At 43.0% G+C, this 65,274-nt stretch overlaps 3 protein-coding genes across 8 annotated transcripts; 2 read left to right on the top strand and 1 right to left on the bottom strand.

Moving 5' to 3' along the window:
- The first annotated feature begins 9,254 nt into the window (after window positions 1–9,254).
- LOC133930673 (fatty-acid-binding protein 2-like) lies at window positions 9,255–14,363 on the top strand. Of its 3 annotated transcripts, XM_062377370.1 has the most exons (11): window positions 9,255–9,728; window positions 10,517–11,126; window positions 11,316–11,526; window positions 11,989–12,064; window positions 12,175–12,277; window positions 12,835–12,903; window positions 13,002–13,038; window positions 13,137–13,211; window positions 13,429–13,480; window positions 13,565–13,609; window positions 13,926–14,363. In XM_062377370.1, exons 2-11 carry the CDS (start codon window positions 10,606–10,608, stop codon window positions 14,021–14,023), a joined length of 1,287 nt encoding a protein of 428 aa, XP_062233354.1. In that variant the 5' UTR covers window positions 9,255–9,728; window positions 10,517–10,605; the 3' UTR covers window positions 14,024–14,363. The 3 variants fall into 3 exon arrangements, with proteins under 3 accessions (XP_062233354.1, XP_062233355.1, XP_062233356.1); XM_062377371.1 differs by lacking the exon at window positions 9,255–9,728 and having other exon boundaries at window positions 10,986–11,126; window positions 11,283–11,526; XM_062377372.1 differs by lacking the exon at window positions 9,255–9,728 and having other exon boundaries at window positions 10,987–11,126; window positions 11,326–11,526.
- Window positions 14,364–25,502: 11,139 nt separating this feature from the next.
- On the top strand, window positions 25,503–28,651 carry LOC133930676 (uncharacterized; the record flags this gene model as incomplete). The annotated part of the gene is made up of 2 exons (XM_062377377.1): window positions 25,503–25,936; window positions 28,021–28,651. Coding segments are annotated over 2 exons (858 nt in total), but the record flags the coding sequence as incomplete, so codon positions are not given.
- A 7,694-nt stretch (window positions 28,652–36,345) lies between these two features.
- LOC133930671 (LRR receptor-like serine/threonine-protein kinase ER1) lies at window positions 36,346–44,519 on the bottom strand. 4 transcript variants are annotated; one of them, XM_062377367.1, is made up of 27 exons: window positions 44,101–44,519; window positions 43,224–43,353; window positions 43,062–43,133; window positions 42,892–42,963; window positions 42,715–42,786; window positions 42,555–42,626; window positions 42,389–42,460; window positions 42,073–42,144; window positions 41,919–41,990; window positions 41,767–41,835; window positions 41,601–41,672; window positions 41,403–41,474; window positions 41,196–41,267; window positions 41,036–41,107; window positions 40,855–40,926; window positions 40,697–40,768; window positions 40,468–40,539; window positions 40,316–40,387; window positions 40,170–40,241; window positions 40,014–40,085; window positions 39,845–39,913; window positions 39,692–39,763; window positions 39,533–39,606; window positions 39,301–39,429; window positions 38,769–39,134; window positions 38,213–38,583; window positions 36,346–37,038 (listed from the first exon to the last, which is right to left on the bottom strand). In XM_062377367.1, exons 1-27 carry the CDS (start codon window positions 44,195–44,197, stop codon window positions 36,670–36,672), a joined length of 2,970 nt encoding a protein of 989 aa, XP_062233351.1. In that variant the 5' UTR covers window positions 44,198–44,519; the 3' UTR covers window positions 36,346–36,669. The 4 variants fall into 4 exon arrangements, with proteins under 4 accessions (XP_062233351.1, XP_062233350.1, XP_062233353.1 ...); XM_062377366.1 differs by having other exon boundaries at window positions 38,213–38,586; window positions 44,101–44,516; XM_062377369.1 differs by having other exon boundaries at window positions 38,769–39,116; window positions 44,101–44,515.
- Between the last annotated feature and the right edge of the window lie 20,755 nt (window positions 44,520–65,274).

The raw sequence follows: 65,274 nt of genomic DNA, 5'->3' as shown, positions 1-65,274 counted from the left end.
TTTTGACTCAACTGAATTGAGTTATGCACAAATGTATTTAGAAATAAAATGGTACAAATGTAGTTTATCGCTCGTTATCAAATCTGTTACAATGCAAAACCAGTTCTCACATACTAGTAACGTGAAAGAATAAATTTACTGCAACGTGAAAGAATGAATCAGTATGAAGGAGATGTCTAAAAGAAATATGTACGTAACTTACTTTGTAAGCCTCCGATCCTTCTGCGAATTATTGTGTGGAGAAGTGAAGATGGAGGAGACGGAGATAGATAATTGATGAAGCTAAAAAGTGTCGAGGTCTGCATCCAGAAAGTAAGAAATTAGATGGTTAATGATTCTACCACTGGTATTGAGAAGGAGCCAAATTTCTAATGTCGTGATTTCACACACAAATTAAAAAGGAAAGAGAAACAAGATTCCCTAATAATATAATCATCCATTCAGCACAAGAGAAGTACTAACAACCACTACAAGAAATTCTGTTATCTATGATAAAGTGCACATGATGAAACCTAAAAATGTCACAAAATATGTATTATTTGATGACGATTTAAGGAATTTCGTCATTAGAAAGGGTTGAGACGGTATCGTCATATAATTCTGTGACAAAGAAAATTATTTATCACAAAAGAGTAAAGAGTTAATGACGATATGCTACATTCGTCATAGAACATGACATGATTTGTGACGTTATAGAACACTATCATCATAAAATTTTGTGTGACAGCCCTACTACAAATCCATGACAAATGTGGTTTGCTCACAAAATGGTTATTTGATATTTTTCAAAGTTCATTTGATTTTCTTTGAATTTACCAAAACAAAAATTATTTTAATTCCTGAAAACAAGACAAACCAAGGCCTGTTATTGTAGGCTGAAAGACCATCATCCAGCAGCTAATTGGAGATCAAGACACTTAAATTCAACTCGAATATAAAACTTCATAAAACAAACTTTGCATAACCTTGTTCATGTGCTTAATTGGTTGCTTATGTAGTTTTATTGGATTTTTGTTTAGGAATTTCAACTTGAACTTGAGTTCATAGTTTAATCTAAAAATAGTTTTACAAAAGGTAGTTACCCTACATTTTCTTTTTGCCTAGCTGTTGTGTAGGGAAAGTTTGTTCTATTTTTTTACATAATGGTCATTCCAATATATTTAGACCCATATATATATCAATTAAGTGGGCAAAGCATCTAGATATCACAAACATGCTAGAAACATAAATCTTTTGCAATCAAATTAGATCAAACTCAAAATACTTGTTCAAATGTAGGACCACACCAATGTCTATATCATCACTAAGTCATGGTAGCTCTTTACATCAACTTACTACACATGTGAAATTTATATATTTAAATGGTTACAACATGTTGTGTGTTCCCCAAACATACCATTAACATTATGTTGCAACTCAAAACATGCTAACCATTATTTTCCTTAGATATGCAGACCTTAAGAAGATGCTTAGAAGTGGTTTCATCAATTATGGGTGCCTAATCAATTTATTATGAATTAATTAATCTTATATAATATATTTAATTCTATGCATGAAATTAACTCTAATATGATGTTTCATATTTTTAAGATTGAAAATTTTAACATAGCAAGGCAATAGAAAAAGTTTCATAATTTTTGGATCTACCAACCTTTTTCTATGAATTTTACAAGCTTTGGAATGCATTCGTTCAAACGTGAATCTCATTAGCTAGCTTTCACCGTGTTCATTTCTGCACTTGAGTAGACATACGAATGTGGACCTGGTTCACTTGGACTCAAGTCAAAAGACTGAGAGGGCCACTTTACAAAGGGAGATAAGAGTCCGGGGAGCACTCCAGTAGCCCAACACTGTCTTGCTGGTGGCAAAAATGAAAATTTTGGCGGCTAAACTCCCGCTTGTGAAAACCTAACTCCCTTCAGACCCTTACCCTTTTAGACCTTTATTCTTCTGCTTTCCTTCCACACTCTTCCGCCTCCACGGAACCACTGTATCGCTGGTCGCCGCATCCACGGTGTGGCGCTAGGCGAGATAAGGCGGCGCGTGGAGCTCCTGTTATCCTCAAACTGTAGTGCCATCACACCTCCTCTACCACACCCAGCACCTCACCGCCGCCGTCATTCCCTCCCTCACGCGTGGTTGTTAGCGACCTCACACCCACGCTTGCGCACCATCACGTTAGTGGATCATTCCTCTGCTTCGTGCTTCTCCACAATCATACATGGCGGCAACACAAGCTCCTAGGCCCACGTCTTTGCTGCGAGGCCCAACGACCGTCCAGATCTGGTGGCTCCACTGTGATGCGTGTCTCCCCGTCCCATGTCCCTGCTATCTTGCACCTTTCCAGCAAGCACTAGCCTGCTTGAGGTATTGTCTCCTTTCTTATTCTAACTGCCATGTAGATTCTGATAGATGGATGGATTTTGGTTCATCATGCATGTTGCCACAAATTTTGTGTGATATCTCATGAGTTTTTCCTTTTTCTGAATGGTGAGACTTGATCTACAAATCTGATGGATTGGTGTGGCAAGGCAACAAATCAACACATAGATCATGGCTCTCACCATCAACATCGCCCCCCGTGCTGCTCCAAGTCTGAGGAGCAGCAGTTCGATTCGGGCCAGAGTAACAATTTCCCATCCAGTCTCAAGCTCTCAGCCGGTTTCACCTTGTTTCTGTCGATTCTAAATTTTTCATGATGCAGGTTGGTTCTTGGTCTGTCTGTATGAAAGCACATCTTTTTAGGGAAGTTTGATTGAAAGAACTTCTGCAAACATTGTGACAAAGCTTCTCGGTCTATTTGTAGGATTCAAATGTGAAAAGTTGTTACCAACCTTTAGAGTTTTGAACAAACACACTTTGTCGCTGTCAAGTAGGATGTAGTCCAATTCATCAATTATTATTCTATTCTATTTTAGAGCACAAAATTTTTTAGAGATGAAGTTTTTGATGAACATGAGTATTCATTCAAGTGGTTCAAGCCAAGCTGTCACTAGTTCATCTACCACACAAATAAGAGAGCTTGAAGAAATAGTCCAAGAACAAATGCTGCATGCACAAATTTCTAGTAGAAATAAGGAAGAGCTGTGTGCAACTGTTGATTCTCAGTAAGAAGAAATTCAAGTTGAGAAAGCAAATGAGTCAAACAAAAAATATGAAGACCAAATGGTACTTTTCATAAGCAAGCAACATCAAACTGATGAGATTCTTCTGCGCCTCATGAGCCAGTCTTCAAACATAGGTTCGGGTTAATCTTCTTTCTAGTACTACATGGTACAAGGTAGCTACTTTTGAAGTACTTGATGAATATGCATGGTTCATGTTTTTACTCATGTTTTTAATAGAATATTTAATGACCTTTTGAAGTTTGTAATGACTGCATGCATGGTAATGTAGACATGCTTATATTTTGTAGCTGTGGTGAAGCAAGTTGACATGTGTTATACATATTTTTGTGAGATTCTTTGACTTGATGTAATGAGGTGACTGTAAGCATGGCAATGTAGATATGTTTATATTTTGCAGTTGTGCTGAGAAAACTTGACATGTGATATCTTTTTGTGAATGATTTTGGGACTTGTTCTAAGAAAATATTCATATTGTTCAGTATTGTATATCGCTGACATTCTCAAGGGATCTGTGACGATATAGACACAACTACATGATGAAATATTTTATCATAGAGACCATATATTGCATTATGACTAATTTTTTCATCACAATCAATGAATGCATGTTGTAGCTTAGTGGCGATACACATAACTTTATGACGAAATGTTTTGTCACAATTGTCGGAGGGTTAACTCCTGTCGCAGGGATCCTGAGGGACCCCTTTTTAGAGATTCGGCCGGGGGGATGATTCTGAATATGTTTGCCGGATAAATAAATGGATATGAATGCGATGGCGGCGGTGTGGAATGATCTAGTGCGGAATGAAGTAAATGCACTGGGGGTTTAGACAGGTTCGGGCCGCGCGGAGGCGTAACACCCTACTCCTGTGTGGATACTATAAATGCCCTGAGAATGTCCCTCAAGGATGTTGCTGGTTACAAGAATGTTTGTCTATCCTAGAGCCTGGGGATCCTTGTTCTTCGGTCTGTGGGTATCTGTGGGCTTTGGGTGCTCTTGGACTTCTCGATCTTCTCTACTTCCTTAACTTCTTCAACCGTGCAGAGCTTGCCGAGAGACCGTCTAACTTGTCCAGAGCCTTTTTTTTGTCCGTGCTGCCGGTTGCTTTAAATACCCGCCGGCAGTAGCGTACCCCGAATGGGAGGGCACGAGTTTCAAGGCACCATAAATGGAAAGGATGTCATCATAGCCTCTGTGCAAAGTGACCGGAGGTTGAAAATACGCCCCGCGCCCGGTCATCTATCGCCATAAATGCACTGGCAACGGGCGCCGTGGAGAGGGCCCACCGGGCAGCCGCAGAGCAGCCCGGCGTGCCCGCCCTGTCTTGTTCTCCTGCCACAGCAGCGCGGCAGACGGAACGCCTCGACCCTTGCGACGTTATCCCGAGACGTGCCGGATGGCGCAGGATGGGACCCGCGTATTTAATGTCCCCACGCCCTTCTGCCAGAATGTGGCAGGAACTGACACCGAGCGTGGCGGGAGCAGTTGGAGGTGACAGGCAACTCGCGCTCTTAAATGCGGCCTCGGGCCTCTGACTGGCTGACACCTCATCGCTGGACCCCTATGGGGGCCACTGTCAGGGGGCTTCCTAGGTCGTCGGGGAACCGAGTGCTCGGGGGTCACTGTTCACCTCCCCGAGCACTCTCTCCCGAGAGTGCCCTTCCTTGGTCCTCGGGGAACCGAGTGCTCGGGGGCTACTGTTCACCTCCCGAGCACTCTCTCCCGGGCATGCTTGTACGGATCTTCGGGGGACCGAGTGCTCGGGGGCCGCTGCACGCAGCCCCGAGCACTCTCTCCCGGAACTTCCTTCAGCGGGCCCTCGGGGTACTCGGGTGCCCGGGAGGCTACTGCTCGTAGCCCCGGGCACACCCCTCCCGGTACTTTATCTTCACAGATCATCGGGGAACCTGGGTACTCGGGGACCACTGACTGTGGCCCCGAACGTCCTCTCCCGGAACTTAGCCTTTTTTACCTTGCGGAGGAGACTCTATAGGATGGCGCCACGTGGCGGATTGCTGGCCTGGCCTCGGGATTCGGGGACCCCTGGTTCCTGATTCACTGACAACAATGATCATGGTTTGCGTGACGGTTTCATTTCTCGTCACATACAGACAGTGGCTGCACAAATTTTAGTGACAAAACACACGCCAATAATGACATTTAATAGGACATTACATGACAAATAAAATAGTCATAGAATACCCTATCTCCCATGATGACAGTTCAATCGTCATAAAATGCCGCACGTTTCATGATGATTTTGTGGGCTTCATCACTAATTACATTCTATGACACAGATTCCGTGATGAAGCGCGTGACGCAAAAATACATCACTATTATTATTCGGTGACAAAAAAAATCGTTATACCGTGATGATACCCTGTCATAATCGATAGTCAGATTTCTTGTAGTAAACAAAACACTAGTTAATTACGACTGAACATCACATGTTGCAACCTACAAGTAAATTTCTTTAGTCGTGTTCGCTTTCATAGAAAAATTCATTATATTTTAGCATCTGACAGGTCAAGAGCAACTCAAACCTATCAACAGATATGATTGCCTATCTGATTAGTTAGATATGCTACAAATCCTATGGTGGTTTAATCAATTAGATCTGCTAATTAGACGGTGTAATTAGATATGCTACAAATTCTAAAGAACTTCTCCATATCTAATTACACCAGTAGAGAGAGCATCACGACATTGTCACTCTTCACCTCATCATCGCACCGTAGAGAGAGCAGGAGGAAAATCAAGACCTAATCTAGAGCTACCACACCATAAAATCCAAGAGCTACCAACAAGGCAGGGGTTGTGATTTCTCCATATCCTGAACCAAATCTTGAACCTCTCCAAATCCTGAACCAAATTACAACCAAATCCTGATGACCTTCTTCATATCCTGAAGCTTCCTATAAACAACAAATCACAACCAAATCCAGAGCTACCAAACCTAATCGACAGGTAAAATAAAGACCGCAGTACCACCTTTGGCATCAACTTGCATGAGACGAAGAGGTTTGGGGAGGGGTCGGCCTGCGGGCGTGGGGCGGGAGGTTTCGGAGGTGCAAATGCTGAGACGGAGAACATGCACCAGAACCTGGACCTCGCCGTAGCAGCCGCCATCACCGCTGCCGGAATTTTGGTGCATTATGGATTACGCTATGGGTTGAGGGAAGAGGGAGGAGAAGGAGGAGAGGAAGGTACCTTTTGTGGCATGTGAACGCTCGGTGACGGTGGGGAGTGGTCGGTGGTGGTGGGGAGAGATCGGTGGCGGCAAGGAGCAATCGACGGTGGTGGGGAGCGCACAGAGATGGAGAAGAAGTGTCGAGAGTTGGGGACAAGAGGGATCAATCTGGAGGCTAGTGGAATTGTGTTTTCCATATTTTTTTTTACCATAGGAATCAGGTGTAGGCCACTGTTTGGGTTTTAGAATAGGCTGAATGTTGATTTCTAAATGGAAAAAGTCTGTATTGCCTCCCTCAACTATTGCTCGAGTCTGTTTGTCCCCCTCCTCCGAACTGTAAAATTAGATATCCCACATCCTCTAATTGTTTAAACTAGTACAATTTAACTCCTTAAATGGTTTTGATGGGGGGTTTTGTCCTATGTGACGACAACTCATCCTGCCCTGTTGATCGTATTTCGTTGATGTGGTATAAAAAATAAAAAATCATAAAAATCACAAAAAATTCTAAAAATACTATAGACAATTCTAAGAGCTTTTGTGAAGAAAAAACAAAAATAATGTCCTTTGCATCATATTTCATGGAGAGGAAGCTTAGAAAAGAAAAGGAAAATGCATGCTTAAAAAAGCGTGCAGCTCATTTATTAACTCACATCAAGAAAAATATTGATATGCAAATACATATTTTTTAGTGTAGGTGTATCTTAAAAAGATCTATAAAATTAGTTTCACTTCATTTAGGGTTATATTAATTTCACCATGATTTTTACAAAGTTCACAAGCATAAAGTGAACAGGTTGGTTTCCTTGTAAAATTGATAACTAATTCATTTGAGCTTCAAATCAAGTGAAACAAATTATGATGGTTTCCCTGTAACATGATCTACATGATGAAAGTATTTATATTCATGAAAAAATTGTATATTTTATGTGAGAAAATTTATTTTCTAAACCTAGTTAAATTCATAGTTAATTATTTACTAATCCAAAAATCATGAAACCAATTTTTTTTAGTCTTTTTACATGATCCTCTATATTTTAAAAATACATTAAATCATGAAATAGCTATTTTAACATGTAGGGTTGAGTAAATATGTTACAACTAGATTATTCATAACTAATCCATCACACCTTCAAAATTAGTGACACTACTTTTATTAATTTACTTAAACAATGCTTTGTGTAATAAAAATAATGGTAGACATGACAAAGTTAATTGCAGTGCTTTTTTCTTAACATGTTTACTTTATACCTGTGAACTTTGTAAAAATCATGGAAAAATTAATAAAACTCTAAATGAAGTGAAAGTAATTTTATAGATCCTCTTAAGGTATAACCTACACACAAAAAAATATATGGTTACATGTTAATATTTTCCTTGACGTGAGTTAATAAATGAGCTACACATTTTCTAAAGCACGCTTTTTCTCTTTTTCCCAAGTTTTCTCTCCATGAAATATGATGCAACGAACATTATTTTTGATTTTTTTTATCGAAGGTCTTAGAATATCTCTAGTATTTCAAAAAAAATTGTGATTTTATGACTTTTTTTGAACTTTTTATGCCATATCAGCGAAACGCTGCTAATAGGGTATGCTGAGTTGTCATCGCGTAGGATAAAACTATTATTAAAACCAGTTAATAAGGTAAATTACATCAATTTAAATAGTTAAAAAAGATGTGATATCTAATTTTGCAGTTTGAGAGGTCAAACATATTCGAACAATAGTTGAGAGACAATAGGCTTTTCTGTTTCCAAATCCACGCTGGAGCTAAACAGACCTTCCAAAAATCAAAATCCAATTCAGCCAAATCAGGAGATCCAAATAGGCCCTAAGAAGGAAGAACGATTCAACTGTCAATCACTCGGCTCCCCCATTTGTTTGAGAAGTGTCATTCGCATGTCCGTTCTGTCGTTCTGGCAGCTTGATCGCTGAGAGCAGCTGGATGTGAAGTGGTCGGTACCGAGGAGCCTGTACCGACCTTCTAATGTCAGGCAGGCATGGCATGTGCGAATGATACGATTGAGCCAACGAGGGCATGGTCCACTCGAAGTCTGGGACCTTCCTTCTTCTCCTGCCAGTGGAGATGGAAGCACTGACAAATATAGTCCTGTTGGCTATATTGGTATTGGCTGTTGCTGCTTTGTTGGATGGAGCACCGTATACCAGCCCCGGGGTGTCGATGCCTGGAAGGCTCTAACGTAGACGTGCGCCAGTGCCACGGGAAATTGGAGAGCGGAGAAGAAAGGACCCGGCACGACCTTGAGGAACCTATTTTCAAGTTTCAATGGTGATCTCAAGCTGCAATACATTCTACGCAAAACACATTACAACACTATGGAGTATAATTTGTTTAGAATTGAAATTTCAAATGGAGTATTTCCCCCCCTTTAATACGAAACAGTTTTTTTAAAGAATTCTAATATAATATATAATACACACGCACTTATATCATCACACACGTACTCACACAACATTTATTAAAAACCGAAGATATGAGACTTAAAATTGATAAAATTATCGCAATTACCTTGTCAATAATTATATCCTCTACCATAAAAAAAAAAAATCTGCCTACAAGATGCAAACCGGGTGATCATCGCTATTCCCAGTCAAAAGTCAAAAAGTCAAAGCAGAATGCGAAATCAAATAGCGGTGGAAGCTTTCACCTGCCGACGTGGGAGAAACGGAAGGCCGGTCCATTTTAAACGTGTTCCGGCCGCCGTCCGTGTTTCTCTCCGCGGCCGACGCGGAAGACTTCCCCGGGCCCGTCACATCAACGGCCAGCTCCGGCCACCAGCCACGCGCCGGATACCTGCAGGCCGCCCGATCATTCCGCAGAATATCCACGCGCCTCCCCGACCCGGACTCGCACCTTCTCCGAAAGAGTTGGGGACTACACGATCGCCCCCGTATAATTTTAATTTATTAGTAAAACATCCAACTAGGTGGAAGGTTATAACAGTGAGGTACGATCAATGAGGCTTCGATGCAAAAAGGGGATTTTTCTGTCACTGCCCGGCAAAATAAAAAGGAGGGAAGCTACCGAACCCTTCCTATTTCACCTTCAATTAGGCGAGAGAGAGGAGGAAGAACCAAACAGCGGAGAGCACAAGCACGGAGCACGCGTTCTTCGTCTCTCACCTCACGGGAGGCGAGGGCGAGGAAAGCAATCGGATTGGGGAGGCTAGTCCTAATCGAGCAAGAAATCCGAAGACTACTCGCCTTTTCGCCTCCCCATTTCCTCCCGATTTGGGTTTGGGTCGCGGTAGCTAATCCGGCGCCCAAATCCACCGGAATCGCCGAAGGATCTAGCAAGAAAGGCGCGGTCCATCTTCCCTGCCCCCTCTCCTCCATCGCCCGTTTGGCCGCGGCTTTTCTCCTCTCTGGGCGATTTGGAGCCGCCAGGTTCGGTGATTGTTTGAGCTTTCCTTTTTGTTGTCTGTTTTTTCATGGGGAAGTTATGAATGTGGCTGCTTTTAGCGAGGATTTGTGAATCTGTGTGGAAAAATCGGATCTTTTCAGACTGGATTGCTGGTAACCAGTGCTCGTTCGCAGACCGTTGGAACCGTGAGATGGCGGGGTGGTTGATGTTAAGTTCGAGGGACGTTTGGTGCTAGCTTTGTTTCTCTGGCCTGATACCGGGCTCCGTGTGAAACTTTCATTGGACGTGCAATGTTTTCGTCAAAACTTGTTTATATACTTGATATCATGGGGGCCTTGTGTTAATGTGATAGTTTTGTGTAGCTAGTTGCTCAACAAAGTGGGACTTTTTTATGGTCTGAACTTCTGATTTTAGGTATAATTTTTCTTAGTTAGGACCTGTTTGGATAGGGGAATTTAGATCAAATCCCAAGGATTTAGTTCAGCTCTGAACTAATAATCCCCCTCTTCAAAGGGCCTAAGGCTACTGTGAAGGTGATCCAAAGTAAAATTCTCTCATTGACGTGAGAATTAAAATAAGGGTGATTCGATCTGTTATCTTAGTTTTACTATTCAGTAATAATCATAAACTCCCCTAAATAGTACCAAGTGCGAGGTTGATGAGTAACTCATGTTTTATGTCTATTTTCCAGCAGCTGATGTGAAAATTTTAGTTTGACATCCTATGGTCATTTCCATGTTAGATGCTTGTGCTTTCAGACTGTAAATCAACCTGTTTATCTGATTCATCTTACCCTCTCTCCGATTTACAGATCACTCAATTTTCCTCGTCACGCGTGCCCAACCTTGATCAGAAGACTTCCTACATACAGGAGCCTGTGTTTTGAAAGGAAATTTTAGTATGAAGCCTGATCAGTTAATTTTCTCCAATCTTGATCATGACAGAGGGTACATATACAAGTTCCCACCAGAGTTTCCAATGTCTCATGATCTCGGGTTGAATATTTTTTCACATGTTGGTGCATTAGTGGGGACTTCTTTAAGACATCACAGGCAGATTTGTTCTTCAGGAAATCTAATGGTTCATGGAGCTTTCAATCGCCTCAACAAGTTGTCCAGAGCTTTCTATTTCTGGCTTTCTAGGCCATCTGATCCCAAGATTTTCCGCTGGCTGTTAGCTATTGCAGGGCCTGGTTCTAGTTCTTGTCAGTCGAATATGAAACAAGTTAGCTCCCACATGCAAAATTTTACTAGATTGCAGTTTGGTTCTCTAGTAAGAGAAGAGCATGCAATACAACTGCTTTTAGCTAGGGTTGCAAATGCAATGATTGGGCGACTGTGGAATGATTTTGAGCAACAACATGCCTTCAATCTTCTTACTCTATCCGGTGCTGCTGCTATTGTACCACCACTCGAAAATATGTAAGGATCATACTCCAATACAATTTTTTTAAGAGATACTCCAATACAGTTTGTTTGTACGTGTCATGCAATCTCTTTTTTATTCTGTTCTTTTCTGTCTTACTTTTTGTTTGTGTTCACTGTTTTGCTCTTTTTCCTGTGTATACTTATCTCTAGTTGACTGATCATTTCCTCGTATGAATGGATAAGATCACCAAAGATGCTTGCCGAGTCAATCGCATTGGGAAATATTGATGGTTATACCAGCAGACCAGCGGATCAGCCTTATGTAGAAGGAAAATGCCTAAGTTGTACTAGTGTTGCTGTGCCAAGCACAATCTTTAAAGAAGATGCAATTGAACCAAAAACTGGAATCAAATTCCCAGCATTTCTCGAAGATGACTCCAGTTCATCTGCAACGGTACTTCCCTCTTTCTTTAGAATCATATATTTCCCTTGTTTTTTGAGTTTTTTTTGTTCCTTATGTATAGAGAATTTTGTAATAAAGCCCTTATATGGATGTGCTGTCTCTTCTATAGTTATACTAGCTAGTGGACTAGTGGTGTAACAATCAGTATATTGATATTACCACTAAAATACGTTAGGCTTGTTCTTTTATAAAAAAGGTTATTTTTAGACTTTTTTCTTCAACGATGCCAAATTACAAGTGTACATAATTGTATATCATGTATATTGATTCATTATGCATACTTGCATACAGTGTACTTTATACTTGTTTTGTGGACTGTGATCAACTGACTTGACATTGTTCAGTTTTGACTTCTATTGTTTGCTTTTAGTCTCCAGTTCTTATATCATTTCGTTTGAATTCTCGGTTTTGATGCCTCCATTTGACAATGTTCATTGATAATCAAATTTACAGGTCCTTGTTGGAATAGGTTTCAAAGGCATGAGAATAATGAGAGTAAAAAATTTGAACCTGTACGCATTCGGTTTATGTGAGTAAATCAATTCTTTAAAAAAAATTCTGTTGATTATGTGTCCGCTTGCCAATGGCTATTGTTTTCTTGACAAGCCTCGATTTGTTACTGATGAAATTTCCCCACAGATATGCAACCAAATTCTATCTGTGAGAAGCTGGGTCCTAAGTATGCTTCAGTTCCAACCACCAAACTGATGGATAACCCAGATTTCTATAATGATCTTCTGAGGTATGCACTTATGCTTTCCATTGATATATTACCAGCACTATATTGTTGTCAGAGTTTCTTTTGTGATGATTCCTCAGAATGCGTTACACACCCTAAGTTAGTCGCATTCATACATTTTAGGAAGTGCATAATGCTTAGCAAGTTAGCATGCACTAATGTGGCTGCTCAAAATTCAGTTACCTTATCGAGTAAGATCCTAGGTTTATAAGCCTATAAGGAACATCATTGAGCTGGATATGTTACTGTGCTAGGTGGTCTCTGGCAGCACTGTATGCTTGCTCTCAGTTGATATCCTATGATCAGAATGGCTGCTTGTATGTGCATTCATATTTGCATGGTCCATGTAATCATGTGTGTGACACATGTGCTCATGCAAAGCCCAGACACATCCATAACATCTATAAGATCATGAAATTCTCAGAGTAGACATTTTATGCTTCTGAAACTTTACACAGGATCTGCTGTTATGGAAATATGATACTATGAAACTTAATAATCCTGCTTGTACACTTCTATTATCCTCTGCTACTAATAAAATTTATATTGTAACTTTCCAGGGAAAACCTTCATATGAGGGTTAGGTTGGTAGTGAACTACAATGGCCTTAGCATTGGTGCAGTGCGAGAGTAAGGAACAAAAAAAACTTTGCATGTTTATTTTTCTCACAGAAAAATTACATTATCTATTCAAGACGGAGTTCACATTTCTTTTATTCTTTTTCCAGTGTATTCGAGAAGTCCCTTGGTCTGCGTTTGCAGAAGGTACTTTGTGATTCAGCTGCTACTGTGCTTCTTTTACTAGTAATGCAATGTGAGAAATGTAGACTTACGAACCTTCTGCACTTTTTTTATCTAACCAGATGAATCCCAACACCGACTATCATTGCTTGAAGACCTTTGGTTCTTATTTCACAAAAGATATCCCTATACCTGCGGTAAGGCTCAATCCATTGGTGCTCTGTAACTATAGACTTGTTGAGTGATTAACTATACCCTCTGTTCCTTTTGGTAGTATTGAACTCGCACTTGGTCACCAAAATTTTATTCAATTATTATAATTTAGTATGTGAAATTATCATTAACAATGATCAAAGAATTTCCATCCTTTGTGCTCAGCTTTATTATAGTGATATGATGTCAATATTACTGCAGGGTACTGAGATTGATTTCTGTCAAACATCGGACGGACAGCTAATAACAGAAAGTAAGTATGTTAATCTTTTGTTTGTTTTGAGCTGCTCTCCAATGTAATAATTGGATGGATCTTGATAAGAATATTTTTCTGTAGTTGATGGCAAACAAATTGGTGCTGTTCGGAGCAAAGACCTTTGCAGTAAGTATTTGCTGGCTAAGTCAATATTTACTGAAGATGCTATGTTTTGAACTTTCTCAATATATGTCCTTGATTCATGTACCCATGTATAGTCTGAGCATCTTGGTTTGAAAAATATGTATAGCCTGAGCAAACAAAAACTTCTGAAAAAGCTTTTTTTCCCCTACTCATAAGCCTGCTACAAAGGAAGTAACTTGTGTCTCTTGCTCACTTGAAGTAAATGTATCTGATGAATTACATGCTACTATAGACCGAGCGCAGCTTGACGATACGGTACAGTTCATTGTTTGTAAACTGAGTCTTATTTAATGAACAGAGGCTTTCTTCGACATGTACATTGGCGATTCACCAGTTTCATTGGAGGCCAAAAAAGATGTTGCCCAAAACATAGCTGGGCTCATAGGAAGACGCTGAGGAAAGCAAAAACCTAACGGCAGCTGGTCAGATAATTGTTTCATTCTTCTGTACAGTCAGAGAGGAGCACATATCAACGGGAAACTAGGCGAGAATCATATGCAATATAGTGATCTGTAAGTTGTAAACAAAACTGTAAAAAAATGTAATTGGAAGATAGCATATTTCAACTCTGCAAGGGTCCCCATTCTTTTTTTTTTCCATTGGGATGGGCCTTTTGCCAATTTTTTTACAGCTGCTGTATCATGTATGCTCCATTGAGCCAGAAGTTGTAAAACATGGAGGAATTGAGGATGCTTCTTCCACTAAAAAGAAAATGGAAGCCTTAAAATTTTATTCATACCGGATGTCTGTGTGGTTTTGCTATGTCTGGTTGCTCTGATTGGAGCTATTTTCATCAAGAACTCACAGATGGTGCAGCATGTCTGAGCTACAGTCACCACTATCTCAAAGGGAAAACGATGACAATTCCTTTAAACAAGAGCATTAAGAAATATTTTTTTACACAATTGTGCTTCGGCGGCTAGTAGAAAGCAAAGCTTGTTCAGAAATCCTAATCCAAATCAAATAATTCGTCAGGGACTTTAAACCGATAAGGATGTCAAAATTTCTCTGTTAATTGTTGAACCATTCATACAGAATGGGCCGCTTTCAGCCTGCTGTGGGCTTCGACCTCCTCATGACTGAGAGGAGCAATCACTTTACGGTGTTGTGGCCCATCCAAAGACATCGGCCTCATGCAACTTTTTTTATTTTTTATTTTTTAAATAAAAAATTACAAATATATGCGCAATTGTGACAGACAATGAGCGACCGGCGACAGAAATCTAGATTTATAATTTTCAAAATAGATAGATATTTTTATAATTTTTTATTTAAAAAATAAAAAGTCAGCCTCACGCTAACAGGGTAGCAGGCAGCTACTACGAGTTCGGATTGATGGGGACTGCTCGCTGCCGCTGGTGCAGCACAGCAGCAGCAGCCCGCGGCGGCGGCGGCGGTCGTGCGCGCCGCCGAAGCACCCCGCCCCGCGGTCGGTGCTATTGGTACGCACGCGCCGAACGAAGCGGCCGAGCGCCCAAACCAAGCCACCGGTGTAACAACCACACTGGAAATCGAGTGGCAACTTCGGAGTTCGAGCAAGAACGCAGGAAGATTTAGGGGACGATGAACTCAGAACGAGCCACCGTGAGATGCCTTTTCATATTTTTCTCTCAATGAGTTTTTCTCCCCTGCACGCCAGCTAAGTATTGCCTGGCGGAATTACCGTTCTCCCCTAATTAATTACAACCGAGTTCCATTTAAAGTAACCAGGATTACAAGACTTAATAACGGTAAAACAAGTTTAACTGTGCCTTATCCGGCACGCGAACTACTGAAGTAAACGAGTGGCTGAGAGTTGATGGTCGTGCGTGAAGCAGAAGGCGATACACTGGAGCCGTCCGATTGCTTGTCATGACAATTCTCCCCCCTTGAGATAGCACTTGCCCTCAAGTGCCTGGAGCGATAGCAGAGTTTGTTTGAATGACACCATGAGCGGACTGGTCAGGCCACCATTCTTTGATTGTTGTCCAATAGAAGCTCGGAAAAGAGGATTTGATGAATGATTTGTCTTCCCAGGTTGCTTCATCAGGAGGCAGACCATCCCATTGGACCAGCCATTGGGTCACCACGGAGTCACCGCGAGGCAGCATCCGCGTCTCCAGAACAGCAACAGGAGCTACCTTAATCCTTCCATGAGAGTCAACCATTGGCAGATCTTTAGAAGGTACAGCATGAGATCCCACATGCTTCTTAAGCTGGCTCACATGGAAAACCGGATGGATTTGTGCTTGTGATGGTAATTGGAGCTTGTATGCCACTGAGCCAATTTTCTGAAGCACTAAAAAGGGACCATAGTACTTAGTCGACAGCTTGAATGAGTTTCTCAGCCCAAATGCTGTTTGTCTGTATGGTTGCATTTTCAAATAGACCATATCTCCTTCATGGAATGCCCTTTCGGTTCTCTTGAGATCAGCATACCGTTTCATCCGTGCCTGTGCTTGAGATAAGTTCTCCCTCAACTTAGTGATCATGTCTTGCTTCTCAGCTAAGAATGTTATGGCTGGAGACTGAGGACCTGGAATAGATACCTCACTGATTGCAGGAGGTTCATAGCCATAAAGAGCTTGGAATGGGGTGCATTTCAAGGATGAGTGGTAGTTTGTATTGTACCACCACTCAGCGAGAGAGAGCCAATAGAACCACCTCTTTGGTTCAGTGAAAGCCATGCACCTTAAGTATGATTCTAGACATTGATTTACGCGCTCTGTCTGGCCGTCACTTTGAGGATGATAAGCTGTACTAAATTTCAGTGAAACTTTCCATGATTTGAACAAGGCTTGCCAAAATTCACTTGTAAAAATCCTGTCTCTATCGGAAACAATAGCTGTGGGCATGCCATGAAGCTTTAGGATGTTATCTAAGAATACTTGAGCCACACTAACAGCAGTAATTGGATGAGAGAGAGGGACAAAGTGAGCATACTTAGTTAATCTGTCGACTACCACCAAAATGATGTCCTTGCCATTTGATTTGGGCAAACCCTCAATGAAATCCATGGAAATGTGTGCCCATGCCATATCTGGAATTGGTAATGGCTCAAGGAGTCCAGGGTAGTGACATTGCTCACCTTTTGCTCTCTGACATATTGGACAGGAAGTGACAAATGTTTGCACTGATCTCTTCATTCCAGCCCAATGGAACAATCGTTTCAGCCTTTGGTAGGTTGCTGAAATCCCAGAATGCCCTCCCAATGCAGAAGAGTGGAATGCTTTCATGAGATTATTTTGAAGTGTTGGGTTCTGACCAATATGTATGCGCCCTTTGTACCTCAAAACTTCTGAATGTAGAGTGAAATTAGGGTCTGAATCGGGATTTAAAGCTAGCTGTGCAGTCAATTGTTTGCAGAAATTGTCATTTGTATAACTCTGCAAAACTTCATTGATCCATAACGGTTGGACTGTAGTTATGGCATTGCATTCCTGAGGTCTTCGTGACAATGCATCAGCTACCTTATTCTCTCTTCCTTTCTTGTATTCAATGACATAGTCCAATGGTAGTAATTTCAGCAGGAGCTTATATTGGATGCCTTCTGTTACTCTTTGCTCAGCCAAGAATTTAAGGCTATGCTGGTCAGTCCTTATGATCAGTTTTGAGCCCAAGAAATAGTGTTGCCATTTCTTCACAGCTTCCAGGATGGCCAGGGCTTCCTTGTCATAAGTAGATTGTCCCTGATTTTTGGAACTCAAAGCTTTGCTGAAGTAAGCAATGGGTCGTCCCTCCTGCATGAGAACAGCCCCAATACCGATCCCACAAGCATCTGCTTCTATAATAAAGGGTTGCTGGAAATCAGGTAATTGCAGGACCGGAGCTGTAACCAGTCTATGCTTGAGCTGTATGAATGCATCAGTTTGTGTGGGACCCCAATTGAATGAATTTTTCTTGAGCAAATCATGCAGTGGCCGACAGATGATCCCAAAATGCTTCACAAATCGTCGATAGTACCCAGCTAGGCCCAAGAAGCTTCTGAGCTGGGATATATCTTTGGGAATTGGCCAGTTGTTGATTGCTTCAATCTTTGAGTTGTCAGTAGATAGACCTTGTCCATCAATAATATGACCAAGGTATTCAATCTGATTTACTGCAAATGTGCACTTGCTTCTTTTTGCTGAAAGTCTATTAACTTGCAAGATGTGCAAAACTGTAGCAAGGTGTTTCAAGTGTGCATCCAAAGTACTGCTATAAACCAGGATATCATCAAAAAAGATAAGAACAAACTTCCTTAAATATTCAGCAAAAATGGTGTTCATCATTGCTTGAAAGGTAGCAGGGGCATTTGTGAGCCCAAAAGGCATTACTAAAAACTCAAAATGTCCAAAATGAGTGCTAAAGGCTGTTTTAGGAACATCATCCCTCTTCATCAATATTTGGTGAAATCCAGATCTCAAGTCTAGTTTGGAAAAAAATCTGGCTCCATGGAGTTCATCAAATAGATCATCAATTACAGGAATAGGAAACTTGTTTTTAATTGTTAAATCGTTCAGCTGCCTATAGTCAATACAAAACCTCCAACTCCCATCTTTCTTTTTGACAAGTATGGAGGGGGAAGAAAAAGGGCTTTCACTAGGTTGTATGATCCCTTGCTCCAACATTTGTTTGACTAACCGTTCTATTTCATTCTTTTGGTGGTGAGGCATTCTATATGGTCTAATGTTGGGGGGCACACTACCAGGAAGTAGAGGAATAGAATGAACACAGCTTCTTGGAGGAGGTAACCCAGTAGGTTCAGAGAATACCTCTGCATACTGCTGCAGAAGTGGGTCTATGACCTCCTCATAACAAGATGGAGATAAGGTGTCGTGTGGTACCTCTCTGATGTGAAATAGAAATCCAAAGGTACCCTTGGACATAAGCTTGAGGAGTTTTTGTGGAGTGATTAGGTAACACTGGTCATTGGTGGTACAATCAGTGAAATTGATTTTCTCTTGTCCATCCTTGGTGATAGTTAAAGTTCTAGCTTTCAAGTCAATGTTAATTGGGCTGTGTTTGAAGATCCAATCACATCCCAAAATGACTTCATAACTTTGGAGTTGGAGCAGCTGGAAGGAATCTTCGAATTTCCTTTTTTGAAGCAAGTATTGGCAGTGCTGAACATGACCACCCGAGAGCAATTGTCCACCACCAGCTACAACCACTTTTTGCAACTGAGTCTGTTGGATGGTGCATCCAGCCTTGTTGGCAAAAGTGATGTCCATGTAACTGTGGGTGCTTCCACTATCTAATAGTGCAACAGCTCTCCTGCCCCCAATAATGAGAGGAAGGCAAAATGTGGCAGAGGAAGAATTACCCTGAATTGCTTGCTTTGAAATATGCATGAGCTGGGATGGTTGCTGCAGAGTATCAGTTTGATCTTCTAGTGAATGGTGGTCTTGCTCGTCATCTGGTAGTGGGCATTCTTCAGGTTCTAATGTCATGGCATGAGCGGTATTGAGATAAAATTTACACTTAGTCTTGTGTTTAGGTGTCCACGGTGCACTGCATTTCCAACAAGTACCAGGTTCTCTGGCCTTAGTGTTAATAGTAGGCAGCTTATCAGGCTTTGAAGGAACCTCAAACTTTTGTCCCAGAGTAACCGCATTGCTGAGTTTTGGTTGAGTGGGAGAGGCAAACTGGCCTTTAGTCATTTGGCTTGTGAAGGAGGAAATTTGCTTCCTGTACAAAGTTGCTCTCTCCAAATCCTTTGCTATGCCATAAGTTTCTTCCAAAGATCTGGGCTTATGTGGCCTCAAATAGTGTTTGATCTGCTCCTTCAATCCTTTAACAAAGCACTTTATATAATAATCTTCTTGTAATGTGGGGTGTTGCCTATGCATGCCTGCCATTAATTCCTCAAATTTGTCGATGTAAACTGCCACAGAAGTGTCCTGAACCAATGAATGGAAGGTTTCCACAACATCATAGACACCATGGTCAGAAAACCTATTGCATACCATAGAACAAAATTGAGGCCATCGCAGCTGTTTGGAGGAAATCCTCAAGCCGGACCACCAGAACTCAGCTCGACCAGAACAGTGTAAGGTGGCTAAAGAAACCCACATCTCCAGAGGTACAGAAGCTAAATCAAAATATTTCTCACATTGCCTAATCCATCCACTGGGGTTTTCACCATGGAAAGAAGGAAATTCAAGCTTGGGTCTAGAAATTGTTAGGCTGAATGAATTGTCTTGAGATCTGAATCCCCACCGCTCTTGATTGGGGCAAGTGCTCAACATGTTGGGCTCAAAAGATCTGGCATGTGGAGGAACATAAGTAGGGTGATGCATTCTTGGTCCAGATGTATGTTGCATTGGTATGTTTCTAGCAGGTGCATAATCCATCCCAGAAACTGAATTGCTAACCCTGCCTGGAAGTTCAGTGTAAACAACACCCAATGGTGCTGCTTGTTGGCTGTTTGTGCAGAGATTACTGTCACTGGTAATTTTGCCTTCCAGTTCTTCACCAAAGGATTTATCAACCTGCCTATCTTGTTCTTCTCCCATCTCTTTGCCCATCATAGAATCTGTCATTCCAGATCCCTTTTGCATGACGGAAGGAACTTGATCAACAACACCATCTAGCCTTACTGCAATGCGAGCCAATGTAGCTTGGATGGAATTCATCTGTTCCTGCAGCATAACGAGGCCCCCTTCTACACCACCCATACGAGATTTCAGATCGATTACCTCGTCATGCAGTGTGTCCGCAAAGCCCAAACTAGAGCCGTCCAGATCTTCAGGATTTGTCACACCAGTAAGAGAAGTTGCTGCTGCGGCAGCTGATGCGGCAATAGCAGATGTCTTGGCCGCAGTTCTTGTCATCACGACGCGCGCGGGTGGATCGGTTTGGCAAAGCCTCCCCAAGCAGTCCACACCGGAGGTCTACCGCCGCCCAGATTGGAGATCGAGTAGGGGATTTTACTCACGGACTAGCCGCGAAACCTTCCTCTGAATCCAATCTCCGCCGACTCCACCGCGAACTCCAATCCGTTCCGGTTCCCGGAATTTTACGCCCGAACAACGCCGAGCAACCCTCACCGGAGTACGAATTCGTCGCTGATTGCCAAGGAACACTGAATCTGATACCAATTTGTAACAACCACACTGGAAATCGAGTGGCAACTTCGGAGTTCGAGCAAGAACGCAGGAAGATTTAGGGGACGATGAACTCAGAACGAGCCACCGTGAGATGCCTTTTCATATTTTTCTCTCAATGAGTTTTTCTCCCCTGCACGCCAGCTAAGTATTGCCTGGCGGAATTACCGTTCTCCCCTAATTAATTACAACCGAGTTCCATTTAAAGTAACCAGGATTACAAGACTTAATAACGGTAAAACAAGTTTAACTGTGCCTTATCCGGCACGCGAACTACTGAAGTAAACGAGTGGCTGAGAGTTGATGGTCGTGCGTGAAGCAGAAGGCGATACACTGGAGCCGTCCGATTGCTTGTCATGACAACCGGCCGGCACGGCAGGGCAGGGCAGGTCAGCAGGTGTTTTTCAGGTGAGTGACCACCACTGCCACGGCCTCACGGGCATGATGATTGATGAGCCATGAGTGCATGGCCTGCCAGTCGGATCAAGATCGAGCCTGCACTCCCATAAATCCTGGATCATGTCGATCTACAGATCAACATTTTGGCTGCACACGTAACAACGTGACTAATGATCTCGGATATATCAGACTCTGAGCCCTAACCTACTCGCAAGATTATTCAAGGGAAGCGTCCGTTAGGGCATACATGCTCTATTATATAATGGACCAAGAGCAATATAATGGCCTATATGTCTATGAAAAATACTTATTTTGGAGCGAATATCTAGCTAGGACAAACACGAAGGAAGCATGGGCGTTGACCTGAAAATTTGTACCCTGCTCCAAATATTTTTGGAGCGAATATCGAGCGGAAATAGGGCAAACACGAAGAAAGTATCTCGTTTTTTAATGATGGAATAAACGATCCCGGCCTCGAACTCCAAGGAGGTATCAAACCGTTAATTATTACAAAAGTCGCAGCGCTAGATTGCCATCATCATACAACCGTGATGTGAATAAGCAATAGATAACACCCACAGGCACATAGTTTTTGGGAAGAAAAAAATACTTTTTTAGGCACAAATCCTAATACTAAATCCCCATCTGTGTATGGCAAAAATCTGCATATGCATAACTGCCGTCTCAACGTTTGGCATGCCAGAAAGCATCGTGTCTTTGTCTTCCTCATCCAAAAACAGAGCTAGTATGTTCATATATAGATAATCTGCATATAAATATTTCATACCAGGATAATTAATGGACACATCTAATTTATGCGCTCGCTCGCAGCACAACGCACTAACCACCCCGATAGCCCCCCACCTTTCCATTTTTGGAATTTTTTCCCTCCCCGTATTTTCTTTTTTAGAAAAATTTGCACGAGAAAAATTTGGCTTGAAAAAATTTACACCAGAAAAGCTTCACTCAAAAAGTTTTAAGAAAAAAATTAACGAGAAAAATTTTCTCAAAAAAGTTTTTAAAAAATTACGTGAGCCTCGCGCTACAGTTGTCCGCAACTTGACTCCAACAGTCACGCGCGGAACAGGATTTCTGATAATTAATAGACAAGCAAACAGTTGACTCGATTGATTGCTGCCGGTCAACATTAACACTGCCTGGCTGAAGCATGTCTCAGGAACAGATCAAGGATGACAACGCACGCATGGTTGGCCCGTTTTCCTCTTCCTCATCCCTCCTCCACGAGTTCAGGATCAGCGAGCACTGAATTTTCATAGAGCGCGATCGGCAACACTCGCATGTGCCTGGTGTACAGCCCGGCTCGAGGGATCTGTCCTCTCCACCCACCTGCTAGTCCTTGCTGTCAGCTTCTGTCGGCACCCAGCGGCAGACCTGCATCCGGCCATCATCTTCTTCCTTCATCGGAACATCTTGTGAAATTTCAGAGCTTCAGATTGCTGCATTTGCCTGGCCAGCTGTGAAATCCTACACAAGGGTAGCTTGGACAGTTGGCCTTAACCTGCAATTCAGCACTCCATCTCCATGGCCAAATGTAGACCGAGGAGAAAGCCTGGCTGGATCCTGGACTCCTGCAGGTAGAAAAGATTGTGCTGATATTAGGCACTAGTCGCAACTGGTCTGTGCTTTCTTGGTGTGCAGGTAGGTTGTTCGGGTGAGCGTTATTGTTCAGCAGTGGACCACGGGTTCCGCTAAAAGGCATGTACAAAGGACACCATCCGGTACAAGATGTCGGGAACCTGTGGGTTTTAATCGTATACTCTGAAAATTATGGACCACGTATGTATTGTAGCGTCAGGTTTTACTCGGTAAAATCTTGCCGACACCAACTTAAAAGAAAATAGAGTACCTTCAAGAAACTAGAGGTTCTGTTGGCATACTCAGAACTTAAAGCAGGAAGAAAATCGTGAATAAATATTGATATTATCCTCGTAGTACAATCTCAACCTCAGTTCACCATTTTTCGATGACCAAAGCACTGATTAGCCAGTGGTGCTAATGTACCCCGACAAAATGCCTTTTTCAGAAGCAGACTTGTACACAGGTCTCCGGCCTTTCCCCACTCTACAGTAGAGACGGGAGGAAAATGAGCCCTTCGATTCGTCGGCTAATCTGGCCCCTTTCCTGCCGTCTCCGGCTTGTTGACGGCGTGGTTAAGGTGAGAGACTCATCCCGTATAGCAGTAAGTAGGTCTTTTTATGTTTCTTGTTTTGGCTGAAGCTCTTCTCTCCGGAGTCTGTCGCCATCGACGTTGCTTTGGTGATGATTTGTTCCCTTTGGCGCCGATAGGTTGAGTTCTTGGCTTTCTAGAGGGTTTAGGAGGTATGCCTTTTGCTATTCTCGTCTTGCTGTAGTGCTTTGGTCGAGTTGTCTCCAGTGATGCTGTTATCTGCGGTGTTATCTTCAACGGTAGCTGTGCAAGGTTTGTTTTTGGTTGTGTGATGTGCAGGTTAGGTGTTGCTTTTGTCAGAGCACCGGTCTCACAACAGGTGCTGCTAGCCTTTTCTATGGAGGGTTTGGATCTCGTTGCCATCCCTTTGGTGGATTGTAGCTCTGGACACCAGGTTTCTTTGCAGGTGGTCATGTAGGATCAGATCTTTCTGTGCTTAAGCTAGTGACGCAACGGCCAATTCGCTTTCAGCGGCTTAGATATGCTTCGGCGATGGTTCCGAAGTGCTGGAGTTGCGGCATTTCCAATGCTTGGAGTTGGTCAACGGTCTCAGCGAGAGGATCTCGCTTCACATTCTTGACTCATTCAAAGTGGCAAAGATCGTCGGAGCTAAAGAAGATGCAAGAAAGTTCTAGATGTGATTTACCTATATTTTCTTGGTTTTGGGATGTAGTGTTACTCCAAATTAATATAAACTCTTTTCCTTTGGACAAAATACTATAAAAAAAACTCTTATTCACGAATGAAATAAGAAAAAGAAATGATAACGAACGGAATAGACATCTGATACGATGCTGATTTATGAGTACTTGCAAGTACAATTCATTGGTTTAGACTTCGAGAACACACGTGCAATCAATACTTTAAAACTTTGGTTGAAAATTATTCTTTATATATTGAGTTTGGATATTTAAAAATGATATCGGTATATTTATCTTAAAAAGTAGTTTCATAATAATAATTTTTTGCTATATTATATAAACATATTGCACAAAAAGTGGTAGTCAAAGATGTCCTTTGAAGATATTATCAATATCTAAAATGTCACTTATTTATGATTAAAGAGAGTATCAGTTTTTTCTGATCTGTCACCAAAACACACAAGCTTGAGAGAAAATAAGAGAACACACGTCACCAAACACACACAAGCTAACATGTCAACAGCTGTGTGTGGGGGAATAAGAAGCAAATGATGGGAAAAAATATATGCATGGTAAAAGAGTCATCCCTTTGTGATGTGGTTTGTAGACCCCTCGTTAAAGGTAGCAAGAAGATGATGGCTTTGATAGCATATGGTAGAAGAGAGATCAAGAAATTTAACATAAAACTCACCTTTCTATGACCATAGTGACCACCATGTTAGCTGACCACGTATCACCACAGATACCTCTAGAGTTAAAGATGATACCATATCTAATCTCCCTTCTCTCGAAGCTGACTCTTACATCCTACGATAGTGAGATCAAGGGAGAGCCCATCGTAGAAGGAGATACGGGGATGGTAGTGAGGAAATGGTGAAAAAGGATATGGCGATAAACGATCAGTTCAATAAAGCGGATGGCTTGATGCCGTCTTGTCCAAGTGGAAACTGAAGGTGGTGGTGATCTTGGCCAATCCTGCCAATGAGAGATCAAGAGAAAGAGAAAGGTGAGGGAAAAGAGAGATAGCAAGTTATGATAGATGCGGTTATGGCTAATGATTTTTGGCATGTTTCTTTAACATGAAAAATATGTGTTCGTGGGGAGTGCTCGTGGATCAGAGGGTTTATTTTGTCGGATTGGCTGTAGCTAACGTCAAACGTTTTAAAGATAGCTTCAGAGATATCTGACGACTGCTTGTTAGTACTTTGGCTTCAACTTCTGCGCGGGAAAGGCCAAAACCTCCAGCGTAGATTTAGCTATTTGACTAGGATGACAGGCCCAATTGAAAAAGAAGTTGTAACATGTTTTAATTGCATTGAACCTTGTGGTTGATAAACTGCACCAAATTACAGGGAGTGCCACTGGCAGCTGCTTCTAGGGCTGGAAGCGTGGCGCCCAGGCCTCCTGCCCTCCTGGGCATTGCAGCTGGACAAGGTAGCTTCCACTCCTGGCTGGCCTGATACGAGATCCGAGCCGCCCGTTTCAGATCGGACGGCTGGACACCAATCTCCCATTTCAGGAAGCAAACCTGCCTTCCAACTCGAACACGGGCCCAGACGTCATTCCAGCCAAAAACCTAAGCAGCCAAACCCCAACGACCCGGCAGTCAGAAGCTGGCGAGGCAGCACCACGCGAGGCAGGCAGCTCCCCCAACCCGACACCCTCCCTCCCGTCCGTCTCCACCCCACCACCCTCCCCGTGCGCGCGCGCGTGAGGCGCTGCTCCCTTTCTTTGCATGTGAAGAGGGAGAGAGAGGGAGTGGGAGAAGGAGAGCAATGCCGATCGCGTTCGAGTGCGGGCGGCGGGGCGGCGGCGCCAGCTTGGGCAACCGGGGCCAGTGCCACGCGCCGCCGCCGGCGGGCTGCGGGTCGTCGTCGACGGGGCGGGGCAGCGACAGCAGGGCGGCGGTGGTGCAGTGGGATGAGGAGGAGGACGGCGACGGGGAGGTGCAGAGCTCGTACAGGGGACCCTTCGACACCATGGACGCGCTCCAGGATGCACTGCCCAACAACAGGTTAGCCCGATACTCCAATCCGCGGCAAAGCTCGGGTCTTTGTCGGGTAATCGTGCTGGATTCTTGGTGTAGTAGGATTTTTTTAGGGGATTGTTTAGGCTTCTTGGGTCTTTTGGTGTAATGTAATTTGAAGGGGAATGTGCTGTATTTTGCTCCCTTCGACGTTTCAGGTTCAGTTGGTCTGTTGGTGCTATGGAGTAGTGTAAGTTGAAAAATCGTTTTTTTCGATCCAGTTGTATGAGCCTGCCGAATGGAATTTTGAGGGGTTTGAGCGATTTTGAACAATGCAGTAGAAACTTTTGTGAAATTTTGTGGCATTTCGGGTGTATTTGAAGTAGTTTGGAATCGAAGTGTTGGATTTTTTTATCATTGGCTGTGTGTTGTGTTAGGGAATTTGGGGATTCCAGGGGTGATCATCCGGGCAAAGAGGCAGTCGGGGCATTCTGTCTGGATCGTCTTGATGGCTGAAATATTGGTGTTGTAAAGGAACTGAGCTTAATGATTGTTTTGAAATTTTAGTTTTTAATCGGTTTGGTTGGTGGATTTAGTTTTGCAAAGGCTGGATAATGAGAGTCGTAGACTGGTACTCATTGATTGTGTTTGGCTGCTTGAATGCGTCCGGCATTGGGGTCACTCGAGGGAGTTCTCAATTTATTAGTATGCTTTATGGTGCCATAAAAATTAGAGACATTGTGGTTGTAAAGATTGTGCTTTTGATTGGAGCTAATAATGTTTTTTTAGGTGAATTATGAGTAGTTTTGATCTCATGAGTGAAATGCCTCTCATGCTTAGCTTGAAATGTTTATCTGTCAGCACTGAATTTTTGCTATTGGTCAAGCATTTTGCTTGATTGCTAATTCCATTGAGTAGTTCCTTGCAAATATGTTGCTATTGATCAAGCATTTTGCTTGATTGCTAATTCCATTGAGTAGTCCCTTGCAAATATGTATAGTATTTTTTTTTGTATCGCTTAATTTTGGGAAGACCTGATGTTAGGCAAAACATATGCAGAGAGATTTTTCTGTAGACACTGCACTGCTTATGGTTTCTGATCTAATAGTAACATAGGATATGATATGCTCAAGAACCCATGGCTTCTTAACTGATGCTATAAAGGCGGTGGTATTGCTCAGGAATCAGGATTGCTTAAGATTGTTTAAAACAAACACTGAAGTTTAAATGGTATACCTTTGTTACCGATTTCACCACTTACTGGTCTCAGCTGAGTTAGACATTGATCAGCAATAATAAACCTATAAAACTATGTAGTGCCCTTTTTAGCATTAGCTAGTAAGGCAATTATTTCTTAAAGTGGCAGTTATTTGTTTATCACTAAATTTACAAAATACATTGCTGGTTAGGTTTTCCACAGTTAGAGGAAATTGAAGTTGTGCTTTGGTTTCTGTCAGCTCTGGGTTTCATGAATCTTTATTGAGTATATTTTCCTATATATACTCTGAAACAATGCAGTTCTACCTGTTTGATTTTCAACATTGTCTCTGCGGTAACCAGCAATAACTTGCATGTCCTTTGTGTAATGGTTATACACGGAGTGAAGTGAATCCTTGTTCCTACTGCTTAGCTGGTGAGGGTTTTGTACATGAGAAGTTTTTAGGGGTTTTGTAGGACAAGATAGTCGCCACCCGGCAGTATCAGTGACACTATCACCTCATGAGTTGATGTACTAAGCTACGCCCCAAAATTGTAACGGTGTAAATGCTTATTTGGTTATTAGCGATAACCTACTTTTGTCGAGTGAACTTAAACATAACTCTTTTTTTTTTTAGCATGTAATTAATGTGGGCACATGATCAAACAGGAACAACAAAGTCCTTTCACATGCATTTGTTAGCTAGCTGTCGGAGTATCATTTATTTGCGTTATTTAGATACTTGTCCTATTACTTGTTGCTATCCGAGTGCCTGCTAAGTTTCACATTCTTTATATATGTTTCTTACTTGCAAGCTGCCTGGAAACTGTTTTGTCTCTGTTCCATACTAGATCCTATTGGCATGCCGTATTCGAATAATTTGTCTCACGTATATTTCCTTCTTCTGACCTATTCTAATTGGTACCTACAATAGGAGAGCAATATCCAAATTCTACAATGGCAAGTCAACTTCTGTGGCAGATGTTGCGGATGCCGTATCCTCACCTCAACCTGCAAAAGACCTTGCCCATCCTGAAAATCCATCCCCTAAGAAGCGCAAGGGTCTTCTTCCATTCGGTTTCAGCTGGAACAAGTCGCGGAGCAAGGAGTCAAGGCCGCCCAGAGGTGGTATCGTCAACAGCTCAAACAGTTGCAGGCAGACATTGTCTCCAGCTGTGTCAAGCTGCGCTCCACGCAACAGCAGGAGCGACAATGCTGCTGCTGCTGCTGCTTCTGCACTTCGACCTCAGTTGATCTCAGTCCAGATGAAGTCTGTTTCAGTGGCTGGTCTGCAGGACGCGGCGGAGTCCACTGCCTCGACTTCTCCCAGAGAGAAGCGCAGGAAGAGTTTGCAGTAGTGACAGTTTCGCCAGTCCAGCTCCACCCACTGGTGTCCAAATTAGACTGCGGAATCCAGTAGCCGGTGCTCTCGTATCCAGTGCGATGCGTTGTAAGGTTCGATTGCAATTGTGTATAGCAAATGCCAAGTTTCTTCTCCCTATACATAACATAATGGTAGAGATACCGAGCTTGGGAAAGTAATCCGTAAACTGATAGGTTACTTGCGTTGCTCATTCCGATTGCCTGACCCGCTGTACATCCTTGGGTTTTGCTCTTGCCGGCTGATTCAACCGTACGATACAATCAACCAGGAGCAGGAGTAGTGCTTCTTTCTAGCCTATGTTTTGCTGTACGCAGTAAATGCAGAGCTTGGCATATCTTGTTACGATCCAGATGAAGTTCTCGTAAACACCTTTGCTGTCTCGTTATCGTTGGCAATCATGCTTTATGCCAGATGAATAAAAGTCTAATGTACCAAACTCTGGAGACAATTGTTGCCAACCATTCCGAAGTCTGAACGCATCTGAAACGGGCCAGACCGGGCTGCAGGGGTTGTCGTCGCCTGCATCGAATCCAGAATAAGAAGTACCAGAAGACAACGCCACGACGTGGGAAGGGGAGCAGAGCAAAGGTATCGCGAAGAGGGCCAGGGCGTCCCACCGGCTGCGAGGACACTCCGGCGTCCAGGCAAGGCTCCCCCCAACCCCCCTCTTCAAATTCCATTATGGCCTCGAGTCGTTGTGGTACCGTAGTAGCGGGTTAGCCAAATCCCTCGCTTAATCATCATGAACACTATCCCTAAGATCAAACACCTATAAATACGGAAGCGTGAGTGACTTACCGGAGCTAGATGACACCATCTAGAGCTTAAAGCAGATGATTGATGTAGGCGTACGCGTCAGCGGAGATCATTGATGCATTGCAGATGGACGTTGTGTGTGCGTAGTTGATGCAGTGGTAGCCAGCGTGGAGTAGCTGGGTGTAGACATGATGCAGCTGGTCACTAGCACGTAGTTGTGGACGAAGTGGCAGCAACGGCCTTCACCTCTTTGTCTGCACCCCTCAGGATCGTCTTAGGGTTTAGATGTGCAGCATAGATTAAACCTCGCGAGAACCATATGCTCCTGGGGTGCTGGCTCCCTCTATTTATATGGCGCAACACGAAGTGAGACCGCAATCAATCTGTTGGTTGCGCTTCCGATCAAAACGTGTAGGTGAGCTCTGCCCTTAGGACTCGGCTTTAGTTGAGATACATGAGGAAGACAAGATCAAATCCAACAGGTTACACCAAAGTAGCAATGTATAATGAACTGCCATTCCTTTCACAATCTGCGGTGCATAACCAGAACAGCAAGGTTGAACCATTGCCATGGCATACCAACCTTCAAAAAGAGTACACCAAAGCTTCAGTTTTTAAGCCTTCCAATGGTATGTTATGTTTACTTAACTCATTCGATGCCGGTGTTGGGTATGACTACAATTTGAGATTTTGGGGATCTTGATGACCCGAACTCTTTGGTGCAGGGCATTCAACGGATGATTTTGTTGGAATTGCTGCTGAAGGAGGTCATGAGGACAAGTATTCTGTCCAGCAAATGGCGATCTGTCTGCACATTTTACCCCAAACATCGATTTGATGGCATCACAATGTGCAGCAGCAGGAGCATCACTGGGTCATAACAATATACTCAGGAGTTCATTCAGAATTAGACACCAAGTTGAAATGTGCGTTGGTTTATATACGATGAGTGATTGATAAGGTTGTCGATTTGGTTTGTTAAGTTTTGGATTGCTTGAGCTTGGTTTAAGCATTTTGATTATAGATTAACTGGAGTTGGAGTTAAAGAAATGTGTTTGCTTGTCTCATGGTATGTAGGTGACGGATGCAACTTGATGGTCGACGATAGGTGATCGGGGCTAAGCGGATGCTTGGCGTCGGATGATCAAGGAGGCCGACAGAGTCAATGGTGATCCTAACTGTACACATGGAGGTCAAGCAAATTATGAAATGGAAGATGAAGACAGTATGTTGACAAAGTCAAGCGAAAGGGATGTCGATGCAAGTGACAAAACGACCCAAGAGATCGGGAGTGGGAGAGACTTGTAGGCGGTTAGGATCGCAAGACACAGTACACATGTCAATATCATAGCGCTTGCTTAAGATATAAGTAAGTGGTGAGTCACACTTTGAAAAGCGTGCAGAAGGTTTCACGGTTGGGTCTCAAAATCGTAGGAGGATTGAAGAAGTATGTGGCACCATCACGAAGCTTGCGTTGAGGTGAAGCTAAGTCGTGAGGTGCCACGACCGTTCAATATACGGAGCAAAAAATTGACCAAAATACCCTCAGTTGTAGGTATGAATATACTACAAAAGAGGGTATTTTGGTAACAAGCTAGGAAACTTAGGGTTCATATTTTTTATGCCTATAAATAGAGGGGTATGACAATGAGAGAGTTTGAACCAGCCACTTGAGCTCATTGTGCCACCTATTTGAGAGCCTACTGCTAGAGTTTTAAAGGAGAAGAAGATGAATGCTTAACCTATGTCATATGTGAGAGTTTTTGAGAGAAAACTCCTTGTAATCTATTTAAAATAAGGTTGATCTCTTTGCGTAATAAAGTTTATATTTTTGCATATACTTGAATTCCCCTCCTTCTAGTCTCTCTCTATTGGTTCCCTTGCAAGTTTGCAAGTTTTTCTTTTCGGTTGTGATTTTCTTTTTTATTTTCATTTTTGCCTTTGAGCTGTGATTTTTCAACTTTGGGAAGTTGTTCTTCTTGTTGCTAGAGGCATAAACGTTCATATACTCATGAATTTGAGAGTGTCTTGAATCCTCTTATCTCTAGACCATCAACTTGGAGAGTTGCTTCTTTCTGTGACTGTCTTTTTGTTTTATTCTTCGTTCAAGTTTTAAGCTTTCGTGTAAGACACATGAAATGATCTTGCATAGAGCATATGGTTCATATTTTATCCGTGGAGTCATGTTGTCTTGAAAATTTCTTTCTCGTTTTGTCTCTCTAAAATTTATGCTTCAGTTTATGCATTTTTAAGGAGCGTTCTGTGAACAAAAAGTAGGTCATCTATTTCGTAAGAAATTTGTAAGGCGCCTATTCAACCCCCCCCTCTCTAGTTGTCGTTCTCGGTGCTATAATTGGTATCAGAGCCGGTTTGATCACTTGTTGACCTTAACCAGTTTTGTGATCCGTATGCGACATGAAGAGAAGTGGAAAGATTCTGTTGTTCAATGGAAGAGACTTTTCGTACTGAAAGGTGCGTATGGAGGCTTATCTTCTAAGCCAAGGAAGTGCAATATGAGAAGTAGTTGATTCCAACTATGAGATCTCTGCTGCTCGCACGAATCAGGGTCAAAATGAATAGTATGAGGCTAACAACCAGGCCAGAAATATTTTATTCACTAGCCTAAGTCAGAATAAGTTTGACAGAGTTCAACACATCCGTTCTGCCCAGGAGACCTGGACTACTCTAAGTGTCTTTCATGAAGACACTAATCAGATTAAGGTTAGACGACAAAGTACTTACAACCAAGAATACCAAATATGTGTGCAAGGGCTTGATGAATCTTTAGATGCTATGTTTGCTTGTCTTGATGAAGTTGTAAGCAACCTTAGATCCACTGGTGTTTTACCCTATTCTGATCATGAGAGGGCGATCAAGCTTTCTCTATGCTCTTGATCGTAGCATATGGGAAGTGAAGATCTCGAGCATTGAGGAGTCACCAAGTTACAACATATTAACTTATGACGAACTCCTTAACAAACTCAAGTCCACCGAGATGGCCAAGGCGGCTCGAATTGGTAGCATTCTGAGTAACTCCTCAGCCAGAGAGAACTATTTTCCATTTTTAAACAGACCCCGAGCTGAGGTTGGAACAATTCTTTGGCCCTGGCTCCTTCCTATATTGTCCCCAATGAAGATCCTCTTTCTTTGAACTTGGTTTCAAAAGCTCCGTGAGGCTTTCGTCCATTGCGGAAAATTCCCCACTGCTAAGTATGTTCCCATTTACTTGTTAAGGAAATGGGCCCAGAATACGATTAATCCGGCATGGGCTATGTGAGCTCCAAGTTTTTTATACCGGCTTTCTTAGTTACGAGCTCAGGAAATCCTCACTTTTCCAAGACAGAAAGGGACTTGAGTGTTTTGTTCCTCATTTACGAGATAATTTGGAGCCGGGGCTCTCTCAAATCATTCCGAAGAGCTGGCTAGGAACTGGGCTGCACTAAGCCCAGGAACCGCTGACATCCGCCACAGGGTAAACCACCGCCTCATAATGAGAATCTTTGACAGAGATCCATATTGACTTAGCTCTGGTGGAAAGGGAAGGCATGCCAGGCCGTATGCCCATGGGTGTAGGATTCTTCGAAAAATCACGCTTTTTTCTTCAATTGTGGAAACCCTGGGACACGAAGTAGTAGGATCCCTATGAAATGAGGTATGGAACAGAGCCACTACGAAGAAATTCCTTCTCGATCTCCTGCTTGTGTTTCACCCAATCCCAGTCAAAATCCTACCATCAGCACACAAGCGGGCCGGCGCTAAGCCATTCCGTTATAGGTATTCAAGTCAAAAAGCCTGCAACTGCTGCCTCTACTCTGCCTACTTTTTGTGCCAACTTCGCCAGCCTCGTAGTAGAAAAAGTACTTTATCAGATTCGAACCGATGACTTCCGTTCAAACTTTCAGAAAGCTCTATAGTATCGTATTTCGGGTGCATAACGCGTGGGAATCTGCCGAACAGTTCGGGCACTTTTCTGCTTCTTTCATAGGCTGGTCCTGCTCTATCTCGATGAGAAGAAACAAAAGCAAGCTTGAACGTGGGAATTCAAGGTCTCATGAACAAATGCCACTAGACAGAATTTCTCAATATGAGTTTGATGTTTCACAAAACAAAGACAGAGGAGGTTGTATGAGAGACCTTGTCGAAGGAGAGGAAAGGCAATATTTATTTTCTATGCATTCTAAAAATACATTTAATCTCATATTATTTGACTTTCATATCTAAACGTTCAATATTTGCCTTCAGTATATTCACCGTCGGTTTTCTCTAGAGGATGTGTTGCCACCAGCACATCACCTCCATCGTCGTCTAACACGAAGGTCGTCTCTGTTGTGCCATCTTTACGCTAATGTACTATTCAAGAATTATTTATATCCCTTTACAAATCGGTCACCATCTTTATTCTTCTCGTAATGTTGCTATAGACTATCCACTCTGGACGATACGGTCCGCTCTACCCTCCTATCCAGATAGTCGTCATTCTCCTCGCTCGTGAAATTACATAATCATATTATGAATTTCGTATATACAAATCTCTTGTTTTATGATATATTCGCTTACTTCTTCGGATTATTATATCATAAATTGATTATATATGTGTGAAATATATATGCAGTGCTAGTTCCTAAAATATCTAACTCTCTTATACTATTTAGAATTATCTATAATAGTCAAAAATGCATTTTTAACGCGGGCGTATGCTCTGAAGCTCTCCGACCAAGTGCCGCTAAAATTCCAGCAAGCCGCTGGTAGTGATTTGGCTGCATGCCATGTGATTAGTATGCTGCCCTTCAGAAGCTTACCTATCAAAGTAACAATTGTAGCTTTGCTTCGGTATTTCAAGTAATATGTAGTGGAAAAGCTATCCATGTGAAGATGCTCTAGTTGAATATCTTTTTTCTATTGGCAAGGTCGCTGGCATGCGATCAAGCCCACCTTCGTTTGAGTTCAACTCGACGCAGGTGCTCACCTGTCGTTTGGGATCATGTTCACCCCTAGATTAGATTTCGAACATGTTATGGATACACATATATGTTCAGTGGTACTTAAATGTTTTTCACACATGGAGTGTCTAGAGCCCTCTAATCTACCGTGCACGTGTTTGTACATGCGTATAGTGTGAATGGAACGTGCGTCCTGCATATACCCTCTTAGGCCATCTCCAACGGAGTCCTCAAACCTGCAAATTCCAGTGCTACAGTACTTTGCGGTCTATTATAGTACTAGAAATCCATCTCCAACAGATCATCTATCCAGTGATACAGTACTGCTACAGTGTTAGGGATATGGGATGCTGTAATAGTGATAGGGGATGCTGTAATAGTATTTTAAAGATAAAAATTTAAGATAGTTGTTGGAGATGATCTTAGACAGAAAAAAGCTGAAATGTCTATGTTGAGCCATCACAACCGAGCACGCACTGGAACAGTTTGAACATTGTGCAAGGCTAGGACATGTAAAAGCTTCTTGTTGGGCTATTTGGGTCTCTTCTTGCCTACCGATGTGAGGAGAAATTGGACCACCGAAAGTCCAAAGAAGCAAGGCTTCTATTTGGAGATTGGGAGATCTCTTTGAAGCGTAAACACAGTATCCCCTGCCCCGTGATTTTACGCTTGTAGGACACAGATAGCAGGCGAGAGCTTCTGCCATGGCTTTTTCGTTGAACGTAAAAGTGAGAATCGATGTTCTTGAACAAACTTGAATTGTTGATGTGCACGAACTGCATGGCCTCATGTCATGACAAGCATGAAATGGACGACGGGAAGAGCTGACGAGCACTCCATGCAACAGACTGTATTTGCCGAAACTGCGTGTGACAGATTGGGCTAGATGGGCTTGGGGAGCAACGGACTGCCTGGGATTCAAACGCAAACGTGTCACGGGCCGACACGGCCGAATCTGTAAATCGGACCCTGTTGTATCCAATGTTCTGTGGGCCGGTCTGCAATTCAAATAATGGTTGCAGCAAACGGTCCAATACGTTGTCCGAGTTGGAATTTTTTTTTATATTATTTAAATAAAAAATTGTATATATATATATATCCGTTTTGAAAAATTGCAAATCTAAACTCATGCCATCCATTGGAAGGATGACAGGTTTAAAAATAAAAAAATATTGCATTCCAATCTCTCAAAATCAAAACACTGTCGAAATAGTTATGAAAAAAATCTGAAAAAAATTATGTAATGTACAAGATACTATCATTTAGCTCTCCAAGACTTGTTTGACAAAAATAGAGATTTGTACCATGAGAAACAGAAAACATAAATTTTAGGGATCCTGAAATTTGTCCTCTTTTTTTTCTCAATGCACAGGTAATTATTTTGTGTTGAAATTTCTTAAGAGCTAGATGATAAATCATCTAAGTTCGTCCGTGTCTCATTTGTCTGTTGCACCGCCCGGGCTGGTACAACCGCGACGGCCATCCGGCGCACTTGAGCAGCGGCTTCAGTCAGGCGTCAGCGACGTTCTTGGCACTGCCGACGGTTTCCTGTGCGTCTTGACTCGGTATTTGCTGGGAGAAACCTCACCGGAGACAGCTCGGGTTTCTGCAGGAGCCACAGCTATGCTGTACGAAGTGATCCCGACCGTTCATACGCCATCCGACGGATGCGGTTCGTCTCCATTCATCTCGTCTCTCACCAAACTCCACCCTGCCCTACCACATCTACTGCCATGGTGGAGCCTGATCCCCGGCTGCGTTCGTCGTCCTCAGGTTCACGAGGATCGCATTGCATTGCACTGCACCGCCCTGCGCCCTGCCCATCCTCTTTGGCCCACTCGTCCATCAATCATCACCACACTCACACAAGCCTACAGCCCTCCCGATCGCATCTCCGCACACCCATCCGACCCCAGCATCCTGCGCTGCAACTCGCAATCATTTACACCTCCCTGACATGCTGCTACGGACTGACGCGTCCACGGGCTCGGCGACACCTGCACTTCGGCGCCATCCGCACAACACGAGCACATGCCGCCCTCCAGGAGCCCGGGGCCACGGAACGGCATGGCAGTACAGTGCGTGTGTGAAAAAGATCCACGCAACTGAGGTTTCAATGATCCAAGAAAATTCACTAGTTACAGAGGTCACAGTAGAAACAGGAATGCCACTATGCTAGTAGTTTTATGCAAATGAAGATCACCTGAATTTCTGATCAGTACAGTTTTCACTCCAACATGGCAACTCAAGTCACAGAAAAGGGCAAGCAGGGCTAAGCAGAGATCCAATACACAATACAGCCTCCTAAGTTAGACAAAAGTGGTAAAGAAAGAAGAGAAGCACATGACTTTTTACAGTTAACAACACCCTTCAGACTCCCTTGTTAATTTCCTGCGTAGTAACCCGGCATATTTCGACAAAACGTCAGTTAACTACTCCACTAGCTGCTGCTGCTGCTACCACCTCAACTCCCAGATCAGCAGCTGGCTTCCTCTGCAGTTCTCTACTCCGTGTTCTGAGAAATGGCCTCTCCAAACTTGAGGAACAGCTCCGCGTCTGACGTGCTTGACGAATTGGCGCAGGAGAGCACGCTGGTGCCTCTCAAGCTGACATACTCGTTGATGTAGCTCGGGACGGTCGGTGGCTGTGGTGAGGCCAGTGGTTGCGCCGGCTTCGGTGGCGGGTCAGGATTTACTAGGCAGTCCAGGACACGCACCACCTCGTGCATTGTCGGTCGATCGGGCGGTTGCCTCTTGGTGCAAAGGAGTGCCAGTTGGAATACCTTCTTGACCTCACCAAGATCCTTGCATGTATCTCCGATGTCAGGGTCGACGGTCTCCATGACTGCATTGTTCGCAGTCTTTGATAGGATCTGCATTAGAACATATGATGGTAATATGATCAGAGCTTGAGTCGGAAGGAAAATGCAACATATGTGAACTATATGCTAATCAGCATTACAGAAGTTTTAGATTGTACTACGATTATAATTGTGTTCCTTAGGTTTAACATCATTAGACAAGGAATTAGTTAGAAGTTACGTTCATCTATAATGTAATTGCAACTTAATTTTTTTTTATTTACATCTGTTTGTAACTCTGTGTCTCTCGTGAATTATAACTCTACTATTTTTTGGATTGTAACTGGAGGTTTGGATTGTAACTGGAGGTGGTACAATGGTAACTAGAGTTGAGTATATACACATAATATATATACACAGAGAGAGATAGCAAAACTAGTTTGTGCCCTGAAAGTATATATATTTACATACATATATACATATACATATGTATATGTATGTACATACATACATATATGCATATGCAGATACATATGTATAGAAAACCTTTTGATGGGATCAACTATGGATATATCTTAAAAAGTAATATATCTTCAGTTATAATGGGATCAACTATGGATCGAGCCGGGAGTATGTACTACCAGGAGTATAGACTAGTTTTCCCATATGTGTGTACACATATAGGAAGCCTTTTTTTACTTCCGTGTGAACATATATAATAAGATTCTTCCTAAGCAGCAGCAGTAGGGCATATGATTAGAGGAATGGATTGATACAGGAACAATTAAATGAATCCTATTTATCATCGCTTCTGCACATAATATTGTCTTCTTGGTTTTACAAGATCCCGTTTGAAACTGCGGTGACTTAAATGTTACATCAAGGTACGGGGAAGTTAATGGCCACATATAAGAACTACTGATATTTTGTCAGTTCATTTTTTGCTTTCTATCTACATTATTGATGACAGGGGGACAAAAATGGCAGGCTTTAGGGGACGGAGCACTGCAACTTATAATGGAGCTTTCAGTAGCCATATACAATGGATCAGACCACCAGTCCACCACAGGTCTACAGTGCAGATGGATCTACTCACATGATAAGTTTCATGTTGCTGGTCCCCTTATATGAACACAAGCCTAATCGGCATCGATCAGCAATTATTGGGCACTATTGGAATCCAAAGCAATAAACTGAAGAGAATGACATTAATTTGAAGAACTGCAAGAGACTGAAAAATGGTTACCATGTGATGGAGATTGCACTCATTATCCACTGGCTTCTTGCCAGTCAGCAGCTCCAGCAGAACAATGCCATAGCTGTAGACATCAGACTTCTCGTTGAGGCGGGAAGTGCGTGCATACTCGGGATCAATATAGCCAATAGTGCCCATGACATAAGTCGATGTGTGTGTTTTCGAAACACACAAGCTCTTAGCAATGCCGAAGTCTGTAAGATGGGCCTCATAATCTTTGTCAAGGAGGATATTCTTTGATTTTACATCCCTGTGAATTATTCGTGGACTGCAGTCATGGTGAAGGTAAGCAAGGCCTTGGGCTGCACCGAGAGCAATCCGAAGGCGGGTCTCCCAATCAAGTTTTTTCTTCTTGGATGGACCTTCTAGAATAAAAGAAGAGCTATATTATGATATGGTAATAGTAATTCGGTTCAACTAGTCACAAGCAAACAAGGACTATTATAATGAAAACAAACATAGCGGTGCTAGCTACTGATCGCTTCACTAAACTGTTCTCAGGATTCATAGACAAAACTGTGTAAATGAGTTAGCTGTCTGTACTTACCATGTAAAACGTCCCAGAGGCTGCCATTTTCCATGTAATCATAGAAGAGAAGGTTCCCAACAGGTGATAGAGAGTATCCTTGAAGACTGACTAGGTTTCGGTGTTTGATGCTGCCAACAGTCTCTAGCTCAGTCTCAAATTCCTTCAGGCTCTGTGGGTAGTGGGCATACAACTTTTTTATTGCCACTGGCTTGCAATTCTTCAAAACACATTTGTAAACTGTACTTGATGCCCCATAACCAACTATGTATTTCTCACTCAAGTTTTCAGTCATCCTCATTATATCCTCGTACACATGAAGAGCCATGTTCATATGAAGGATCACCAGCTTGGGGGGGACATTGCCCACTGTAACAGCATGCATATCTATTACAAGGTATTAACACTGTTCTAGCATCCACTATGAGTGTTATTGTTCGATAAAATCTCTTAGTAACTTAACATGACGAGATCGATACAACCTCAAACCTACCAAGGTGGTGAACAATTGATTTATTGTGAGAATAGATTCCAAGCTCAGTAGATGCATTACCTGGTTTGCTTACAGAGATATCTTCGAAAACAGGTGGACGGTGTGGCCTGCAAACGGCTACTAAGATCATCAGGAGGATAACAAGTCCACCCACAGCAATGCCAAGTATCGCAGCCTTCAAGATTGGTGCTGCATGGAAAATCCAGTGGAAGAAAACACAGCGGTTTATTATACATTTATACATGAATAAAGTTTACTTCAAAGCAATTGATGAATGCAACACTGTTCTTACGTTTCTCTTGGTGGCTGGTGGATCGGCACGAAGAACCAAGCCAATATCCACAGAGTCCAGGATTACCTAAGAAGCTGAAGAAATGACCAGATCTAAACTACTATTTCCATGTCTGAGCAAAAGCATAAGAACAGTGATGGAAATGATGAAGCACATTACCTGTCCGGTGAAAACCGTGAGAAATTGTTGTCAGTAGGGACAACACCAGCCAAATTATTGTATGATACATTTCTGTCCACAAATGCAAAAGCATAATGTTAGCAAAATACAAACTTTTGTGCATCCTTAAAAGTTTTCTAGTTAAGAACTTACAAGGTATTGAGGCTGAAGCAGTTTATCAGTGAAGAGATATCCCCAGTTATATTGTTATTTTCCAGTTTTCTACAAGAGACAATAATAAACAGATGAATGAGAAGTAAGCTTCCCTTCTGAAACTTAACTCATAAACCAAAGGAACTGTGACATGTAAGGATATACTCACAACAACATCAGATTTTGCAACATTCCAAGTTCTTGAGGAATCAGGCCACCAAGGTGATTATAGGACAAATCACTAAAACAACAGCCAAGTTATTCAAAATACTATGCAAGGAACTAATTGGTAAAAGGACTCACAATTAGAAAACCAGGTACTTACATCTCCATGACACTCCTCAAATTACCGAACTCCGCAGGGATGAATCCAACCAGACCATTCTTGCTCAAGTTACTAGAGAAACATGATCAATGTCAGCAGGCCATGAAGCTGGAAACATATCAAGAAACAGTAATCCAAAAACTTACAGTCTCAATAAATGCTCTAAGCTGCCAATGGCTGACGGAATTGGACCAGTAATCGTGTTACAGGATAAGTCCCTAGTACATGTATCTTTGTTATATAATATAGCGTAGCATGAAATAGATACTCTCACAAAATGCAAGCTGATGGGGCTTACAAGGTGTCCAAATTGTTGATCCTTGATAGCTCAATAGGAATAGGGCCACTTAGATAATTTGATGACAGATTTCTACAAAACCAGTTGAACATAAGTCACTAATCAACATGAACAAAGCACTAAAGCAGCAGATAACAGAAACATCGAACATGATATTCAAAACAGAGTAGGAAAATTCATTCAAGTCAAGTTTAGCCCAATGCAAGGAATAAAACATATTTGAACTTACAAATATGTCATGCTTTCAAGTTTACGCAACGAGCAAGGAATGGTCCCATTTAACTTGTTGCCATAGGCATTGCTGTAAAAGAAAATTCAGAACATTATATATGTATGTGTGACACTGCACATGACCCACAAAAATTTTCAGAAATAATTCATGCTTACAAGCTATTGAGATTCACACATGAACTAAGGTTGTCAGGAATTGGTCCTTCAAGATTGTTATTTGCAAGATTCCTGTGAAACATTTAGAATCAGCTGCTTGTTCATGCAATGTAGTTTTCAGGAGAGCATAGAAGCACTACTCACATGACAAACATTAAATGGTGCCTAATAAGGTACTTACAAGTCATATAAGCCTTTAAGCTTTCCGAGCTCTGGTGGAATGGATCCAGTAAGTTGATTATCATTTAATTCTCTGAATTTAGATAATTTGTCAACAAAGATAGATTGATGGTAACCATAATTTCCATATCCATAACTGAAAAGAAATACTAAAAGCTTACAGGTAATGAAGTGTTGACATATTTCCTAGCTCTGGTGGTATTGGCCCTGTTAACCTATTGCCTTGCATGTACCTATAAGCACAAAATGTATGATGCTATTAACTCAAAAATATGCCCATGATGAACTTTTGCAGGGGTTAATTGTATCAGTTAAAACTAAAATCTTAAACAGCTATGAACCAGATTAATGGGGATAAGAATTCTTACAGCTTCTCAGTGTATGTCAAGTTGCCTAGTATCGATGGTATAGGACCAGATAGTTGGTTGTAACTCAGATCTCTGGAGCAATAAAAGGTCGTATGTATTATCAATCATATTTTTTGCACCACCGACAATGGCATAATGTTGCCTGATTTGTAGATCAGCCAATAATCTAGTAACTACCGAAATCATCATAGGACTTACAGAACAGCGAGAGCCTGCATAAGACCAATAACTGAAGGAACTGGACCGGCGAACTTGTTCCCTTGCAAGGACCTAATACAGAACATTTGCATAATTTTGCAGGTAAGCTTATCTCTATGAGGCATGTAACTAGAATCTTTTCAATGATAAAAGAAACAACACATACAGTGTAGCCACTTGCAGGAAACCAATGTTGAACGGGATTGGTCCAGTAAATTGATTGTAAGACAGATCCCTATCATTGGAAAATGTTAGGAAAACAGCACAAACGGAAAGTTAAATAGCTTAGTTTGAAGGGGGGAGAATATATATACGTACAAGACCTGAAAACTTGTACAATTCCCGATGGTCTCTGGTATCACCCCAGTCAAGCTATTGTTCTTCACGTCACTAATCAAAATGATTGTAACCTTAAAATCTAATTGAGAAAACACATCAAACTTGTAACGGACTTGGAAAACAGTGCACTTACAAGTACCAAAGGCCGGTCAACTGACACATATCAGGAGAGAGGCTTCCTTCTAAACGATTGCCACGCAGTCCCCTAAGTAAAGAATTATGACAAATTTAGCCGCAGAACATTCAAGAAATTATTTGATGCTTCACAATACTTTTAACGCATGAATGCCATTTCACAAGACCATTCACCAACCATAAAACTTCATGAGGCTGCCCAGCTTTTGATGGGCGGCCAGCCCTTAAATATACTAATAATGTAGCTACAGTACTAGCAGTCTAGCACTAGCACACATTCTTTGAACAAGCGAAAAAAGAGAAGGATGACTTACAGGTATTGAAGAACCTCATTCCAGTATATTAGTCTTGGAATCTCCCCAGTCAGTTTGTTTTGTGCCAAGTCCCTGGAGTACGCATCCCATTAGAAATTTATTTCGAACTGTCCTAGTTATATCCACGATATAAGAATCATGCAGCAGTAGCATGATAGCATCTTACAAAATCTTCAGATTTGGGAGCTGCGACAGCGTTGATGGAATTGCACCAATCAGCTGGTTGTTCTTCAATATCCTAGAAAATCACGAACAACGGCAAAAGATCAGTTAAAAACTTCCGAAGGACTTGTTTTTTTATGCATTTCAGCAAGAACAAGCCTCACAAGTTCTCAAGGTGCTTCAGCTTTGATATTGAAAACGGTATGTCCCCGTCCAAGCTGTTGAAAGACAAGTCCCTAAACCAAAACCAAAAATTTGAACACAAGTAAGCACTATATGCAAAAAAAAAAAAAAAAAAAAAACACCCGAATCTAAACTTCAAGATGCATAAGTTCACTTACAGTGTTCTAAGCGAAGAACAATCGCCAATCTCATCAGGGATCTGCCCGGACAGCCCATTCAACTTCAAATCACTGTATGCAGATACAAAAACACACGTTAACGCAAGTCAGGAAACATGAAATCCAATCAACAACACAGTTCATCAGGCTAAACAATAAATCATCCGTACATCGAGACGAGGCTCTTCAAGCTACCGAGGGCTGGAGAGATCTCGCCCCCGAGGTTAAGTCCGGAGAGGTTGCTGCATTGCATTGGCACCAACCCGCATCAGTGACGGCACATTGCAATCGGTAGGAAAGAAGCAAACTTCAATAATGGTTGCTTTTCTTACAGCGCGGCGACGGCGAAGGTGACGTTGTCGCACATGACGCCGCGCCACGAGCAGTAGTCGTCGCCGGCCCAATCGTACAGTACGTTGCCGACATTGCGGAAGGACTTCTTGATCTCCAACAGCGTCGACCCTGGATGTGACCAAGCCGTTTTAGCACAAACAACGGCAACACGAAGTAGATTAAGATTGGCAAATTCTAATAGATGAGTTGACAAAAGGAATATCAGCAGAAAGGGAGTTGGTTTCCATGCTACCATGGATTTTTCTTAGTGTTTAAGGCAAGAAAGCAAAATAAGTTCAGAACATCAGATTTGGAAAGCCCAAAAGTAGTACAATGGTGGAAAACGAAGTTACTGGGATTCACCCAGGTAGGGAGCAGGATTATACCGGATAGCAAAACCAAACTAAGAGCTTAAAACACACAAAAACCAGATTAAAAAATCAAGCTTCCAGCGCTGGATAAAGAGACAAGATTTGATGCCCAAAAGCTTCAAACGATTTCTTAATCTTCTGAGCGATGGCTCATACAAACAGAAGAACATGAAGGACAAAGAAATCACATTTTGAAGCATCGGTGGACTAGTTAGAGCTAGAGGCTGCTACAAGATGGCAAGAACTGCCTCCTTGGCAGGGAAGAAGAGGAGATGAGAAGGCCAGAAAGGGCACAACTAACAAGGATTAGTTTAAGTATTAGACTTGGCTTATGGCAATAAAGAAATGCGAATGGAGGACTAGCGAATCACCGTGCCTCCAAAAGCGCGTACTTGCAGCACTACTAAAATAGTAATCCTAACAAACCAACCCCCTGAATCTTTGCTCCCCAGTACCCAACCAGAAGACACCCAGGGAAGAGAGAGAAAAGAAACAAATCACCCACCGTCGTCGGCGACGGCGACGGCGAGGAGGAGGACGGCAACGAGAGCACGGGAGGTCGCCGCCTTCGCCGCCATGGCCTCTACTGAGCTGCGAGGCATCGGGGGAGTGACATTTACAGAGAAGACGACGGAGGGCGAAGCGTGCCGGAGCGAGTCCGCCTTAATGGGTGGAGTTTCTTGGTTGGTTTCGTGGGTTCTCGCGCTCGGCTTTGCGCACCTGCGCCGCTGGCTCAGTGGGAGCGAGTAGCTGTATGGCTGGGCGATAGAGTGGCAAGGGGGAGAGTAGGGAGTAGCAGGCTAGTGGAGTAGTATATGTTTGGAATTTTAGAGAGAGAGAGAGGGAAGTTCACAGTTTAGGCGCTAGAGAGATGGTGGTTTTCTGCCTTTCTGGTGAGGATGAGAGAGGAGAGAGAGAGAGATTAGGAGATGGACACTGCGAGGTCCACATCAGTGTCGTACAACTTGTAGTTTTTTCCTATCTGGTTGGCCTAGATCAGTAGAACTCGAGTCGCAAATCGGGGGGCAAGGTCCAGATGACATGTGGGGCCTGCGAATTTGGATCGGGTTAATGCAAGGTTTTTTTTTTGGTAGGGTTAATGCAAGCTGTGAGACTGCGTCGGCACCTGCATGTGGGCCACCACACTTCTTTTGGATCGATTGCATTGATTCCAGGTAAATAGGGCTAAAGAACAGCTTCCATTCTTCCAACTGGAGATAAGAAAAGTTTACAGTTTACTGTCGCCCAGCTAGAACCGGCGAGAGTCGATAAGGGTCGATTGTGTATGAGACAACCTCCTCTCCGGATACCTATAATTGCAAAGAAAAACGTTATCTATATCCTCTATTCTAGTTTAATATAATATACGTAAATATACTTTCACAGTTAGATTTGATGGATACAGATCTATAGATTCACTCATCTAGACAAATATATATATCAATATCACAAAATCATCTTTATTCAATCAATTACAACCAACTCTTGTATCTGCTTATACAGCATCATATCAAGCAAATAGAAACTCACCTTAACATATATATAGATAAATACAAACAAACAAATGTTCTTTTTAATAATTAAACAGAGTACTATTTTTTTTAATAATTATGATTTTGATCGACCTACTTCTATATTTAATAAGGTCCGTTTGATAAGTCAAATAGAATCCAAATCCTTATACTCACTTATTTAGTTCGTGACTAAATAAGTCCAAATCCGTTTGATAAATGGAAGTAGTTTAATTCGAGTTTGAATTAAAAAAAATTCAAATAAATTGTGCTACTTCCCTTATTTAAACTGAGGAGTACGGTAATAATCTCTTGATTTACTACTTAAATAGAGAACGCGCGCGAAGCATAGGTCAGTTGCTCACTTGGATAGGGTCCTTGGATGGAATAGATGAACAATACCTGCATATACATGTACGTTCAGTAGTTAAATCAATGAGGTTATATTTCTAATTTTATTTAGATATGTGATACATACATATGAATGTGTGAGTATATTGAACTTGTACTCTCATGAAAAAAAGAGATGACACACGAGATATATATTATAATCATATCTGGCATCGGAGGTGTTCCTAAATTCTACTGATATTGGAACACGGTGATCCTGAGATTGGGGACCTTTGGGCTGACATCGACGACCCAATACACCCGTGGTAATCGTCTTCAACTCTGAAGACGGAGACGTTCATCGCAGCAACGGTGATCCTCCAGGCCTCCCGTCGTTGTCAACTTCTCCGCTTGATGAAGAAGGTTAGGGTAGGCCTAACATAAGTACGACCAACAAATAGTTACTCCCTCCGTCCTAGTATACAGGATGCATAACATATTTCGCAAAGATCGACGCAGTCTTAGAGGAGCATGTCATAGACTCATTTACCTCTCATAAACTCACTTGGATCAAATCCTGTCCGTCATGCATTGCCTCGCTCGCCGCAAAGACGATTTGATATCTGTGCGCTTTTCTCACGTCGTTCGCTCACTCCCTTTTCGGGCGCGCTATTCGCACGTCGTTCTGCTACTTGTCATTGCCGTCGTCGAGATCGTCGAGTGCGGCTCCACGGGATCGGGCGCACCCACGAACACGCATATGGCGGCAGGTCAATTCCATTACTCGCTGCGTCAGCCTCCGCCCCGGGCAGCTCGCGTCGCGGTAGGACTCCAAGCTTCGAGCTACATTTACACACTAGCTAATACATGTATGCAGGCAGGTGGGGAAGTACTCCCAAGCGTTAAGTCGCGTTTTATGATTGTGTGCTACACATGGATCAATATAATAGAATAGATTATTCGAATAGAACATTCGTATCACTCTATCGGTGTCAGTTATACATAAATCAACACTGATGAAATATTAGTACCGGTTTATTATTAGGACCGGTAATGAACAACAGGAGCTAAACTCGAAATTTTACAAGGTAAAATGCATTCATGAATAAGTCCGCGTACAAGCAGCTCAGTCTTATCTCTTCACCGATGGAGCTCTCAGTCTTATCTTTCTCTCTCTCGACCAGACTAGAGTGCCGCAGCTATCAGACCGTGCGAAAGCTCACCGACTCCGCTGTCGTCGTATAGGAGCTCTGGTTTTTAGATCCTACTCTTGAATCTTTTTGGCTCTGATTTCTTTCTAGTTGCACTGTTTAATTTGGTAAAGAAGAGATGTCCCTTTCTTGAACATCTTCCCAATTACATCTTGCTTTTTTCCCCTTGATTCTTGCTGTATAATGAGTTGGATTCCATGTAAAGGTGCCTCTTTCTTAGAGATTTTGTCCTCCAAAATAAAGGCTTAATTTGGTTATTGTTGATGGTTCTAGCTGAGGCTTGATTGTGGGAAAAAATTTAACTAAACTGACAAAGGTTTGATGTGGACGAATGAAGGTGGCAAGCGCTGGCTCAACCACAGCACCATCTTCTTCTTCGACGAACCCAAGTCGAAGACCACCACCTCGCGCTGGAACTGTGTCAGCCTCATTGCATCCAAGATCTCAATTGCTACCTCAAGAAAGCTCATTATATTCTTAATTTCTCCTTTGTTTCTCTGAAGTTATTATAGTATTTGTGAGCTTTACACGGGTGGATCAGGGTCTATCCAGAGATGGCAAGGCTCTGGAGCTGGCTTTCCAGCACTGGATCGAGGCTGTGAGTACACATCCACTACTGTTTTTTAGTTTAGTAGTAGCCTACTTGCTTAGGGTTTCGCTCTGGGTACATGTGTGTGAAAATTTCATTTTGTTTCTCTGGTTGTCATAACTATAAGTGATTTTATCTCCAGAAATGAACAAGTTAGTGTAAAAGGGAAAATTATCTCTGATTTTATTGGAGAGGGGCAAGAGCCGGACTTCACTATGTTGTGATCTCTAGTTTTATTTTTGAACTAGAACCCTGGTTAGGATTATGACCTCATTTCAGTTTTTTATTTATATGTTCTCAGGTTATTTTGATACTAATGCTCAATTCTGAAATTTAACTTTGGAGAACATCACTTGAAGTTATTGCAATTAGTAGTGTACTAATGATTATTTCTGTAGTAGTGTTACAGGTGAGGTGATGGTAGTCTAAGGAGAAATCAATGCAAATTGATAGTGCGTCTTGTATCGTGGGACAGTGGCAAAAAATTAAAGGGGCTTTTGCAAATTTGTCCTTGATTTTTTATTTTTTGTAAGAATGTCACTCGAATGACAGTTTAAAACAATGGTAAATTTACAATTGTCCCAAAATTAAAACGCCGTGTATACTAGGACAGAGGGAGTATGTTGGTATTGAAGTGTATATGTTTCATTTTCGCGCTATTAGAACCTTGATTTTTCGTATCGGGAAGGAGGTGAGGGTGTATGCAAAACTACTTTCACAGCCTAAAACGTCATATATTTATAAGTGGAGGGAGTATTATTAAAACTCTTCCCTGCACTAGTGAGCTGCTCCATTGTCTTACGCTACCTAACGAAGAGGAAGATGAGGTGTATAAATCCCAAACAACAAGGACCACAACAATCTCCATCATCTCGGAAATAAATGAAACACGAGTCCGAGAGGTTGAAGATGAAAGTAACAAATGGTTGATCTTTAGTCAGACAGGCATGAATCCCCAATCTTAGAGAAGAAGGAAGGAGAAAATGAAGACACTGAAAAAGAGAGGATATAGCTGCAAGCAGCTAGCACGAGGGTCAACAATATACTTAGAGTTAAGGGTTTGAAAAGCTTTGAGGAGAAGCCGAGCAGTCCAAGAGGCGAGGTTTTGGTGTTTGTTTAGTAACTCGTGAATTAGACTTTACCATAGCAATCGAATCAGACGAACACCACATCTTAACTGCCTAACAAAACAACACTTACGGCAATACTTCCTCCATTTCATAATATAGGGCATGGTTTGACCCAACATGGTCTTTGAAACTAAAATTCGATAGTAAATTCTCTTATAACACATCAATCATGACAATAAAATTATGATCATAGATAACTACTTTCAAATACAAATATAACGGTACCGATATTGTACATATACAGTGTTAGATTAATTGTTGGTCAAATATTAAATATTTATATTTTGGTATACGTGAGCACCTTATAGTAAAATGGAAGGAGTATATACAAATACAATCTGCATAAACATGTATACAATCTGCAATGTCATCAATGAACATATCATAATCATTAGCTCCTAAATTGGCAAGGACGATGCTGACACTTCCAGCTGCCATTTTCATGGCGTGTTACCCATGGAGCTGTTTGGTTTTGGCCCCAGCAGACCAAGCCAAAATTTAGGTAAATGTTAAATTAGGGCCATGCTAAATTTTAACTGTTAAAATAGTGTTTGGTTTGAGGCCAAGCTAAAATTTAGCGGTCAAAATTTTTGATGAACGATTTGGCCCCTCTAGATTTGCCCAGAAACACTATAAAATTTTTTTGACCAGCCAATTTTTTCCGAAGCATGACCAAATTTTTGTCTCAAACGAAACGGAAACTAAATTTTCAGAGCAGGCCAAAATTTGGCTTGGCTCCTTTGGCCCCTAACCAAATAGACTCATAAATCCGAAGGAGTAGCAATGGTAGACGGCGAGGAATCAATCCAAAGCAATCAGGGGTTATAGGAATCTTAGAACATAAAAAAAGGGTGATGCTATTGTTAAGTGCCTTAAAAAACGTTGTGTATCGACCGACAAACGACAATCATTGAATCTTAATTGGCAGCCCTCCTACCTTCTTCTTCTTCCTTCTACCAATTCTTCTACCTACGCGCGCTGGCATGAACAACTCACCTGCCTACCTACCTACCTACATGCGTCTCTAGCGGCTCGCGTGCTCGCCCTCGTCCCCCGCCCTTCTTCACCCATCTCCGACGGCGTCACCCACCGGTGCGCTCACCCAACATCCTTGCCTCACTTGCCCCAATATTAGTTCATCGGTCGTCTTCCGCCACCTAAGGCTGACGACGCCCCAACCGCCTCGCTGCTCCACCCCGCACCTACCTCATCTGTCGAGCTAGCCTCCATGCAAGTGCATCTAGATTCTAGGCTCCCTATGTGAGTTTTGATAATTGACGACAAATGATTAAGAAACTAATATGTTATATGAATATTTGAATAGGTAAAAATCCCAATGATAAAAGATAAACGACGCCGGCAATCCCCAAAAATGAAGAAAGAAGACAACGCTTGGTTACTCCTATGATTATAGCATTTTATTTTGATTTGAATATAGAAATATCGTACTATTAAGAGGTATGCTACGTTAAAGGCATTGTTATGATTTTAATGCTCAAAGTTTATCCTTAGAATGAGAGACATATTTCATAACACGGACACTTAGGTTGAAAAAGTTTCTGAGTGATCGGAAATTTTGATCCGGGTATCAGAAGTTCTGATGTTTGGAATGTCCGGGTGTTAAAATTTTCAAGCGCTCGAGAAGTTCTCGTTGGAATCAGAAGTTCTGATGTTTTGGTTGGAAGTTTTGATGTTGATCGGAATGTCTGGGGTGTTAAATTTTCAAGCGCTCGGGAAGTTTTCGTTTAAATCAGAAGTTCCGATGTGTATGGTCAGAAGTTCTGATTTGTGTATTTCTCCAGCTTTAGTTTGAGTCGAGCAAGTCAATGCTGTTACTTTACACTGATCAGAAGTTCCAATCTAGATATCAGAAGTTCCACTATGGGCTGGGAAAATGTATAACGGCTGGTTTTTTGGGATACCCTATAAATACTCTGCCCCCCCTCACCTCTTTGAGCTGTTGGTTCTTTGAAATTTTCTAGAGTCCTAAAGAGCACATCTTCTCTTTCTTGCTTTGTGATTCACCTTGAGAAAATGATTTGAGTGAGAGATCTAGTGAAAGTGACTTTGAGCTCATCTTTAAGCACTAGATTTCATCTCTAAGATTTGATTCGTGTGTATTTATTACTCTTAGAGATTGAGGCCTCCTAGACGGCTAGGAGTCACTCATGAGTCCCAATCAATTGTTGTGCGCCATGAGAAATTTGTGAAGGCCAGATTCTACCTCCAAAAGGAAAAAAAATACCAAGTAGAACTAAGAAGTGTTTTGTACAACCATACGAGAAAAATGATTAAAAGAGACCCGGCTCAAGTACAACCAAACCCCTCAAAGAAGACATATGATCCCTCAGGGATCCAAACTTTGGGAACAAATTCCTTGCGTCTTCTCTCGTTGGTTATTTCTCACCTCTTACATGATTTCAAGCAATTAGCATATTATCTTGAGTTATACATCGTGCTTGCTAATTCTATCTTAAATTGAATATTTTATACCCTGCTACATCTTGCATTTCGCAATTTAACTCATCTTTATGCGTAGATCTATCTTAGTTCATGTTTAGGCGGATTGAAAGTTCCGATCGTATGCATCGAAACTTTCAGTGTAAGTCGTAACATCCAATATTTATATCGAAATATCCGATATCTATTTTTAGCTGTGCTATTCTATTTTAATATTTTAAAAAAACGTATGTTCACCACTCTAGACCGGTATCTAGATCCTTCACTCGCTCCCTAGAGCCTATTTTAGGTTCGGTGACAAAGGAGACCCTAATCAACCCCTCTCCTAACCCATGTCATTTTGCGTCGCATGATCAATACATCTTGTTTTCATGCGCTGAAAATTAGGAAGCATCTAAAATAAACCATGTAAAAAATTAACTGATAGAATTATTTCAACATTAGACTGGTGCTACTTCAGTTCTCGCTTAATCACGAGCACGACTGCCACAACACTCGGCACAAACAGGCGACCGACATGTGGGGTCAAAGCTCACTATACCCCATACGTCAGCGCTCCTTGATTGATCCCAACACGAAACGTGATGTTTATCAGGCTTTTGAGGAAATGTCAGAGCCTTGCTTTTCCTTCTTTATCTCTAGCTTTCGCCTCCTGTTTCTCCTCCCCTTTCGTTTATTCATTCCATCTGTCATTTATTCCCCACTTTAGTTTGCTCAGCTGGGATTATTTTTCGAAACCGTTTAAGCAACCCGGACCTGCAACAAATGCTGCAACAGTACTACTTGTATCGTACAGCGATGGATGGAGGTTGCAGTCACAGACCGTAGTGGTGTAGACTGTGTAGCGTACAGCGAGGGCAACGTCCACTGTGCGGTTGATCAACAGTGTGCGAGGTGGCGCATGGCGGCATGGCGTTCAGGCCAGGATGCATGGCGGTCGAGATGTCTGCACGTGACGGTGTCACCTAGGAATGGAGATGGAGCTCGCTGGGGCAGGCCCCCATCCCCATGGCTGGCAATGGCGATGCAGTGTAGATGGAGCGGTGTTCGTAACTGCAACCATACATGGCATGGTGAGTAGGCAGGGTTTGGGATGGGAAGAAGGTCAGCTCGACGATGCGTCATGACCATCAGATGAGCGACAGCTGAGATGCACGCCGATCTCAACCACGGGGATAACAGGACGACAAGGTAGATAGAGGCCGGCGCCCGGCGACGTGGAAGACGAGAGCGTCAGCTTATGCCGCATCGGCCAGCTGGAACAAGAGTTTAGGGCAATTTTGATAGAGACCACTCTAAAATTTTCGATTTGAAATACCATCGGCTTCCTTAGCAAATACAGGCAAGCCCTTTAATCAGCCGATATGATCCAGCTTTTCGCGAGGAATGGATGAGGTTAATGTGCTGTCTAAAAGTGAGAGCAAGGCCTTTTGATCATAGAACATGACAATACTGTCAGGCCCCGTTTGGTATGTGCAAATTTCGTACAGTTCCTACGGAAATTGTACCAACTCTTATAATATTTCTGCGAACTGTATAGTGCAATTATGCCCACGCAAACTAGTATGGTTTTCCAATAAAATAAGCCCAACCAGTATATATATATTTCAACAGAATTTGCATGAGTTATAAAAAAGAAGGAAACGCCTTGCAAGTTGCTAGCTAGTATCATCAAATATTCTAAATCGCAGCCTCACGAGTTAACCCCATTGCAAGCACGCTTTGTAGAATGTCTTTTTACCCCTCGCCGATCTCGTCGATCCTCACATGCCCATGTTTCGCACGCAACACCCAGTGACGGATGCAGAGGAGTCACTTAAAAAAACTCATCCATCTCTCTCAAAAAAACTCATCCATCTCTCTCCTTCCTATTTTCTCTCTTTCTTCAACTCCCTTATACATGGTAAAAGATTGTTGGAGGCTTAGGTAGTATTTTGTTAGAGAGATAAGTGAGATAAAATAATTGTATTTATATATTTGATGATATGATAATTCTATTTATATATAGTTATTTGTTAGGTGGGATGGAACGAGTCTATTTTAGTGTCTTGACTCATCGGTAGTGTTAAGTTCGAAGTAAGATGGTTGTGTTTAACCATTTTTTAAACAGTTTCATTTTGAATCTTTGAAGAATATTTTTTGATTTCAAATTATTTCAGCCTATTACTCTTCATTCAAACCGCTTAAAAATAAAATAAATCCGTTCCATTCTATTCCGTCTCATGAAGCTGCAGCGTCATGTTTCATTAGTTTTGGTAGTAGAAACTTTTCGCGCCTGATGCAATGCTTCGAGTTCTCCGCGAGGCTGGCTCTCGGGAGCGGAGCTAGCCCTGATGACACCTGAGGCACAGTGGAGTTTTATACACTGATAGTACCACAGTTCCATCGTTGTTGCCGAACACCAGCCAGCACCGGATTATGGCATGCATGATGGATAATGCCGCTGCGTGCACCGCGATCGTCGATGCGGCGTGCCTGACCCCTGTCACTCCGACCCAATCCAATCGCCGAACCGAATGGCTGTACAGTGTACACCTCAGCACTGACAGCAACAAAGCAATGCCGCTGCACGCTGCTTGCGCACAGCCGCGCGCTGGGTCCAGCCACCTCACGCCCCTGACACCCACGCCCACACCGTCCGACCGGCGGAGCCCAGCTCTGAGCTCTCCTCCTGGCTCCGGCCGGACGATGGCCGGGGCAGGGATTCTCCGCGGTACGAGCGTTTGTGGCGTCTCCTGTGGCCGTGCGCCCGCGCACTCGCAGTGCCAGTGTAGTTTAGTGTAGTGCGTACGCGAGTAGTACTACTACTCGTCTACTTCCACTACGGCGATCGCCGTCTGGATTCTCGCGGTGGAATTGTTAGAATGTGGCCCTTCGCACAAACTTTTTTTTACATATGGACCTACGAGGAAACAATATTCAAAAATAAACTTTTTTTATAGCGCCATATTGTTATTAAAATAGCATAGCACCGTAATAATTGGCAACGTGGTAGTTTTGACGTATGATCTTGCAAATCCAACATAAGAAAATCCAACATAAGAGGTTATACATAGAAGATAGTATGGCACTAATTGTCATAGTGTTATAAAAAAAAGTTTATCTTCAAAAAATGTTTTATTAGGGGTATATTTATAAAATATATTTTTAACAATGGTTAAAATGTAAAAATACCATAGAAAAATAGACAAGATATATCATTATTTTCTTAAAAGAGACAACATATCAGTGTATTTATAAATCTAGTACTCGTGATCGGTACCTTAAATTCTGAAAAAAAAAATTGAAATGATAGGCCTATGCCATATTCGGGGTGCCGAATATGGGCAATGGTACCGAAAATTACCTGTATTCGGCATGTCAGGTGCTAAATACGGTGTACAGTGTCATATTCGGCACCTCAGGCACCGAATACGGCTTGGCCTGCTGCGTGATCACATCGTGTCTCTGCTTTGGGCGCGCAGTCATGTCGAGTTGTCTCGCTGTCACTTCGTGTCTCTGTTGTCCCCGATAATTAGTGATCCTCGCGCTGTCATTTTTCGCTATAAAATAAGAACGTGCTTATGTGGAGTAGCATTAGCGCATGCATAAGCCGCAGTGCAAGAAAGAGAGCATAAGTGCGAGCAGAGGAGGAGAGAAGAGGAGATGTAGCAACGCAGTGCGTGGAGAGGAGGGTAAAAACAGCAGCGCAGCGTGTGGAGAGAAGAGGAGAAGCAACGTGAAGAGAGTAGAATCAGCATGAGACGAGGAGGAGCAACAACGCGATATACAATAACTTTTTCACGATCTGGATTCTCATGGTGGAGTTGTTAGAATGTGGCCCTTCGCAAAAACTTTTTATACACATGGACCCACGAGAAAACAATATTCAAAAATAAACTTTTTTTATACATCATACCGTTATTAAATAGCATGACACTGTGATAATTGACAACACGGTAGTTTTGACATATATTCTTGCAAGTCCAACACAATAGATCATACGTAGAAGATAGTACGACACTAATTGTCATGGTGTCAAAAAAAATATTTTCAAAAAATGTTTCCTTAGGGGTATATTTATAAAATATATATTTAACAATGGTCCAAAATGTAAAAATACCGCGTTCTCGCGGCAGCAGCGGCGGCAGAAGGCAGCAGCCATGCATTCACGATCCAGATCGTGCAGCCAGACTGCAGACGAGAGTGCGCAACAGCTATCGATGCGTATCTATCTGCGTACGTACGTACGTCGTACCGGCTGTACGCGCCAACTTTCTTTAGGGTTCTACTGCGGTTAACGAAACGATTTTACAGTAGGTTTTCATAATATTTCATGGATAGATTCGTACTGGTAGCTTTACCACGAGCGACGGAGCAATTTTGCTTTCCCCCTGCACTAGCTGCATGGCCAGAGAGAGAGAGAGAGAGAGGGGTGAGGTGATCAGGGATGTGAATGATGGATGGATAGGTGTGGTGCGCCTGTTCTGCGAGGACAGGGCAGGCTCCTTTTCAGGGGTGGCAGCAGCTCTGCAGCAGGCAGCGGCCTCTATCTGGATGATGATTCCTTGGCTTCCACCGTTCGATCCCCCTGGGCGCTTCCCAGTCCTTATGGGCATGGCAACCTCTGACATGGGACATGGGGCGCGTAACTAGATCTAGATGATGCGGAGTTCACATGCACGCTCCCCTGTTCGATCCATCTGTAAATTCCAACGTGCCTTCTCCCGCCACTGTGCGCTCGTGCGGTGTTTCTCACAACCTCAACCAATCGCGTTCATACACCACACAGACATTGTTCTATTCGCGAACGAGCCTACAGCTCGGCGGGCGGCAAGGCACCTGTGGGGATGATCCTCCGTCTCGCACCTAGCCGTTCAGGTCCGAATAAATTTTCAAGCCTCTTCCGCATGATGCCATAAAGTTATTACGATGTGCTCATCTTTATGGGATTCATAGTGAATCATGTTGATCTTTCTAAGGACACGCCCTTCAATATCTATCTAGTTATAGAACTGATCATGTATGTAGATGTGAGATGAGTGCGCATTTATGAACAAATATTACAGCTGTATTAGTCTGAGAGGCGTAAAATAAAGACATTGTTCTATTCTAAGGAAATATAAGGGCTGCGATTCTCGAAATACTACTGCAGAACCTCCAATGATTTGCTTTTCCAACATTTTTCATAAGAACAGCAGCAAAAATACCTTTTTTTAAAGAAATCAGCAGTAGTGCTAAAAATCTGAAAATTAACTCAGACAGTTTGCAGTAACAGTAGCAGCAGCAGTATTTTGAAAACGGGGGCGGTGATAAACTCGACGAGCGACAGGAAACGCAGGACAAGAGAAATGTTCTTTTCCTTGTGTCCAGAAACGCGAACTCATCGATCAATCCCAGGAGCGTGACGTCCCCTCGGGCAGTGCAACGATTTTTACCTCTTCATCTTCGTCTCGTCTCTCTCCGGTCCATTCGCCGATCCTATGCACCGCGCGTGTCGCTGTCGCGCCGGACCCCCTCCCCGGCGCCATCGGACCGGCGGCTCTCGCGGGATCCCTTCCGAAAGTACGCGCCAGATTCGAGCGCACAGGAGGCAGAGCTACGGATTCAGTTGAAATTCGACTCAAATTCGGTTGTTTGTTGGATTAGACAAATAAATTTAGATATGAGGAATTTAATTAGGAATTCGATAGGTGTTAGACTCAAATTCAAGGTGTTCTGTAAAAAAAAAAATATAAATCATGTTTGGTACAACTAAAACTTATAAATATTTAGAAAACTGTTTATCTAAAAAGTTGTTACGTATTTTGGGAAAATAGTTAGTTTATGAGTTTAATTTTTAGGCTTTTAGTACATCATTTTTTTGAAAAATTAGTTTCAACCAACTTATCAATTTTTAGTTTATTTTATAAAAATCAGTTTATAAAAAAACCATAAGATAACATAAATACAACATTTGTTTTAACTTATTAACTTAGGTGAGAAATAGAAGTTGCTAATAAACCGAAACAGAAACTGACAGGAAGACGTCATTTGGCTGCCCGAGCGTCGTGGAGTGCAGGTGGCGTCGTGGGTCGAGCGGCGCCCGGTGGGTGTGGATGACGGGTGGCGGTGGGGCAGGGGTAGCAGCGGCCCATGTGCTCCCCGCCGGTGCTGCTGCAGGAGAGGTCGGGCCACCATGTCTTCCGCGACTAATCCCGCTGGTAAAAGAAGGGGTTATGGCTTACGACGATGAGCTTTCTAATCGGGATTAGCATGTTCATGTCGGAAGAAACAGCGCCCTGATACGGGCACACCTAAAAGTGCAGGGGATATTATAATCAGCTATCTTATGATTCTCTCCGAGAGTGACGCGGCCTTTCCCATTACCATGTGGATTGCGAGGAAAAGCAACCCGGGAGTAGATTTTTCAGATAATAACGGAATGTTCTATTATTCCGACCTCTATGTAAGACCTATACATAAACATCTAGTATTATTATAATATTTCAGCTGTGAGCTGCAAACAAAATGTCAACAATGACAAGCACCAAGGTCAAACCAAATATAAATATAATGGAAAGCCAATTTCAAAGTCGGAGAGAGAGAAACAAACAGCCAGTGTTCCATCCATTCCATCACCGTTGATTTTTAAAAGACTAGTAGCATACGCGTATGCCTCCCAGGACTGAGCCACGTCAGAAAGCTCGAGATTCGGTTTTGGTACCTGGCCATGCAAATCCACCGGTTTCTGGAGTTCTAGCATGCCGGCAAGTGCTTATGGATTTGTTCGAAACTATTTTCCTTTTAGCCAGAGCGGAGTCGGAGTAGTGCAGTAGTGCGCTGTGGCTTGACCTGCGCCGTGCGCTGGGGCGCAGAGTATATCCCAGTAGAAAAGGTCACGGTCAGGTGCCCAGACGACTTGTACTGTCACTCGCGCCACCCATGCACGCACCCGACCCGCTCGTCTGTCCATCCATCCAGTTCCTCGCTCTCTCGCCACGCCTTGGTACTTGCAGCTCGAGCGAGCGCATCGCCAGCGGCAGCGGCGGCAGCAGCAGCGCACTGATAAGTCAACTCATAGGTCGCTCCACTTTGCGCACCTCAGGCAGATTCGTAGCTGTTAGAGTATACAGTATAAAATATATAAGAATTTGTTTGTTAAAGTATATTAAGATTAGATTTTATCCTATCTTTATTTAGGTTACTTAATATTCAAGTCATATGTACTTATATATATTTTATTCTCGAAACTCAATACAATACATCAATCACATTAACCAATTTTCATCCTATTTCATATTATCACGAGTTTAAGTTCTAGTCCTAAGTTACAAACCCTAGCCATCACCAGCTTCCGTACTATGCGTCCAGGAAGATCGATCTCTATAATCTCCGTCGGAGGCAACGCTGTATGTACCTAGGGTTTGTGCTGTCGATCGTGTTGATCGGTCATCCTAGAGAGTTTTTTTACCAATTCAATGATCGGTTTTCTCTCTCTCGTCGATTGTCGATCGAGCATGGCTCCTATCCTCCTCGAATATGCATGTCTCCTTCCCAGGAACTGAGTGTCGCTGTGTCGCATTCGGGCCACAGTGTTGCCGCATGTGGCCGTGCCTCCGTAGCACCACCGCACCTTCCCTGGCGTAGTCCGGTCGAACGGAGGATCTCACCGTCGCCCTACATCGTTGTCCCACGTGCCACGATATTTTGGTCAACCAACATCGCCTATCTCAGCGCATCATCGTCTCAGTTGTCGGCGCCCTTGATCTTTGTCACGTTGTTCAAATGTTCTTCGCTCGCTTCTTCGAGCACCGCCGCCACGCTCTCTCGGACACCGGTATTGCCGCTCCAGGCCGCTGGTTCCGCCTCTACCGTCTTCGTCTATCACAACCTCGTCACCTACTTCGCAGCCTACTCCTCGACCTCTTTATCTAATCCGACAACTGCAAGCTGCATCGGCACCTTCTCCTCCTCACCGCTTTGCACACCGCGACTGTTGAGGCATTCTCTGCTGGTCCCTTAGACACTGGCGTATTGTTGGGCTCCCTACATTCGCGCACTCGGTACTGGTAACACCGGTGCATGCTTTTGTCCCCAACGCGTTTCCGAGCTTAGCAAACCCGGTGCACACCTCATCCTCGACGGCCTCGACTGCGTCAACTTCGGCATCAACCTCTTCTCACTACTAAAAAAACCCTTCACTATCGGCCTATAAAGGGGTTTCACTGCCGATTTTGGAGCCGACAATAGGCAACAGATATTGATAGTCCAGATATTGATAGTCCCCGACTATCACTACCGGTCCGCGGACCGGCAGTGAAGGGGTTATCACTGTCGGCAAAAATTGAAAAAAAAAATTCGCACCCGAGGAACCCTCACGCCCGCGCCGTCAGAAGTCACAATTCACGCGATTTTTCGCGCACGTGCGGTTTGTGGCACTCGAACTCGGAACCTCTCAGCTCGCACGATACATCATTACCATCCCACCACAGGAGTACTAGCGATACCATTAGCATATGCAATCCTTTTGACATCTTCTGTCTGAAACTTCAAACGATTATTTGGATATTTAAATGACATCAAATGAAAAAAATTTCAACTACAAAGTTGTAGATCTCATCGAGGACTATAGTTTTGATAAAAAGTTTATCCCCATCCAACTTCGTATGAAAAAATTATGAAAATTTTAAAATAAGTTATCATCCACTATTACCGTCGGCTCTAGCCACGAGCCGGCAGTGAAACTATCACTGTCGGCTAGTAGCTAGAGCCGACAGTGATAATAGATTTTCACTGTCGGTTCTTTTCAAATGGTCTTTTAGTGCCAGTGTATAATACGAATCGACAGTGATATTTTATCACCGTCGGCTCGTAAGAAACCGGTAGTGATGGACCGACATATAAATTTATTTTTGTAGTAGTGTCTTCTACGACTGCCTCGTCAACGTAACCGTCTTCTTCCCTCAGTACCCCCTGCGCCCGTCATCATGGCGCTGTTGCGCCCATGGCTTCATATGCGGCTCCCTCGACCATGGCAACCCTGACTACAGCTACGTCGACTACAACTATCTCACGCACGACATCCTCGACTATGGCTATTTGCCTCGCTCTCAACTACCTCGACATTATGCACAAAATGCTACCATGTGCATGAGTAACTAGTCGGTTTCTCCAGTCTCATCGTCTGCTTCACTCCCACTACGATTACGGAAGATGTTAGAGTATATGGTATATGATACACAAGAATCTGTTTGTTACGGTAGATTAAATTAGATTACATCATATCTCTCGGATTACATAATATATCATCTATCTATACTCTATATATTCAATCCTTAAAACTCAATACAATATAATACATCAATCATATTAACCGATTCTCATCTCTCTTTCAGCAGCAACCACGCGCGCGGCCGTGCAAGCAGCGTGCTCCGGTGTCGCTGCGGTGTAGGTACTCGTACTGAAAATAGGAGTAGAAGTTACTGCACTGTAATATTCGTCATTTCCGTTCTTGGGAAATGTAAACGTTTGCGGAAATGGATCTTGTTGGTGCTACTATGGGGGGCACGGAGTATATACATAGTACGCAATCTGTCGACTCGATCAGTACAGTACACTACAGAAGTACCAGTACAGATCCTAGCTACTTCCCATGCATACGGCCGTCTGTACTGCAGGCTATACGCGTTTGTACTGCGAGACATGTAGGAAGAAGGAGCGCTAGCTACCACGAGTATCGTATTAACAACCGCATGATTAGGCGTGAGACTACACATGCTTTGTCCGTGACATCTCCACCAGAAAGATTAATTCCGGTCAAAATCCGCTCGGTGATACGAGGACAGCAACTACTCCTCGTACGGCACCAGGTTAGACTATACGATGCGACGCCCGTGGCTCAGATCAGGCGCTTCTCGTGCATGGCGGCCGACCGGCATGAATTTTTGGCACGTCTCATAAATGCCCGGCCGGCTTCGTGGAGAAAAAAAGGAGCAGGCAGTGTACTAATGGTGGAACCACCAAAGTGACGAGCCAGACGAGAGCCTTTACTTCGCACCTACGGCCTAGTGTGTACGTATGTACGTACGTAGTAGATGATCTGACCTTTGTGGCGATACATGCGTACAGTGAAAAAGAACTGTTCGTACGTGTAGCGCTGCTCGACCTGTCCTGTGGCGTAGCATGGTCACGGAGTGTGATACTGATACGTGTGTGCCGATCGAGGCCAGGCAGACGCATTTGCTACATGGCCATGCGCCCATGCCTGGCCGCGCCACTCTCTCCCGTCTCGGTTTCCTTGCTTGGTTTGTTGCAGTGCCATGCGTACGGGTAATGTGGCGCCTGGGGCAGCCGGGCGCAGGACGACGGAGCTAGCTCGGAAGCACGAGGCGGTGGTGTCACGGTGGCGTAGCACTGTGCGGCCCGTGCAGAACGGGATGGGCTCGAGATGCATGGGCGCCTCGCCTCGGCCTCCAGTGCCGTCCCGGCGGTCACCGAGGCGCGCGGTCAGGTCAGGCTTTGGTGGGGTGAGGAGTGAGGAATCGGCACCGCGCCGTGCGGATCGTGAGAGGGAGCGAGCGTTTTGAGCGTTTTGGCGCACGAGCTGGAGACTACTCCCGTTCTCCGGCCAAGAGGAGAAGCCGCAGTGAGGCACCACAGACGACGAGTACAGTAGCGCGCACACAAACCAAAGGCCATCTCACGGTATCTACAACGATCAAGATCCCCTAACGTCGAAGTCATCGTAATATCGTGAATCCGATTCCATGCGCCGGCGACGACGCGCGATGTCAGATAATCCTGATCAGTCTACAACAGTCGCAGCTTCTAGTAAAAGTCGGAGGCTCAGTTTACCATCGAGATCCCGGTTGGTCTACAACAACCGCAGCTTCTAGTAAAAGTCGCATGCTCAGTTTGCCATTGAGACTTACCGCTGGTAAAAGGACGAGCAACTGAACGTCTCCCGGTTTGTCAAAGTCTCAAGCCGTAAGGCCTGAGAACGAGCCGTAGTTGGGTTGGTCACCTGTTCGGGTGTAAACGCTTTCTTACCAGAGGGTTTATCCTGTAGTTGCTCTGGGATGGATTCTAGACGTAATATAGAGTATGTATACGTATACATGTTAAGTAGTATGTATACATTGGCAGACTTTATTATAATTCATGGGTATTCATTTAAATACCTAGTGTTTTTATAAGAAAATTGAGTATATTTAAGGTATATACATGTATATAAACTGAGATGGCTCAGATTAAGTCTGAGCCCACTTTAACGGCTCAATCTCATCCAGCCCATATGCCATGAGGTGATGAGGCCGAACTCCCCTTCATCGCTCCAATCTCATCCAGACCCCCTGCCTTAACTGCTCCTCTCCTCCAGTCTAATGCTCTACTTAGGTCACCTCCATAGTTTAGAGGACAGTAGGCAGATGACACAACGGCTAGGGTTTAGAGGGGGCCAGAGTTCATACATCCTCACATCCTCTCTTTCAGCTTACACAATTCATTGCTGATATGGGTAGAGATGAAAAATTTAGAAAAGTGAAAAAATCTTACTGAGTTGAGCTTTCCATTATGCTTGTTGAAACAAAGAAGAACACAAATTATGAAATCATGTACAAGCTTCTTAAATTGGTACTAATTCTTCCAGTAGCAGCTAGTGTTGAGAAAGTATCTTCTTCAATAAATTATGTGAAGAATAAGATAAGAAATCGGAAAGGAGACCAATTTTTAAATGATTGCCTAGTTATATTTCTATAGCGTGATTTTTTTTTCAAGTCAAGAATAATGACATCATCGAGCGCTTCCAAATCATGATGAAACACTGACTTGAATTGTAGTTTTCTTAATTGTTTTGTAGTTTATCTAAATTAGCTAAGATATCACTACCATGAATAATTTGTGTACTTCAGTTATGCTATTGTAAATTTATGACCTTTTCTGTTAAACATATTTTTAAAAAAGTTTGAATAGCCATTATGGGCGTGTTTGGTTTGGCTGCTCCGCTCGTGCAGGACACGCGTGTGCAGCCAGATGGAGAGGGACTGGCGTTTGGATGCTTGCACCGGTGGGAAACGCTGCACCCACCGGTGCAAATGCATCCGCTCAGCCAGGCCCGCGGGAAACGTCAAATTCGGCGATGCAGCGGATTAACACTAATAACGAATAATTAGCGAATATTAGCTCACATTAGTACATTTTAAATTATATTAAGGTTTAATATGATAAATTACTTACTATAGAGTGTATTTATGCAAAATAAACATTATGTGCAACATATATTTATGTGAGCAATCAAACACAATATCTTCTCAGTCAAACTGAGCATATACAGCCAACCAAACAAACGCTACTGTATCTTTCTAGCCTGTCTCAACTCAGTTTGTACGAGACATACTAGCTAGGCTGAGCGCATTCGAGCATCCAAACAGACCCTATGTGAATCATGGGTCCACCACTGAATGTACATACTCACATATTAAGAGTCTAGAATCCTTTAACGTGTCTTTAGTGTGTAATTAGAATGCGCGTATGGTGTGGTGCGTGAATCCTCGGTTATACTCTTGATTAAAGAAAAACGTCGCAAGGCCTTAACCGGCCGGCAGCAAGACGTCGGGCGCCAAAAGGCGTCGCCATGCCGCCCCCAGGGCCCTCACGTCGGTGGCGGCACACGCAAAGCGCGCCCTGCTGATCTCGCACCCGTCGCTTTCAGATCTTTTGGCCCCGTCCCCGAACTCCCCGTCGGCAAAAGACACGATCCAGCCGGTGGCCGTGAGGACTGCTCGGGCCCGCCGGCTTGGGGCGGCGACACCTCGTTTTCCTTCACCGTTGGTGGTGAAATGTGAGAGGACGAGGGAGAGACCTTTTCTGACGGTGCGCTCGGCAGGCCGCAGGCTCGCCGGCCTCGGGAAGGCCCTCCTGCTCGCCCAGATTTGTGGGTGCCATAAGCGGACGCTAGCAGTCTTTGTGGTAAAGGAAATCCATTTCTGGTATCCATTGGGCGACATGCGCATGCTCACCGAAACTGTATCACATGAGCAGACTATGTTTGCCCTAGAAAAAAAAAATACGAGCGTGCTATTCCTGAGAATGTGAAATTTATGCTGACCATGAATAATTTTTACTGAGCTGTTACAATGATCAGTTTGAGGGATCAGACCAGATATTTCAATTCCGTTTTACAAAAGAAAAGATCAAAACTCGTAAAAATTCAGTTATTTTTGACCCTCTACTTAGTGGATCCATCACTTTTTATGCTCTACTTTGTGATTCCTACGTGTCAATAAAAGAAAATTTAATAATTTAATATCTCATTCTTCTATAAAATTTTAAATTTTATTAAAAATTTGACGAAATTTTAATCCTGATCGGACCACCCAATCGTACCGACTCCTATGGAAACCATACAGAATCCTTGCATTCTAAAAGGACCCTAAACATTGGAAGTTAGTGTTGCAGAATGATTAGTGTACGAACGCAGACAAATCGGTATGGAGCTGTGCGCCTTTACGCAAGGAAGGAACCACTCGTACTGCTACTGATTTGCAACGGCGGGGCAGCACTTGTGTCCACAGTCCGCTACTAGCTTGCATCGGAGCACTCCCTGATCTGCTGATCCACCGGTGCCCATCCAGAAAGGACGGCATCATTGCTACCGCGGATGCGCTCGGCGAAGCCAGCGGCCAAACATAAACAGTAAATTATTGTTTACGTTAGCTATTAGTAACGTTTTTGAATTTAAGAGATACCTATGTACCTACACTCTACGCTCCATAACGTAGCTCCGCTATCGGCTCCCATGCACCATCGAGCTGGAGTGCCTCCGAAACCTCCTTTTCCATCGCTGTCATACCAAGGCCTCCTGCACGAGTTATGGAGCCGAATGTTTCATCGTTTCTGCTTTCGGAGCCGGTATGGGGGCCGGGCACAGGAAGCCGACGCGTCGGGAGCGGGGAGCCGGCGCCGTGTACCTACGTTTTCATGTTCGAGACGCGATGGGCGGGGGAGTCCTTGACGTACGTTAAAGCGGACTGCGATTCCGGGAGAAGGCGCCAGCGTCGCTTCTGTTGGTGGCCAAGCATCACCTGTTTCTTACTTCCATTGGCGCGGTTTGTTTGGCTCACTACTGTTTACTCATGCTTTTAGATTTTTTTAAGAGGATACATAAAGGACACAAGTATCCGATGCACATCCACTTTGCCACGCACACCACGTACATTCACGCATCTGCGTCCTTGCTAACACTTACTAGGGAGAGATTCGAGGATTCTAGACCTTCAGTAGGTGGGAAATACGTAGTATCATTGGTACAAACTGCTCGGTATCTAACCTTGAGTGGAGCTTAAACGAAGGCGGGCTCAGATCGCACACCTGGCGATTTTGCCAATCGAACCAACGCTCGATCTGATGTTTTTAGATTTTCGATTATAAGGAGCTTCTGAAAATATCCACCAATCTGTAGGAAAAGGTTGGTTGAAGGCAGGAGCTAGC

This window comes from Phragmites australis, chromosome 10, assembly GCF_958298935.1.
Source record: "Phragmites australis chromosome 10, lpPhrAust1.1, whole genome shotgun sequence".
In the NCBI taxonomy this organism is placed as follows: domain Eukaryota; kingdom Viridiplantae; phylum Streptophyta; class Magnoliopsida; order Poales; family Poaceae; genus Phragmites; species Phragmites australis.
The sequence above is the reverse complement of the archived record's forward strand: the minus strand, read 5'-3'. Positions and strand labels throughout refer to the sequence as shown.

What these genes read in the sequence shown, in the direction of transcription:
- LOC133930673 (XM_062377370.1), top strand. Translation starts at nt 10,606, where the DNA reads ATGAAGCCTGATCAGTTAATTTTCTCCAATCTTGATCATGACAGAGGG. An exon ending in CCTGTACGCATTCGGTTTAT is followed by an intron (nt 12,065 to 12,174) that starts GTGAGTAAATCA and finishes ATTTCCCCACAG; the next exon opens with ATATGCAACCAAATTCTATC. An exon ending in TCGGAGCAAAGACCTTTGCA is followed by an intron (nt 13,610 to 13,925) that starts GTAAGTATTTGC and finishes TTTAATGAACAG; the next exon opens with AGGCTTTCTTCGACATGTAC.
- LOC133930671 (XM_062377366.1), bottom strand. Translation starts at nt 44,197, where the DNA reads ATGCCTCGCAGCTCAGTAGAGGCCATGGCGGCGAAGGCGGCGACCTCC. An exon ending in TTCCTGCAAGTGGCTACACT is followed by an intron (nt 41,673 to 41,766) that starts GTATGTGTTGTT and finishes GTTCTGTATTAG; the next exon opens with GTCCTTGCAAGGGAACAAGT. An exon ending in TTGCAAAATCTGATGTTGTT is followed by an intron (nt 39,914 to 40,013) that starts GTGAGTATATCC and finishes TGTCTCTTGTAG; the next exon opens with AAAACTGGAAAATAACAATA.